This window comes from Callorhinus ursinus, unplaced genomic scaffold (assembly GCF_003265705.2).
Source record: "Callorhinus ursinus isolate GAN/ISIS: 27379988/994484 unplaced genomic scaffold, GSC_fseal_2.0 scaffold12, whole genome shotgun sequence".
In the NCBI taxonomy this organism is placed as follows: Eukaryota; Metazoa; Chordata; class Mammalia; order Carnivora; family Otariidae; genus Callorhinus; species Callorhinus ursinus.
Genome location: NW_027397074.1, coordinates 68,088,275 through 68,154,625, shown reverse-complemented (window position 1 = coordinate 68,154,625; position 66,351 = coordinate 68,088,275). Strand labels below are relative to the sequence as shown.

The 66,351-nt window shown below is 45.2% G+C and overlaps 3 protein-coding genes and 3 long non-coding RNA genes across 13 annotated transcripts; 2 read left to right on the top strand and 4 right to left on the bottom strand.

The window, feature by feature from the left end:
- Window positions 1-5,944: 5,944 nt before the first annotated feature.
- GARIN1B (golgi associated RAB2 interactor 1B) lies at window positions 5,945-18,965 on the bottom strand. Of its 6 annotated transcripts, XM_073898617.1 has the most exons (8): window positions 18,681-18,965; window positions 16,648-16,832; window positions 15,267-15,519; window positions 12,981-13,102; window positions 12,411-12,476; window positions 10,535-10,572; window positions 7,397-7,566; window positions 5,945-6,619 (listed from the first exon to the last, which is right to left on the bottom strand). In XM_073898617.1, the coding sequence occupies exons 1-7, from the start codon at window positions 18,927-18,929 to the stop codon at window positions 7,397-7,399; spliced, it is 1,083 nt and encodes a 360-aa protein (XP_073754718.1). In that variant the 5' UTR covers window positions 18,930-18,965; the 3' UTR covers window positions 5,945-6,619. The 6 variants fall into 6 exon arrangements, 5 of the variants coding, with proteins under 5 accessions (XP_073754718.1, XP_025721356.1, XP_025721357.1 ...); XM_025865571.2 differs by lacking the exon at window positions 12,411-12,476 and having other exon boundaries at window positions 10,535-10,578; XM_025865572.2 differs by lacking the exon at window positions 12,411-12,476.
- A 7,732-nt stretch (window positions 18,966-26,697) lies between these two features.
- On the bottom strand, window positions 26,698-32,411 carry LOC112818564 (uncharacterized). 2 transcript variants are annotated; one of them, XR_012380149.1, is made up of 5 exons: window positions 32,161-32,411; window positions 31,081-31,442; window positions 28,858-28,942; window positions 28,004-28,182; window positions 26,698-27,478 (listed from the first exon to the last, which is right to left on the bottom strand). It is a non-coding gene; the product is annotated as an uncharacterized lncRNA (long non-coding RNA). The 2 variants fall into 2 exon arrangements; XR_003206612.2 differs by having other exon boundaries at window positions 31,081-31,414.
- A 1,859-nt stretch (window positions 32,412-34,270) lies between these two features.
- Window positions 34,271-44,309, bottom strand: GARIN1A (golgi associated RAB2 interactor 1A). 2 transcript variants are annotated; one of them, XM_025865594.2, is made up of 5 exons: window positions 44,034-44,309; window positions 40,558-40,742; window positions 39,337-39,586; window positions 37,000-37,118; window positions 34,271-34,635 (listed from the first exon to the last, which is right to left on the bottom strand). In XM_025865594.2, exons 1-5 carry the CDS (start codon window positions 44,184-44,186, stop codon window positions 34,440-34,442), a joined length of 903 nt encoding a protein of 300 aa, XP_025721379.1. In that variant the 5' UTR covers window positions 44,187-44,309; the 3' UTR covers window positions 34,271-34,439. The 2 variants fall into 2 exon arrangements, with proteins under 2 accessions (XP_025721379.1, XP_025721380.1); XM_025865595.2 differs by having other exon boundaries at window positions 37,000-37,088.
- Window positions 44,310-45,114: 805 nt separating this feature from the next.
- Window positions 45,115-47,483, top strand: LOC112818572 (uncharacterized). Its single transcript, XR_003206613.2, has 3 exons — window positions 45,115-45,260; window positions 46,395-46,530; window positions 47,068-47,483. It is a non-coding gene; the product is annotated as an uncharacterized lncRNA (long non-coding RNA).
- A 5,723-nt stretch (window positions 47,484-53,206) lies between these two features.
- On the bottom strand, window positions 53,207-56,229 carry LOC112818571 (hypoxia-inducible lipid droplet-associated protein). Its single transcript, XM_073899166.1, is given in 3 exon segments — window positions 53,207-53,907; window positions 53,910-54,127; window positions 54,992-56,229. Coding segments are annotated over 2 exon segments (189 nt in total). The 5' UTR covers window positions 54,061-54,127; window positions 54,992-56,229; the 3' UTR covers window positions 53,207-53,869.
- A 4,532-nt stretch (window positions 56,230-60,761) lies between these two features.
- Window positions 60,762-61,416, top strand: LOC141373823 (uncharacterized). The gene is made up of 2 exons (XR_012380148.1): window positions 60,762-60,900; window positions 61,140-61,416. It is a non-coding gene; the product is annotated as an uncharacterized lncRNA (long non-coding RNA).
- The last annotated feature ends 4,935 nt before the right edge of the window (window positions 61,417-66,351 follow it).

The following is a 66,351-nucleotide window of genomic DNA, read 5'->3' as shown; positions in this document are numbered from 1 at the left end:
AGCCCCCTACTCCGGGTGGCGTGTGGGCGCGACTGTCTGGCCGCCTGGTCCCAGTTCACAGCGCGTGACTCGGCCTCCACACGGCTTTTTGGATTACCCTTCCAGTTATCTTCATGCCCACAAGCACACAGGACCGAATTAATTCGACTGTATCAGTCGACAACTATATTGAACAATCCTAACTTCTTTCCCTTCAGCGCTACCGCCCTGATGTAGCCTACGGGAGGCTCTTCACTCGTTGGCTCCAGTGTAACTTTCAGCTTTATCTCCCACCAGTCCCTCCCACATAACTTGTGCTCTGGGCCACCACCATCTCGGTGTATCCTAACAGTTTGCCCTTTCACATCTCTTTGATCTGTCTTCATCATGTGATCTCCTCTGCCTGGACTAAGTGCGTTATGAATGCCAATAGAAGTCCCGGTTCAGTGTCGGTTAGCTTTTGAAGTCTTTCCTGACCCCAGTAGGTATAATTCCTCTTTTATTTGCCTTCCTAACACTTTGTATCTTCAATACACTTTGCCAAATTTTGCTATAAAAAGCTTTTTATCCACATGTCCAACTCTAGGCTAAGCTCCAGCGTAAAGATCTGCCATATTCATTTTTTTTAAAAGATTTTATTTATTTGAGAGAGCGAGCACAAGCAGGCAGAGGGGCAGAGGGAGAGGAAGAAACAGACTCACTGCTGAGCAGTGCACTGATGCTGGGCTCGATTCCGGGACTCTGGGATCATGACCTGAGCTGGAGGCAGATGCTTGACTGAGCCACCCAAGCGCCCCTGCCTTATTCATCTTTTTATCTACAGCTCTGACCTTTCTATCCAGTTCAGAGTAAATGCTCAATAATGTTAAGTGAACTGAATGGGTGAGCCCATTGCATGTCCCTGAGTTAAGAGGAATACAGGAAATTTTTCACTTACTCATTCAATTTCATGTCATGAAATTCAAACAAACATTGAATGAGGACTACTATGTTAGCAACACCAGTGGAACATAAACCTACTATGTTCTTAGCACATAAAGCCTCATACTTTAACATCCAATTGAAACAAGTAGTATGCTGATGAAAACTAAATACAAAGCAAGTTAACATACTTTTAATTGCCAAGGTGAAAGATTGACAACAAATGTTTTAGGAATGACAGTGACCCTTGGTGCTAACCAGAGTGGTCTTCCTCCTAAGAAGGTGTGACTCAGACTGGACTAAGGAATTCCTGAATGCAACTATTCAGCAACAGCAGTAAGAGAAACAAGAGCAAGTGGGGGACAGAGAGGGGGAGATAAATTCTTAGGCCAGGTAGGGGATGAGGGAGGTAAAAAGGGAGGGGGCATGAAGAGAAAGCACATATGTAAGTTTCTCTAAGTAATACAAAGTCTTAATCTGAGGAGCCTGAGCTGAAGGCAGTGGGAATTGTGGGTCTTCTTCTGAAGGTTTCTAAACTCGTGCCTATGTGGGAGGTAGAATGAGATTGAAAGTGGAAAGTGGTTCTTTCTAGGAGGAACATCTCCTAATAGGGATTAACTATAGAATAGGCTGCATCAGGAGAAATGCCTCCTTGAAGTCAAGCACTGTGCCAGGTGCTGGTAAACCCACAATGAATAGGACAGGTCCCCGCCCTCAAGGAACTGCAGTCCAGCGGGAGAGCCACCCACCTTGAAAGTGTCCTAGAGGAAGCCGGATAAGGTAGTGGGACTCTGCCAGAGATGGGGCCCTCCAACCCTGAGATTCCCTGTGCATAAGGGCTTGGCCTAGGTAGAGCAAGGAAAATGGAAAAAAAAACCTCTCATACACAAGAGAAATTTTTAAAGTGGAAATAACAAGTCCTGGACTTAGTGACTGCTTAGATGAAAGAAATGAAGGAGCACTCAAAAATTTTAAATTTTAATCATAGGAAGCTGGGAGAATGAACTAAATGGGTGTAAGAAAAGGGAAATGAGTTCAAGACATGGAAAGTCTAAGATGATGGCAGAATATCTAAGAAGATTCAATAGAGGCGCCTGGGTGGCTCAGTCGGTTAAGTGTCTGCCTTCGGCTCAGGTCATGATCTCAGGGTCCTGGGATCAAGCCCAGCATGGGGCTTCTTGCTCAGCGGGGAGTCTACTTCTCCCTCTCCCTCTGCCACTCCAAAGAACACTCGTGCATTCTTTCTCTCTCTCTCTCTCAAATAAATCTTAAAAAAAATAAAAATAAAAAGAATCAATAGGCTGGAGGAGATAATTAGAAGGATCACTGGCCAGGAGACAGTTGAGGGAGCCATGAGAACAAATGAGCTGAGGAAGGAAAAGCACATGAAGCCTCAAGGGAGCCCTGAGTTAGAAAGGAGGTGGAGGAGGAAGAGGACTTGAAGGGTGACTCACATAAGAAGTGTCACCTTAGCTGCCCCTAAAAGCCCGTGAGTCCTGGATTCTGTCTCAGAAAAGTACTGAAGTACTGTTTATGGCAAGCATGATGTCAACATCTGAAGGCTGATGTTCTTCAAGCATTCCCTAGTCTGCCCATTTGGTGCTACTTAACACTTACTCCACAAATAAATGTACTGTTTCCCATGTGCCAGATGCCATTCTAGGCACTGGGGATACAGCAATAAACAAAATGGACCAAACTCTCTCATGGTGCTTATATTCTGGTATGAAGCCAATAATCCAGATAAAAAAGCAAAACATAGAGAATGGGAAGTAATGATAGGTACCAAGGAATAAAACAAGGCAGAGAAGAGAGTGCTGGGACTATCCAGAGTGGTGTTGCAATCTTAGAAAGAGTGGCCAAGGAAGGCTCATAAAAAGGATGACATGTAAGTGAACATCTGAAGGAGGTGAAGAACATTCCAGGAAAAGGGAACAGTAAGAAGGCAGGCCCTGACCTGAAGCATGCTTGGAGTGTTCGAGAAGCAGCAGGGAACCAGTGTGGCTAGACTGTGGTAATTGAGGAGAGTAGAGAAAATGAGGTCAAAGAGGAGGGACCAGAGAGGCGGGCGAGGAGCAGAGGGATACCATGTGGGGCCTTTAGGCTATTGTAAGGACTTTCCCTTTTATTATGCCTGAGAAGGCATGGAAGAGACTGGCTATTTACCAGACTGTTTCCTCTTTCCTCTATGGACACAGCTACACTACAGTATGGACGGGTAACTGAGCTCTGGCCAAAGGAAAAGTAGCAGAAATGATGTCTACCGCTTCCAGTACTTGCCTTACCAACCTGTCATGGGCCATTCTCCAAGCTCTCTCTCTATCTCTGGCAACCCTAGAAGCCGTGTAGTGCAGATGGCATTATCACAAGATGGAAGGAGCCCAGGTGCTTGTTAAAAAAAACTCTCACTGAACAGGAACACCTTTTTTGGACTTTTTCTGAGTGGGAAATGAATTTCTACTGGTTATTTTATGCCACTGATATATTGGGATTTATCTCTTTCAGAGCTAGCATTACCTTAACTAATACAGATGGGAAGACATTGGAGGGTTTTGAGTGGAAAAGTGACATGATCTAAGATTTTTAAAGGGTTACATGTGACCGAAGAGGGTGAGATTAGAAAAAAGCCACCCCTTTAGGAGGTTTTGCAACAATCCAAGGGATGAAAATGATGATGGCTTGGTCCAGGGCGGTAGCAGTGGAAATAGTGAGATGTGTTGGATCCTGCATATATTTTGAAAGTAGTTTAAAAGGATTTCCTGATGGGTTGGAGATGGGGTGGAGAGAAAGAAAGGAGTCAAGGATGACTCTAAAGTTTTGAGAAAGTAGAAAAATGGGGCTGCCATTGACTAGGATACCGAAGACCTTGGGAGGGGCAAGTCTTGAGGGATAATATTGAAAGGTTGGTTTTGGACATGTTGAGATGCCTATTAGATATTCAAATAGAAATGTCAAGTAGGCAGTCGGATAGGTGTCTGTAGAGTTCACAGTGTTCTGGACTAGAGATATAAATTTGGGAGTAATTGGTTTATGTGCGATATGCAGCCATGAGTTTTGATTTGGAGATGGTAGAGGGTATTGATGAGAATGAATCAGCAAAGGAAACTGAGAAGAAAAGTCAGTGAAGGAGGAAAGCCAGGATAGCATAGTGTTCTAGAAACCAAGTGAAGAAAGCATTTCAAGGACAAAGGAGTAGTTACTTATGTCCCACGCTGGTAACAGAGAGAGGAGGACTGATTAGCCATTGGCTTTAGCAACATGGGGATCAGGTTTGGTGGGGTAGTGGGCGCCAAAACCCACCAGAGGGGTTCAGGAGAGAATAGGAAGCAAGACATTGGAAACCCTTTCAAGGAGTTTTCTTCAAAGGGGTGGAGAAAACTGGAGCAGTGGGGTAGCAGGGCCAAGGGAGGTTTTGTTTTGTTTTCTTCTATTTTTAAATGGAAGTAATAACAATATGTTTAGGAAAAATATCAGTTTGTTGCTGATGGGAAGGATCTAGGACTGAGGATAAAATTGATATAGGAAAAAGGGAGAATCGCTGGAGCAATGTCCTTGAGTAGAAGAGATGGGATGGGACCTAGTACAAAAGGGGAAGAGTTGGACATTGCTTAGAACTGAGACAGTTCTTCCATAGTAACAAGGAGAGAAACTAGATCTATGGGTCTGGTTCCAGGTAAGTGGTGGACATGGTGGAGAGATCTTGGAGTTCTCTTTCAATTGCTATGATGTTCTCAGAGGAAAAGGAAGCTGGGTCATCAGGAGGCAATGGGGGTTTGAGGCGAGAGAAGGTGTGAAGTAGCCATTCAGCAGAGAGAACAGATGAGGGAAGCATAGTGTGATCTCCAGGCAACACTGAGGACCCTCCTGAGACTTGAGATTATGACTTTGAGGTAACACTGATTGGTATATCACATGGTTTTCTCCAGACAAGTTTAGCAGCATGATGCAGGCATGGAGTTGGTGGAGAGCTGGACTTAGCCAAGTAAATAGAATCAAGTGGAAGAGACACAAAGGTGTTGAGGGTGCATGCAAGGGAATGGTAATAGTAATGATTGATCATGGAATCTAGGCTGAGGGGAAGGAAATGAGGATGTGAGGAGAGTGAGGGACAGTGAAAACCCAGAAGGAGCAACAGATTGTGGGATTAGCGGGTGGAAGGATTACTGGACTCAGGGAAAGACAGGCGGTGGTAGAGCTGGAGAGTGGAAGTAATGGGGTGGGGTACAGTTATTAACGACAAACTCTGGGATAAAATCGCAGGAGTTAGTGGCTGATGAGGGTAGTGGGCAGGATTACTGGGCTGCGGCAGCTCAAGGAACAGCGACCAGGGTATGGGAGGGGTCACCTAGGTGGATATTGAAATCACCAACGAAACTCATCCTTGGAAAGAGTGATGGTGATCCAGGAGCTTACTTTTTAGCCCTCCAACCCTTTCAATTACTCCAGTGAAAGAAAAGACCCTCATAGGATATCTTAAATTAGAGCAAGACCTCTAAAAAAGCTTTCCAATTGGAAAGTTGGTTGAAGTGCTCATAGTCTATTTTTTACTGAATGTGAAATATTGTGCATTTTAAACAAAGTGGCCGGTCCACAGGCCATGTGACAGACATTCCTTGGTGACTCCCTTGATCTATAATTTGCAAACCTCTGATTTTACTTTTACTTTGAGCCTGGAGCCTCTGACTTACCTATGTTTTGAGGTTATACCTCCTTTCTGTGGAATCGCTGGTTTCACAAGCACTAACAAGGTATGGCAACATTTAAAGGGCGTGTCATACGCAAAGGAAATTGAGCCAGTGTCCATAGGACTGAGACAACAGCCAACTGAAGAAGTTGGACCACTGAGAAAGTCCCCCTCCCTCACACACCTTGTCCTAACACTGCCTCCTGCAGGCACCTTTCTGCAGCCTCAAACCCAAACCTTCATTTGAAATACCAGGGCCAGGCTAGCAAGTCCAAGTTAGGGAATGTGCTAAGGAAGAAGGCACAAAGCTTGAATCAAAAGAGGAACTAACAACGACAACAACAACAACAAACTGGGGGGAGAAATGAAACTTCAGGAGAGGCCCTTGGCTGGAATTAGTTTTTAGCCCCTCATAGTTATCCAGAATAATTGGCACAGAGAAGAAAACACATTTGTTTGGGTATATGGCCTTACTTTCAAGTTTTAAATTAGATAAATAGAAGCTTCGTGAGGCATCTCTCAGTGGTGTATTTCTTCTCTTGTCCTTTTCAGCTTCTCATTCAGGTCCCTTCTGTTTTCTTACCACCTCTCTGTAAGATCCCCCTTCTTCTCTGACTTTCTCCCTCCACCTGCTCTTCACCGCCATTTTGTTCTCGTCCCCCTCTCCTCCGGTCCTGCTTCCCTTTCCTTCCTTCTCTCCATCTCTTGTCCGTGGCCCTTCTGAGAGCACATCTTCTTGTGCCTGCCCTGGTGGTGGTTAACGGAGGCAAGGTGTGATGGGTAGTGGCACGGATCCGGAGTTACGTACTGGCATGATGCTGGAATAATGCTCTTACCCGGAGCCATGCTCCCAGGTGGTTCTCCAAGGAAAGGCTATGCTATCAGCGTGAGATGAGTCTAGTTTTTCCTTAGTTGTAGCTTTCTTCTCCCCTACATCCAGACAGAGTCCCTCAGAAAGCTGCATGCTGCAGAGTGGCGTTGGCGAGGGCTGCATAGATTCTCCCCAGTGCGAAAAGGTAGTTCAAATAGAATTTCCTGTTAACATAGGAGAGAAGAATGTCCAATAAGATACAGCTTGCCTAAAAAGCTCTTCTGTGGACACATAGATACTTAAGGTAATTTTTTAATTGTCAACTATTAATAATAGGTATCTTATCAGAGTTAGTGGTTTATTAATATTATTTGACTTGAGAAAACACAAACCACTCCTACCTTCTTTAGGGATCTCTCTCTGGTCAGGCAGAGGCACATAGGAAGTACTTAATGCATATTTGCTAAATGAATATATGGATGGGTGGATGAGCCTGTGGCACATGGAAAGATAAGGGCTGGGCTCCAGAGAAGTATCATCCCCACCAGACCCTTTCTGGCCTAGTTCCTTCTCACTCTCTGCAGCATAAGATTGGGGCTCCCCAAGAGCTCTAGAAAGGAAAAGGGAGAGCCAGCTTCCCACTCCCTCGAAGGAAGAGTCCAGAGGGCTGAGGAGGCAGTCCCTCCCACACAGCAGGGAGGAAGCAGGTCTAGGCACAACAGTGTTGTCCGGGTCTCTATCCCTTCAGGGCCCCTGGCAAGAGGTCCTAGGAGCCTCTAGGGGCTCTGGAGCTGCCACATTTAGGGTTTCACCCAACCCAGTTGGAGGTAGAGAAGAACAGAGCAGGAACAAAGAGAATCGAGGTGGCTTTGGCTGGCACCCCCCATTCCCACTCACAGCCTCCTGGAATTGCCCCCAGGCCCCTAGGACCTGAACCCAGGCCTGAGATGGAACTCCAGGGCTGTCCCATGAAGGTGATCAGATTATTCCCATCACAGTACCTATATGAGTGGGGCCAGCTGTGGCCCCGTGGAGGCTGCCAGGGTGCTGAGGAGTGAAAGGGGCTGTGGCCCAGAGGGGTTCTCTCTTTCCCACTCTCCATAAGTGAGCGAATCTCTCCAACTGAGGTCGCGGGTGCAAGGGATGCCGTCTTCACTGTGAGTATCTTTCTCTACGTCAGAAAGGGAATGCATTCGTTTGTAACTTTAATTCACAGAGCAGTCTCACAGGTTATGGCCAACACTTGTGGGGTGCTTTCTATGAGCCAGGCACGGTTCCAAACAATCACACGCCTTAATGCTCTTTTAATTCTCACAAGGAGCCCGAGAGGTCAGCGCTGCTGTGGTCCCCATTTTACTAGGATTCTGAGGCCCAGCGAGGTTAAGTCACTTACCTGTGGTCACATAATGAGGAGTCAGAGCCAGAATTCAAAGCCAGGCAGTTAGGCAATAGAGCCTATGTTTTAACTATTATATCCTTTGAACAAGGCAGTGCCAGTAAAAGGAGGGAACTAACATGGCTTGGAGAGGATCACTGAATGAATTTCCCGAAGAGATTCAGCTAGCTGAACTGGCAATGGCCGTGAACCCAGATGGCCTTAAGCCAGAGCCTGTTCTTAGTCCACTTGGCTTCAGCTACTCAAAGGGTGGCTTGCAGCCCAACAGCTTTGGCATCACCTGGGAGCATGTTAGAAATGCACAATCTTGGGTCCATCCAGACCTACTGACTCAAAATCTGCATTTTAACAAGATCCCCGGGGGACTGCTTGCACATTATAGTTTGGGAAGCACTGCAGTAGGGCCACACTACCCACTGATGGGGGAGTTGAAAGGTTCAGCCACACAGGTAAGCCTTGGGACCCTGGTTTTTCCCAATGTAGCTCTTTCTTTTCAACCAGAAGTTCCCAGAGGCTGGGGTATAACTGTCCTTCCAAACTCAACGGGTACACTATCTGGACCAAAGAGGAAAAAGGGGTTCCTTCAGGTACAAGGAGAGTGAAGGGTCCTGAGAACATCCTAGGACAATTCACTGAAATCAGCCTCAAGACAGCTTGGGCGTGGTAGTTGTCAGGACACCACATACCTTGTGACTCTGAAATTCCGGCTGTTCTCTCAAGTCCTAGAAGTAAATGTGACTTATTCTCTCTGTCTGTCTTCTTCAACCATAATCTCATGGGGTATGTTTTGAGTGTGTATGTGATTGAATGTATGTGTGAAAACACTAACGCATCATCATTGTATTATCAGTCACATGACATGAGAACGCATTCTCAGGCTTGGGAAAACGTGGGCCAGCGTCAGCTCTACTCACCATTTAGAACAGGGGCTGAATGACCTGGCAGCCTCCAGGCTGAATTTGGCCTGCAGATATGTTTTGTTTGCCCGCTAAGTGTCAGCCTAGACTGTGTTTTAGTGTTTATGGGGCAGGGGGGTAGGTCACATAAAAATCCAGATTTGCAGCTTTTGTTGAGAAATCAGAGTATCTGGCAACACCAGGCCTGCGTTCCAGCATAGTCACAATTGAAGGCTTCAGGGCGCCTGGGTGGCTCAGTTGGTTAAGCGACTGCCTTCGGCTCAGGTCATGATCCTGGAGTCCCGGGATCGAGTCCCACATCGGGCTCCCTGCTCAGCAGGGAGTCTGCTTCTCCCTTGGACCCTCCCCCCTCTCATGCTCTCTCTCTCTATCTCATTCTCTCTCTCAAATAAATAAATAAAATCTTTAAAAACAAAACAAAACAACTGAAGGCTTCATGGAAACCTTCACTTTCTCATTGCCACCATCTCCACCACCTCCCACTGCCTCCTCAGTGCTGAAACCAAGTGTCAGCCTAGCTGGTGTTTAACTTACAATGGAGTTGAGAGAAAAGTCAACCCTTTGTTCCATGACACCTAGACTCTCTACCCATTCATACCACCTGCAGACGTTTGGGTTGGAATCCCTGGTTTGGATGAAAGTCGAGAGCTTCTCTGGGATCTACACATCCCTCTAAATTCCTAAATATAACATGATATTCTGGTTGCCTCCTGAACCAATTTGGAGGAATAATTTATTAGTGGTGTGGCGCACAGATATTTCCTGAACTCCCATTGGGTTCCTAGCCCTGTGCTTGCCACTGCAGATAATTCAGAGGCATGAAAAGAATGAGTATTGGTTGAAGAAATAAGACTTAAGCCTAGGAAACAAGTAGGGAATAAGGTCAGAGAAGTTAGACCAAGGATAGGTAGGATTGAGGGTGGGGCATCAGGGGGAAGGGAGCAGATGGAATGAATAAGACACAGGGAAGGATAGCGAATACTAGACTAGAGCAGATTTGGGCTGGAGAAGATAAGGCACGGGGCGTCTGTCTGAGGGGGAGAAAGTGTTCGGGTGAGATGGGGAAGAGAGGGAAGTTTCTGCAGGGTCATGCGTGCCAAAATGAGTGGATCTGGGGTAAAGTAGAACCTGGCAATAAGTAAGGAACCGGTTGCTCTTTCCAGAATGTGTCATGCTCTTTTCACCCAGACTCTGCCTCTTTTTAGAATGCCTTGCCTTCTCTGCTTCAGTCAGCCCCGCCTGCACTCATCGTCTATGCCTCAGCTCAGACCCCGGGCCTTCCCAAACAGCCTTCTGGGGGGAGTGAGGGACCCCTGTCTCTACGCTCCTGAGGTACCCCAGGCATGAGTTCTGAATGTTGCCTAGAAAGAGAGCTTTTGGGATCTCAGAATCTACCCATCTGACTCCACCAAATTAGAAACCCTTTCACAGGGGTACTGTGTCCTTCTTCATTGTGACTCCAAAGCCTTCAACAGTGTTGGGCACTTACCAAGTGCCCACCGCATGTTTTGGGAAGAGTAAATGAATGAATAAACTAGAGAAGATTACTGTACAGGCCAGGCATGCAATGATAAGGTGGTTAGCGTAGAATCTGCAGGAGTAGAACGGAAGGAAAGAATATAAGAAACATTTCAAAGAAAGAAATCGGTAAGACTTGCTGCCAAATTGAGTATGGTGGCCAAAGAGCCTAGAGGAACTCAAACTAAGATAAGGAAGGACAACAGAGATCCGGGAAAGCTGGGCTGGGGAGCTGGTGGGGGGACTTATTCCTACATCTGTGGAGCAGAAAGTTCTCCGAGACATGGGTGCCCTGTGCCCTCCATTACCTGAGCTGTCCCTTTTGGTCTGTGTCTTTTTGCTGCTCCTGGAACTCCAGCCATTTCAGGATCAAGGAAATGAAGGTCAAAAGGAAAAGAACAGAGCATGAAATTCTCATTTCAAATCTTATTTCCAGTTATATTTTTCTTCATGCAAAAGCTTTAGAGGCAGATATAAATATGAAAAAGGCCAGCTGTGGCGACACTGGGTGGGTGTGCTGCATAATAAAGTACCAGAAAAAAACCAGGGAAGGGGAAGGGGGGAGGGGGGAGGGGGAAGGGGAAGGGGGGCGGGGAGCGGGGTGGGGAGCTGAGCCCATGCTGCTGCTTTTGCTGAGGAAGAGTGGGTGCGACTCCATCTGTTTGGTCCTTTGTCTCAGCCTTTTATTTTATTTGCTGTAAGTTGCTTGTTGTTGCCAACGTGCAAAAACTGATATAATTGCAACGAGACTAGAACCTGCCTGAATGAGGAGAGAAACCATCACTCAGGGCTTCGTTCTGGGAAATTAAAGAGAAGAAACCCAATGTCTGTCCAAAGCAATTACTGAGAGAACAGTGAAGCAAAAATTCATTTTCCCCTATTTCTCACAGCCCTCCGATCCATCTGGGACGTGACAGCCCAGATTAGGTTGCCCCAGCTTACTGGCTGGCCTCTTCACACCTAGGCTCCCTCCCTTCAAATCAACTAAGGCTCCCACTTCACTAAGGTCTTAATTCATGCCCAAGGCTTCCCAGGCCCTGGCTCGGCCCTGCCCACTTCTACTTCCATCCTCCCACCACCACCACTTCCCCACTGGCCTTCCCTCCCTTTTTCTAAACTCACCAAGTCTCTTCCTCAGGATGAAGCCTCATTTGATCCCTCAACCTCTACAGCTTTCTTCACCCTTCATCTGGTTAGAGCCTATTCTCCTTCTGGTCTTAGTCTCCTCTGACCTTCCAGAAATATTAAAAGCTTGCCTGTGCCAGAGATTGCCAACAGGCCCCCAGTCTCCTTCTTCTCTCCTTCCTTGGGGGCAGAGCATCTAATTTTGTGTGAGGCACATGGCTGTGCACAATGATGAGTGCATTTCCCAGCTCCCTTGGAGCTGGGGGTGGCCAGGTGACTGAATGGTGGCCATGAATATAAACAGAAGCTAGCCTTCAAACAGTAATAAAAGAAAAAAAATCCGTGATTTCGGATTTTGAGACGGTCAACAAGTTGCTTCAGTATATCTTGCTCTATTAGAGTCCAGGGGTCTCCAGCCCAGTAATATTGACATCTTACCCAGAAATTACTTAACTATACTCTGTAGTTAAGTCTCTGATATGTATACAAAGTGACAACCTCCCGTGTAAATTCTTAGGCCATGGGCAACTAACAAGTCTTTTTCTTGCAGTGAATACTTTTCTATTTCCAGCCCACCCTGGAGTTAATAATACGAGTTGATATTTATTGAGGATTTCCTTACGTCTGCCTTCCTGAATCTGCTGAGGAGCATGCCAAGTACTGGTGTGTATGAGCTCATCTAATCTTACAAGATCTGGATGAGGTTGGCACTACCATCATTTCCATTTTGCAGATCGGAACACTTAGGGCCAGAAAAGTAAAGCAATGTGCCTGAAGGCTCACAGTCAGGCAGTGACTTGGGCCCAGGGCTGTGTGGGCTTGCCCCCTCCAACTCTGCTGGCTTACTACCAACACTGGGGAAAAGCCTTTCTTTCTTTTTTTCTTCTTCTTCCGTTTTTTTGGTTCTGTCTCTGCATTGCTGGTCCCTACTGTGACAAAAACCTTCTTCTTTCTAACACCTGGTTTTTCTCTTCTGGTGACATTTACTAACTTATTTCTGTCCTCCCTTTCCTTTTAAACCACAAATCAAGATTGCCAGGACCCCGATTCCCACATTACCTTTGTGCTCTGGTCATGGTGCCCTGCGGTCTAGGTGCTCTCAATGCCTTGTCAACCCTAAGGCACCTGCACATACAAGGACATTTCCTCAGGCATGGAGAAGAGAGGCCTGTACAATGGAGCTTTCCAGAATGGATTATACATTTAGAAAGCAACCGCAGAAGCTCCCTGAAGTCCAAGCAGAGGCCAGGTGAATGGGTAAATGAACTCAATGAGTAGACAATATTTCAGTTATTTCTCCGTAAGAACTAGGAACAGGATTAGAAATTAGGTTTTCCTTTCCCACCTGTGCTACTATCTTATTCTTATTATTGAAGAGTTACTTCTTATTTTGTACATCATTCCTCTGGAGTCAAGCCCACCATGCTTGCTTTGTGGAGGAGACTAAGGCAAAGAGAACTGGTGAAAGATTACTCTGAGTCGAGGATAAAACCTGGATCCTGAGTGGTAGCAAGCATTTCCTGCTCCTCCTTCTGCTCCTTTTCCAAGTGACTTGGTTTCTAGATCTTACAGCCCAGGCCATCTGGGCTGCAGCAGGGGCGTCAGGCTGGCCTGATTTAAGGCATGTACCTGAACTCATTGTGCTGGTGCAGGTCGGCAAAAATCTGAGAGAGCGCCTCACTCTCCCCCTTGGCCATCAGCTGCATGAGGCTCTCGCTGGGCTGGGAGGCTTGGGGTTTCTTCTCTACCGACTAGATGGAGGGAAAAAGCAAAGCCAGGTGGTTAAGGCCTTAGGGTCTGTGCATTTTCCTAATCACGGTCCAGACCTGAAAGTGTTGGAACTCGAGCTGTTCCTCTGGGCTGATGGGTCAGCTGCTCGGAGAGGCCATTCTGAGGCCATCTCTGATTATACCACCTGTATTGTTATAAATATCCTTTAGCGCCTTAAAGATAATACTGTCATTGAAAACTTTAGACATAATTTAGTAGATAATCTACTCTTATTAATGTACCTTCATACGTTCCTGAATAGCCTATTCCTATAAACTTTAATAAAGCTTCTGCTACTTGGTTTTATATTTCAGGGTAGGGGGATCAAATATCTGTTGTAGGAATTTAATAGATGCTTAAAAAAATAATTTCTCTGGGCGCCTGGGTGGCTCAGTCGGTTAAGCGCCTACCTTCAGCTCAGGTCATGATCCCGGGATCCTGGGATCAAGCCCCATTTCGGGCTCCCTCCTCCGTGGGGAGTCGGCTCCCTCTCCCTCTGCCCCTTATGCTGGAGCTCTCTCTCTCTCTCTCAAATAAGTAAATAATATCTTAGAAAAAATTAATCTCTCTAAGAAAAATCCTATGTTGAGCTGCTTTTCACACTTGGGTAGAATTGCTTTCTTTCCTGTTGCCTGTGATACCCCCATAGGTACTCCAGCCATGCATGCTGCTCATAGTCATTCATTCATTCATTCATTCATTCATTCTGTATTGAATGTCAGCTATGTACCAGGCACTAGGGATATAACAGCTCAGAAGATGGGGAACCTGTTGCCTCCATGCAGTTTACGTTGCAGCTCAGATTGGTCTGATGTCACACCTTAAGACCTCGGGCAAAAATGCCCAGGTGAATTCTATCAAATATTTAATGGTCATACCAATTCTTCAAAAACTCAGAAAACAGAGGAGGAAAGAACACTTCCCAAATCAGTCAATGAGGCTAGTACTACTCCAAGACCAAAGCCAGGGTGTCACAAAGATTTCTGAAGAAAACTACAGACCAATATTGCTAATGAACATAGATGCAAAAATCTTTAACAAAATACCAACAAACTGAATCCAGGAACATATAGAAAGGATTATATATACCATGACCAGGTGGAATTTTTATTGCAGAAACACAAGGTTGGTGAGGATATGGAGAAACTGAAACCCTCATGCATTGCTGATGGGAAGGTAAAATGGTAGAGCCACTTTGGAAGATAGTTTGTCAGTTTCTTGAAAAGTTAAATCTAGGGGCGCCTGGGTGGTTCAGTTGGTTAAGCACCTGCCTTTGGCTCAGGTCATGATCCCGGGGTCCTGGGATCGAGCCCCGTGTTGGGCTCCCTGCTCGGCAGAGAGCCTGCTTCTCCCACACCCTCTGCCTGCCGCTCCCCCTGCTTGTGTGCTCTCTCTCTGTCAAATAAATAAATAAAACCTTTAAAAAAATTTTTAAAAAATCAAAGTTAAATCGAAACTTATTCTATGACCCAGCTATTACATTCCTTGGAATCTACCCAAGACAAATGAAACATACAGCTATGCAAAAACTTGTACACAAATGTTCATATCGGCATTATTCAGGATAGTCAAAACCTGGAGACAATCCCAATGTCCAACTGGTGGATGGACCAACAAAATGTGGTATATCTATATGATGGAATGCTATTCAGCAATGAAAAGGAATACGGATAGTCTGTGACTCTGCCACAGAGTTGGCCTCATGCTACAATATAGATGAGACTGAAAAACATCATGCTAAGGGAAAGAAGCCAGGCATAAAGACTTTATGTTGTAGGATTTCATTTATATGAAATGTCTAAGAAATATGAATTTATAGAGACTGAACACAGGTCAAAGGATGCCTAAGGCAGGAAATAGGGACATTTGAATGACTGCAACTGGGCACAAGGGAATTTTTAGGGCGATGGAAGTTTTCTAAAACTGGATGGCAATAATGGTTGCCCAACTCTACAGAGTTACGGAGAATCTTGAGCTGTACACTTGACAGGGCTGGGTTTTATGGTTGTAAATTATACCTCAATAAAGCTGATGAGCAAAGGCCTAAGGCAGGGATCACCTTCACAGGGTGCTCACATACCAGCTCACCTAAACTCCACAGTTCAGCTCTGGCCTTTGCTGGAGGTGGCAATGGTGCCCACTTACGTTAGAGTCTCCCGAGGGGCTGCAGCTGTTCTTGGGTACCAGACAGTGAGTGACAAGAATCCTAGGGTCCTTGGTGGTGATGGACAGGCCCTTATGCAGAATTTGAACCAGTCGGATCCAGAAGTGGAAGACAGTCCCAGGATGGTCAGGGTGGAGCCTTAGGTAGTAGATCTTTTCAGTGACTGTCCTCAAACGCAGGATGCGTTGAAGCCGGTCACAGACCTGGAACTCCACAAACTTCAATGGGAGGATCCTGAAGCCACAAGGGAAGAGACACCATGGCAACCCTATGGCTTCTGATCCAACCCTGACTTCATTAAAATGAGAAGTGTCTCCTACAGAACTGAGGTTTTTGGGAGTAGGAGAGAGAATGTTTAGCACCGTGGTGCTCCAACTTTGGGGAGACCAGATTTCCCTGGGGCGCTTGTTTAAAATGCAGACACCTGAAGCTATCCCCTACAACTCAGACTCGGTAGGTCTGGGGTGTTGCCCTGAAATCTGCCATGATTCTCACGCTGGGGTTCCCTGGGATCCTGCTTGAGAGAGAGAGAGCCCTGGAACAAGGAGGCTGCGGTCATAGGGGTTTTCAGTTTCCTTCTTGATCGTATAAAGGGAACTGCCCTTCTCTGCCACAGAGTGGCATTGTCCAGCTTGTCTGTTCATTGACCCCAATGCTTTCACTACTTTTCCCAAAGGGGCTAGAGTTCAAGGAACTGGGCTGTACTTTCTATAGGTACACCCAGAACATAAAGGTGAGGTGGACATAAAGCAGCTGACATGGAGAAATGAAGGGTTTGCCTGGACTTCTGGGAATCTCCAGAGATTCTTGAGATATCCTACAGATTACTTGAAGCTATTCAAACATCACAAAGGGCTGTTTCATCCCAGAGGAGTCTGAGGTCCCTGTATGTTACAGTTCTAAGTGAGAACTGGTTCCGCTCATTTTACCAGCAGGGAAACTGAGATGAGGCAAATAGCTTGAGACTCAAAACTTATTTGAGTCATTTGGATACCAAAGACTAGAGTCTGTGTCTCCCAATCAGTGCTCCACTGGCTGGACCTCACTGCTTCCTTGCCCCTCAGCCCGAGGCAGGGAGATTTGCTATGGATTCAGCGGGGGTGAGAGCAACAGGAAGGAAAGAAGTCGTGTTGACTGGCTTCTCATTGCTGACCGCGTAACACTTCCCTTTGCCCCCCTCCCCCAAGCTTGGCCTAATGCTTCCAGTGCACCCTCTGTCTCGGGCTACTGTTGTCTACAATAATAACGTCACTGCCAGTGACTTCTCTGTTTCTCCCTACTTTGAGTTGAGTCACAAAGCAGCCTCTACTTTGGGTCCACCCCTCACCCTACTCGTCCTCTGTTCCCATCTGTATTGCTTACCTCTTCAGCTTGATGTTTGGGGCTATAGATGGTCTGTTCCATGTCTGGCTCTGTCCCTGGTGCCATTTGACATTAGCCATGAGGAGGATATTGGGAAGGGGCAGGCAGGGCACGGAGGAGGTTACCCCAAGGGCCATGGTGTTGGAGGCCTTGTAGATGTCTATCCAGTCCCTGCCCTTTCTGACCTGCAAAGCAGCCCCATGGGCACAGCCTGAGCATTTGGCAGAAGCAGCAGTGTATTCTATTTTTTTTTTAAAGATTTATTTATTTATTTGAGAGAGTGAGAATGAGAGAGAGAGAGAGTACATGAGAGGGGGGAGGGTTGGGGGAGAAGCAGGCTCCCCGCTGAGCAGGGAGCCCGACGCGGGACTCGATCCCGGGACTCCAGGATCATGACCTGAGCCGAAGGCAGTCGCTTAACCAACTGAGCCACCCAGGCGCCCAAGCAGCAGTGTATTCTAGCTGAGGGGTCTCTCAACCTTAGCCCTATTCATATTGGGGGCTGGCTAATTCTTTGTTTGGGGGAAGGGGGGTCTGCAGGATGGTTAGTAGCAGCCTCCGTCTCTAGGCCACTAGACGCTAGTAGCAATCCCTCCACCCCCCCGCCCAAGTTGGGACCATCAAAAATATCTCCAGAGGTTGCCAAATGCCCCCTGGCAGTAGCGAGCGAAATCAATGCTTGTTGAGAACCACTGTTTAAACCTATATTGGTGGGGCGCCTGGGTGGCTCAGTCGTTAAGTGTCTGCCTTCAGCTTAGGTCATGATCCCAGGGTCCTGGGATCGAGCCCCTCATTGAGCCCCTCAATGAGCCCCTCAATGAGCCCTGCATCAGGCTCTTTGCTCCGCGGGAAGCCTGCTTCCCTCTTCCATTCCCTCTGCTTGTGTTCCTGCTCTCACTGTCTCTCTCTGTCAAATAAATAAATAAATAAATAAATAAATAAATAAATAAATAAATAAAATCTTTAAACCTATGTGTTGGTTAAGCAACTGTAAGAGAGTATTTACACTACCTCCTATCAACAGTCACCCACAAGAACCATAGCCCAGGAGTTCCCAGACCTGTGTCATATTTCTGTGACTCTTCCCCACACTGTTTCCTGGCTTTTCTTTGAAAAATTTGTCCTTAGGCCGTTCTTTGAGGGGCCCTATTATCTCCTGCACTTTCCCTGAACTGTGAGGTCCTTTGCAGCTCCCAAGCTGTTTATTCTGGGTTCCACCTGGCCTGAGGAAAGGAAGGGCAGGCAAGGAAACAAAAATGCACAGAGGGGCCCCAGCCTGGCGCAGTCGGTTAAGTGGCTGACTCTTCATTTCGGCTGAGGTCTAGATCTTGGGGTCCTGGGATGGGCCCCCAAATCCCCCGTCGTGGGCTCTGTGCTCAGCGGGGAGTCTGCTTGAGATTCCTGCTCTCTCCCTCTCCCTCTGCCCTCCCTCTGCGCAGTGCACTCACATGCACTCTCTCTCTCAAATAAATAAACGTCTTTTTTAAAAAAATGCCCTGAGTGCCCGTTGTACTTGGGCCTTTGCTTCCTGTGTTTGCATGGAACAACCAGGTTGGTCCAGCCCCTTTTATAACAGAGGAAACTGGGATTCGGGGCACGCAGGGCACTTGCACAGTGACACCTCAAGAAAGCAGAGACTCTGAGCCCTGGTCCCTCTCGGGGGCCCAGCTCCTGTTCTTTCACCAATCAGCATTTCGGTTACAAACCCTCCAAGGGCAGCTCATTTCACTGCCTCTTTGTTCACCTCTTTGGACTGACAGCCTGGAGAAGGAAGCACGTGGAGGGATTCGGACACCAAGTCCTCTCCTCAGAGCAGAGAACTCCTGCCCTCTGTCCCCACGATGACAAGTGTCTGCAGAAGAAGCCCTGTCTGGGGCTCTGCAAGGTCAGGGTCAGATGCCTTCCAGGCCCACTGACTTCTCCTTGTCCCAGTTCTCACTCCACTCCCGTCCCTGGGACAGACTCTCCCGGTCACATCTTGGGAACAGGTTGAGAAGAATCAAGGAGTGCCATTCTGAGCGACCCAAGAGTACCTGGACAAAGTTGCTTTCAAACACCACTGAGTCAGGAAATAGGTTGAATTCTGGAGAATGAAGAATCTGGCAGAGCAGTCCCTCCTCCACACCCAGGCCCACTCCAGGGTTTGGCTCCCCATCCACAGGCAAGAGGCCCCTGACTTCTTCCCAGGCATTCAGGGAAGGGAAGGTTGGAAAAGATCTTGTGACTTTTACTGTCTTCTTTGATTTCCACCGAGTCTTTCTCTGTGGAACTGATGACAACATTTCCGCACATGCTCAGGGGCCTGCTGCAAGTTTGCCCTGGTACCTCTCTCTTCCCTCTTGGCCCTGGGCAGCTAGCCAAGGCCTGGGACCGCCAATCAGCTCACAATGATGAATGGATGACATCATGAAAAAAACCAGGGCAGGCCCGCAGGAAAGGGAAATGCAGAGGAGCCTCCCTTTGCCTCCAGGGGGCTTGTTTCGGCCCTGATATTCCCCAGCCCCTGTCCGGAACCTGGGGACATAGGGCCCCCAGAGCTTGCTGGGAAAGGGGTTGAGCCGGGCAGGAAGCAAGGAAGGTAAGCTGCTGGGAGGCTATTTTCTTCCCGGCCTTTCAACCCTCCCTTACTCTTAATGCAACCTACCCCAAGCAGTTTTAAGTGCTGTTGTCTATTTAAAACCCAGCCTTTCCGAGCTGTGCACGAGGCGGGAACACAAATATCCTTGTTTATCCGCAGGAGGCTTTTCCGTTTTGGAAGGAATTGCTGGGCCCTGCTCCATGCTCTGCTACGCCTGGGTGGTTACTTCTGCGGGCCTATTTCCCTTAGGAGGTCAAACTGAAGAAGGAGTCCAAGTAATTAGTTTTTTACCCAGAGGCTGGCTCTGTGAGGGTGCCCAGCTGAGAAGACTAGAACTGCGACAGGGCAGTTCTGCTAGATCAACAAGACGTTCCCCCTCTCGGAGAGTGACAGCATGCTCATCCTGGAGTCAGAAGAAGCAAGAGCCCAAATCCTGCAGTGGCGAGGTCAAGGGCAAAGAAGGAAGCAGGCTGACCGCTGTTCAAGGCCACTTTGGGGAGAAATTATATTCTGATTTGGACAAAATCCCGGAATTTACTAAACGATGTATTATCTATCAAAATCAAAGGTGATCAATTCAGAAAAGCAATTGGACAACCAGTGTATGTGATGTACAAGCATGAAGATTTATTTTTCTATTTCATTAGCAAGTCAGAGGGGCAGCTGAAAGATCATGAGGCCCTACTGGTCTGATTCCATCCGCCCCTCACCTGGCCGCTTCTAGTTTGCCCGGTTCAAGCACCAGAAACCGCTCCGTGGTTGGTAAAGCAACTGGGGCATTCCTGTTCCTTGTTCTCATTTGTTTATCACATGGGACAAATGTCCTCCATGGAACAGTCTCTAAGGAGGGGGTCAAGAGACCGCGTCCTGAGATTTCCATTTCTCTGGAAGCAACACACAGTCCAAATGTGATGGCAGCTAACACGCTGGTATAGGTTAAAGCTTGCCCGCCACAGTCAAGCTCTTTGGTCTTAGATATGTGGTTTGAATGTATTTGGCCACTGAGACATCCAAAAGTCCCCTTTGGTGGGGAAGATGACGTTTCCTGTTTTCTGTACAAGCCTGTTTAGCCCACTTCTGTGGGATTGAAAGAGGCTTTAGCTCCCAGTCTAGAAAGTTAATTGTGAGGAAATGAGCTTTTTGGCTCTAAACAAAATCCTAAACAATAATCAAATGTCTTTTCCTACTTGCCCCCATCAAACCTCAAAAACTAGCACACTGAATCTTTTTAAAAAAAACTATTTGACAGATGCTTAGCTGCCTTTCTCAATATCCATTCTCTCCATTTCTTTATTAATGATGGAATGTCTGATCTTTAGTTGGGCACAAGTTTCTGAAATAAAAATTACATTTCCTGGCCTCCCTTACAGCTAGTTAAGGCCATGTGACTATGTTGTGGCCACAGAGATGTAAGCCCACCGTGCATCTGTGGTGAGGAAACATTGTAGGAAGGGGCATACTTTTTTCACTCCTTATTTTTTCCCTTCTGGCTGGAATAGAGACTTGACAGTTGGAGCTTGAGCAGCCCCTTTGGGCCATGAAGTGGCATTCTACTGACAGTAGCATGGCAAGATAAAAGGGCTGCAGTTCCTTGATGATCATAAAACTGCCATACTAGTCCTGCCTGGACTGTGTGTGCCTCCAGACTTCCTTTATGTATCAGAGAAATAAATTTGGGTTTTCTGTTATATTGAGTCAGGCTTAAAACTTGCTGATACAAGGCTCCTGGGTGGCTCAGTAAGTTAAGCATCTACCTTCGGCTCAGGTCATGATCCCAGGATCCTGGGTTGAAGCCCCACATGGGGCTCCCTGCCCAGTGGGGAGTCTGCTTCTCTTGCCCCTCTGCCCCCCTCTCTCTCCCCACCATAGTGATCTTGTCTCTTTGACAATGTTGGTAGCACTTTGGTTTGAGGCTAAAATCACCTACTAGTGTCAAATATCCTTTTTTTTTTTACATTTTTGAAAGGTAATTTTATTTTTTTAATAAATTTTTATTGTTATGTTAATCACCATACATTACATCATTAGTTTTTGATGTAGTGTTCCATGATTCATTGTTTGTCAAATATCCTTTCAAAACTTGCTCAGGAGTGACCAGGATATCTGATTGTCAGTTGGGGCTGGACCAGGGTGCTGTGGCACTTAAAGCTTACACAATTTTGGAGACACTTAAAAATAAAAATACTGGATGGATGGGGCAATAGGGAGTTTTAGTTCAGGAAGATGACAAAGTTCTGGAGGTGGGGGGTGGTGATGGGTGCACAACAGTACGAATGTACATCATTCCACTGAACTGTCTGCTTGAAATGGTATATTTATTGTCTATTTTACTACAGTAAAACATTTCTAAAACATAACAAATAAAAAATGCCCACAAAAATATGATACAAAACTGCCAGAAGCCCTCCTAGGGCCTTGGAAGTTTCCATGTGAACAAAGGGCCCTAAAGCATAAGCTTTATTATCTTCATGGCAAATCTGTCCCATTTAAATCTGTGTCACTATTAAAAAAAAAACTATTACATAAGCAGTACATGTGCTTGTAGAACATCAGAAAATAGAGACAAGATTAAAAAACAAACAGCATATTCTTACCTCCCAGAGAATATCACTGCAACAACCGTGTGTGTGTGTGTATGTGTGTGTGAGAGAGAGTGAGTGAGAGAGAGACAGAGATTATGGTCTAAAAATTGTTTTTAACTTTTTTATAACCTGTATTATTTAGCCAACACTTTCTACCTTTGTACTTTGGTATACTTTTCTCTTGTCTCATCTTACCTAATTTCTAGGCCATATTAAAATTTCTCCAGTTAACTCCAATTATTCTTACAACTGATTTATCCAAGTTGGTATTCAATCCAGGACTACACATCCCCTTTAAGTTTATTTTAATCTAGTACAGTCCTTTTTTAGGACACTTACTAGTGGAAGCAATTGAGGTAGTTGTCCTACAGAATATCTCACCTTCCGGATCTGTCTGGTTACTTCCTTGTGGTGTTTAGTTTGCTTGTCTAGCTACTGTTTTTCCTGTGAAATAGAATTTATATCTAAAGAGCTGATGGAGGGACACCTGGGTGGATCATTTGGTTAAGCGTCTGCCTTCGACTCAGGTCATGATCCCAGGGTCCTGGAATCAAGTCGCACATCAGGCTCCTTGCTTGGTGGGGAGCCTGCTTCTCCCTCTGCTTGCCACTCCCCCTGCTTGTGCTCTCTCTCTCACTCTCTCTGACGAATAAATAAAATCTTAAAAAAAAAAAAAAGGGCTGATGGATTCAGGTATTTTTTTTTTTTATTAAAATAGTCACTATTTCTTAGTAAAGAGCTACCATGGGATCTATGTAAGATATTACCCTTCTCTCCCAAAGAATGTCCATAGGAAAATACATGGAAAGAATATATATCTGAAGAAAAATGATTCCAGGAAATAGAATAAAGTCCTTGACAAGAATCCTCTCTGTACTCTCAGGGGACCTTGTAGTTCTCATGAAACAAGCAAGCAAACAAACAAAATCAGAGATACCAAAATAAGATGAAAAGGGGACCTGATGAGGTAAGGGGAAAAAAAGAAGAAAAATCCACTCAGTATCTGACGGTCACATTAGAAGCCACAAGGTGACATGACAGCAAACCGAGTCAGTGACATGGTTAGCAGGCCAGAGACTATCACACAAAGTACAATAAAGAAGGGCAAGAGACAAAGAGAATGGATAGAAAATGAGAGCTATGGGAGACATTTATGTTGACCCAACATACAGCTAGAGTTCCTGATGAAGAGGGAACAAATGGAATTGAAAAGGTAGTTAAACACGTAAAAGAAAAAGCCATTTCTGAAGACCCAATCTGGCACACAAACAGATTTACTCTATTCCAGGTAAACTGAGTAAAGAAACCATTGAGACCAGGATAGCTCTTGTGAAGTTCCTCAATCTTAGGCACAACAAAAGCATCCTACTACAAATATCCAGGTAGGAGAAGCAGACAATCTACCAAAGGAATAAAATGAGACTTTTTTCAGACTTCAGCAACTTTAGATGGGCATGAGACAATGGAATGATGTGAAAGAATGTTGAGGAGAAAGGATATGACCCAATAATTCCACAAATGGGATTTACATTGAACGACATCCATTCAAGTGTAAAGGAAGCCAAAATAATCTTAAAATACTAAGCACACTGGGATAAATAAATCCATAAGCTGGTTCTTGGGAAAAAAATTAGACTACTAGCTAACAGTTTAATTTTTATAAAAGGAAGACACAGAACATACGATTTGAAATAAGAAAACACAAATAAGTGCAAATAACTTCAGGCTCCTGGGTAAAGGTAATGGCATGAGGCTTATATGAATTACTTATAGTGTAGGTAGTCAAAAGACCTCAAAATATAGTGACTTAAAATAGAATTTTGATTTGCTCTTACACAGTAGTCCAAAGATAGGCAGTCCTGAGCTGGTGGGGTATCTCTGCCATTGTCAATATGGCACTATCTGTCTCTGGGTTAAAGGTGGCTGCCGCAGCTCCTGCCATCACATTTGCATACTGGCCAGTGAGAAGGGGAAGGAGGGAGAGGAGGGCACACTCATTCCTTTTAAGGGCATGACCTAGAAATGGCATAATCACTTTTGCTCACATCCCATTGGCTGGAATTCAGTCACATGGCCACACCCAGGTGCAAGGGAAGCTGGGAAATGTAGCTTTTAGCTGGACGGCCACGAGCCCACCTAGGATCGGGGGGTTCTGTTATTTATTAATTAAGGATGAAGGCTATCAGTATACAATCAGCAGTCGCTGCAAAGAAGCCAGGTCACAGAATTACTCCCTCTGACATCCAGTAAATACATTAATAGTTTTTTTAATGCCCCAAATCTAACTAGTAGCCACCTAACAAGAGGTTAAGTCGTGGCCAAAAAATAGAACAGAAAATCTGGGTATGGTCTGATAACGGAGAAGGAAAGCTAGTTAATAAAATTGTGTGTGTTCTCACAAATTACACACACCTACCCCTTTTTGTTCCCCCGAATTGGAGGGAGGCAGCCTGAGGGAGTGAGTAATCAGCTCAGGGAAAGCAAGAGAAAAATCTGCAAGAGGAGAAGCCCCTGTTGATCACAGCACTACCTAAGCAGAAGCAGAAAAGCTCAGCTGGGCTCTCTGTTTTTCAGATCTTCAGGCTCAACTGACACAGATTACCCCATGAGAACACGATATACCTCCAACTAGAGAACAAGACATTTTAAACACTGCCAGGAGAGAGCATAGCCCAGGTCCTCCTCACTGGACAGACAGTCCAGAAGAAACTGGAGATGAGAAGTGAGTTGGGGTGGAGGTCGAATAGGCAGGATGTGGCTGTGGGGCTGGGGAGGAGGCAGGAGAGAGCCTCAGGAGGGGGTGATGGCACGGCTGGGACGGTACTGGGGCGCAAGTGATGCTGTCAGGGACTTGCTCCCCTGAGGGATAAGAAGGTGTGGGACCAGCAGAGCAAAGCAGCTTCGAGGAGCAGCTTCAGGGTGAGGTGGAAGTAAAAAAAAAAAAGTGGAGAGAGTGAAGTAGGCTAAATGTTGCGGTCAAAGTATCATCAAAGTCAGGAGGGCAATGTTGAGGAAAAGGTCAATGCTCCAATATAGTGCTTCTCAACCTTGTCACACCCAAATCCCCTTTTCATGACCAATACATTGTAACTCCCCCTTTACCATTCTGAAATAAAATTCAGCAATTAAAACTTACCTATATATATTCTTTTAAAGGCGATATGCTAGCCTAGTTAGATATAATATAAAAGAAAAAAACTATAGTAAAATAATATATGTTCCAATATATAAATGCTGGTGCATGACTCTATTAGAGGTTGAAATGAAATATAATCAGAAACTTGTACCCAGAATGCAGTAGTTACAAAAAAATTACAAAAAAAAAAAAAGACCTGTAAAGGTGTATTGAATTGGCTACTCGAAAACAGTAAAACTCCACTATAAATTGGTAAGTGGGGCCCCAAATAGTCAATCGGGATGGAAGAGTGTTACAGTGAAGTTAATGAAATGCTTGAGATTAGCCTGCCCAGCCACGGGTCTGGGCGCTGCGGATCCAATCCCCAGCGCAGGAGTCCCAGCCGCAGTGGGGCGCCACCTGGTGGCAGTTATCCGCTCTGCTACACAGACGTACGAAAGCAAGCGAGGTCTTGGGACTGGCGGGCACCTTGGCTTAGCAACTAGGCTGCGCTGAGCCTGCAACCAAAGGTCTCCATGAGGACGCTGACCGGCACGGGCACGATGGGGACGGACGCCTGTGAGGAGAGGCCCAGAGGCTATTGTCCTCCTGCCCTCGGGACTTTGAGAATCACGAGCTGCCTGAAGCTCCTGCCAAGCTGTTCTGGATTTTACTTTTCTCCTCTGTGAAGTATAGTTCATAATAGCAGCCATCTCATGTAATTATGAGAATCACACTAGATTGCTGATGAGGAGACACTTTTAAAAATGCAAAGCATTTACAGATGGAACGTTCTGAGGGCGTGTGTGTGATAATTTCATACCACTAGCTGTCATATTCTTCTTGCATCTAGGTATGTCCCTTGAATGGCAGTGAAGGGAGGGAATGGTTGTGACAGAAATTCCTTTCCTTCTTTTGCAAGGCAAAGTGCCTAACTGAGACTTCAGGGGGCTGTAAAACCATTTTAGAATAAACCATCTGTGGCTATTTCTTTGCATGTCACGGACCCGTGGTATGTTCCCTATTGCAACTATTAACAGTCAAAACCAGTGTTTTGTTTGGGCATAATTAGAATTTTTAGTGTTAATTAAAAAGGAAACATTATCCACATCCCCGGTGGGGAAATTAATTTATCCTAAGTCAGGCAGGAGTCAGAGACAGAGCAAAACCCAGAACAGCCCCCTCTCAAAACATCTCTAGATTGATTATTTTGGGCTGTTTCAAGTTATAGCTTCTGTAAGTGGCCTTAGTTAGCCTTAAGAATTCTAAACGTTAATTTTTAAATGCTTGTTTTATGAAGCTTTACCACTCCCAGTTGTTGTTTCCCTGTTTTGAAACCATAGTCTTGTGGATTTCTCAATATTGAACCATTGTAGGCTTCCCGGTTTTTTGTTTTCTGTTTTGGTTTGATTTTTATACAGGGTAAGGAAGACTTTATTGTTTCGGGTGGCACAGGCGGAGGCTATCACAAGCGGTAGAGGGACCATTGTGATGGAATTTTGCAGCGGGGAGAGGCCTGGGGCTCAACTCCCAATGCAGCTGGGGGCAAGTGGGAATGTATAGCCCAGGGGCAGGGCGGGGTGGGTCCTCGGAATGGAAAATTACTGAGGAAATCTCAGGAGTCAGGGGGATTTTTTTTTTTTTAAGATTTTATTTATTTATTTGACAGAGAGAGCGAGCGAGCGAGAGCAGGAACACAAGCAGGGGGTGTGCGAGAGAGAGAAGCAGGCTCCCCGCTGAGCAGGGAGCCCGATGCGGGGCTCGATCCCAGGACCCCGGGATCATGACCTGAGCGGAAGGCAGACGCTTAACGACTGAGCCACCCAGGCGCCCCATGGAGTCAGGGGGATTCTTGCTGAAGATAAGACCTCTGTGTTTTGTTGTGTTTTCTAAATCAAAGGCCCTTGGTTCTGAGAGTTCTTCAGGGAATCCCTTGGTACCCTCAGGATGCAGGTCAGGACCACTCATTTCTGCATTTCCCGTGTCCCCAGGATCTCTGCTTCCTCTACCTGCTGTCTCATCAATAACACTAGAGTCTTTTTTTTCCTTTAAGAATTTATGTATTTGAGAGGCAGGGACAGCGCGCGCACGTGAGGGGTGAAGGGCAGGGGGAGAAGCAGATGCCCCGCCGAGCAGGGAGCCCATGTGGGGTTCAGTCCGGGATCATGACCTGAGCCGAAGGCAGACGCTCAACCGACCGAGCCACCCAGGCGCCCAATAACACTAGAGTCTTAACTGACCAGCCGTTTGTTAGTTTTCTTAAGATTTATAAGGGCATTTGTGAGGCTTTCATCTCAGTCCATCGCACATTTCAAGTGGGTCTGTCTTGGTATTATTCCTTGAGGACATTTTCTCTGAATTCCATTTCTGAAACTTTAAGATGCATTCTTATTGCTTTGGCAATTGCTTTCTTCGCAGATACTCTATCCTGGTGGGCTCTAATTGACTCTGGATCACAATGTTTTGTTTCTTTTCTCTTTTAAATTGTGTGTTTATTGGCTATTAGAAGCTTTACTAATCCCTTATGTGGTGTGATTTTCACCTAAGAAATAGTTTCTGAAAAAAAAAAAAAAGAAAGAAAGAAAGAGTTTCTGAGACATCAGTTTTAATGGTGAGTCCATTCAGCAAAGGCCATAGTTTCTTCCGTGCTGGGAGGTGTGGGGGGGTTGGGAAGGACACTGTGGGGCTCCAGCGCTGGCTGTGGCAGAAATGGGTTTATTTAACACCCTTTACTTAGGTGTCTAGCAGGCAGCAGGCACTGGAGGATACACAAATGGCTAAGGTACGGATGGCTGGTGTATTTGCCTACCCAGCATGCACTTTTCTGGGAACAGCACCACATCAGTTAGACTTCATGGTTGTAGGCACAGAAACTGACAGGTCAACCTAAGCCACAGGGAATTCATCGGAGAACTATTGGCAGGTCTTTGCCAAACACGGAAGTCAAGGGAACCAGGCTTGGGGGACAGGCAGGAGCCAGAAGAGAAGCAACAGACTGGAAGAAAGCCCAGTGCGGGGCATGTAGCCAGGGCGCCTGGTCATGGCTCCGAACAGGGTGAGGGTCCGTGGACGGAAACGTACCAAGAGGGAACTTCAGGAGTAAGGGGGATGATATTCCTGCCCAGTGTAGAGAATTCAGCTAAGTCCTTACAAGGGACCTGAAGAGTCAGCAGAGGGAGCGGTTCTGGAACTAGGGAAGCGTTGAGTAGAAGAGGCCCCAGGAACCAAGCAGTTTCTTTCTGTTCAGGGACACAGCCCACCTTGATGTGGGAAACAAAGGCAAAAGAAAAATTAAATTTCCTTACTACCTATATAGCCCACCGACAAGTCCTTGAAACAGGCAGAGTGACATTCCTCTAGGGACTCAGCTGCTTCCATGTAAGTACTCTGCTAAGGGCAAAAGTCAATCTTAGCCCGACCATCAAGATCCTGTGACTCTATTTTAACATGTAAAAGTTCCTTTGGAAACTTCCTTTATCTCTACCTTCCAAGATACATGTTGGCCATCATCCCCCAAGCATATGGCCCACTGACATACATCTGAAGGGTCTCATGACTAAGGTTTTATTAGATGGTAACGAATGACCTTTTCCCAACAAGAGCTAGCCTCCTCAAGGTCCTGGAACTCTTGCTTCCAAATTCCTCAGAGACTCAGGCTACCCTGAACCCCTCCCAACCCGAGAGTATAAAATGGGCCGCTCCTCGGGACCCCAGTGCAGCTCTTTCTGCCCACGGGTCCTGTCCCTAGGCTTTAATACCACCACCCTTTTGCACCAAAATTGTCTCAAGAATTCTTTCTTGACCGTCAGCTCCAAACCCTAACATCTTTCCTACATCACACCATCTGTGACCACAGGGGAAGGAGTCACTGTCTTCACCCCATTCTCCTCTCTCCTTCTGATCTCCTACCTGGACTTCCCACTGGCCAAACCCACCTGGACTCCAGAGGCAATGGGCCCTCCGACGGAGCCCAGACGGATCAGCTTGGAGGAGAGGCAGGAACCAGATGAGTTCTGGGTCCTGGGGAACAGGGAGAAAGGAGGAGTGGATTTGGAGGGAGAAGGGAAGATGACCGGCACACGGAGGCCCAAGGCCCAAGCTAGGATTCCAGGGACATTGAGTGTAAAATGGATAAACACAAGGACAGAGAATATGGCAGGCATTTATTCATGCCAGCGAGCGTCCCAAACAGAGTGTAGATTAAATCCAAGCCCTGGGCGCCGCCCTGGGTCTGCCCCTTCCAGCCTTCCCCATTTCTTCAATGGCCTCTCTGATTCTGCAAGCCGTTCTCAAGCGGACAGAAGGACACACAACCCAAGCTCTTTATGCTTCAGTGTCATCCCTGTTGCTTGCACCTGAAGAACTCCAACATACAGATTGGTACCAGAGAGGGGACTGCAGGTTATAGGTTTCCAAGGAGTTTATTACCGCAACAAGATGGCATCGAATGCAGCAAGATTCCATCCATATACTGGGGTGAGAACTTGACTGTCAGTGGTCCACGGCTCATGAAATGACCAGCCGGTGGTAATTAGGACCATTCGATGACAGAGGGTATCTGCTGCAACTAGGTGTGCTTGCTGCCTTTGACAATATAAAGGGAATGAATTCCAGGACACTGGAGCACAACGGGGGCTTCGGGGCACCTGGGTGGCTCAGTCGGTTCTGCTCAGGTCATGATCCCGGGGTCCTGGAATTGAGTCCTGCATCCCGGACTCCCTGCTCAGTGGAGAGTTGGCTTCTCTCTCTGCCCCCCCCCCCAACAATCATGCTCTCTCTCTCTCTCTTATAAATAAATAAAATCTTAATTAAAAAAATGAGTGCTTCTGATGACACTGAATAACTTAAAAAGAACAAAAGTCAGGGGCACCTGGGTGGCTCAGTCATTAAGCGTCTGCCTCCGGCTCAGGTCACGATCGCAGGGTCCCGGGATCGAGCCCGCATCGGGCTCCCTGCTCAGCGGGGAGCCTGCCTCTCCCTCTCCCTCTGCCTGCAGCTCCCCCTGCTTGTGCTCTCTCTCTGTCAAATAAATAAATAAAATCTTAAAAAAAAAAAACCCAAAACAAAAATTAAAACATTGAGATTTGGGTCTCGGTTATTGAATTACGAAGGCTGTCGAGGTCACAGCTTCCATCCAGTCTCTTGTGTAAAAGAGGCACAATGCAACAGGAGAGATTCCATCAACTGCAACAGGGATAGCAGAGAAGACCCTAAAGACCCAACCCCTCGGGTCCTTCTGAACACTCCCCACTGCCCATCCCATGGGAGAGGAAGCCTTTCCCTCCTTGCAGGAGGGTGCTGAACATTCCCCTCCGTGTTACTAGGCCAGTAACCGGAATTCACTGCCACGATGCCCCAGCAGGTGTGAGTAGGTTAAGTATGGGAATCTGCATAGGAAAGTATTAGCCCAGGAAAACATATTGAAGGAATTGGGCAATTTCTGTCTGTAAAGTCTGCGAATACTGGTAAGAATAACTTTTAAGGCACTCCACCAAGAAGGGAGAGCATACTTTTAGAGAGGGCTGGTTTTACTGATGTGGATGCTCTCACCAGAGATTACATCATAATTGTGCTATTTCTCATAGTGCTGTATATTTCTTACAGTTTGCTGTGTTGGCTGCAGCAAAGCTGGATTCAACCTGGTTCACATTAGAGAACAATGAGTGGCCAGAAATTCCTTGAAGCGATGTAGAAAAAGGAATTCAAAGCCTTTGGGAGACAAGAAAGTTCACTTGGATCCATCAAGTACCTACTGTTGCCCTTGCCTGACACTGCCCCTTTAGAAGGTCCTGAATACTTGCACATCTCTCCAAGGTTTTGAGAAAGCACTAGAATATTTAAGAGGCTCTCTTTAAGCCAGTGAATGTGCTCTGTAATCTCTGGAAAAAAAGAGAATTCTCGGGGCACTCAAGGACCAGAAGCATAGTTACGCATGATAATCAGAGCTGAGAATGGTTTGAGCTTTCAAGATTCTGTGTCCGTAGTTAATTAATCAAGGGTATTTGGGGACATTTTTCATGCCTTCTGGCTGCCTGTACTTCTTTTTGGGGATTTACACATCGTGAGTTTCACCTCCTCAAGAAGCCAGACCTTACTTTCTCAGCCTCGCTTTCAGCTCACGTGCATCCTGTAAGCTGAATTCTGCCAAGCGGACTCACCTGCATGAGACCTTGATTTGGGTGTGAGCAACGTAAGGAAGCTAGTGCTGCGTAGAGATGTTTCTCCAGGCGGGGCAGGTAGCAGTAGAAGCATCTGGTTTTAGAAGGCCGGGACGACAGACTCCAGGTCAGGGCCACTGGTGGGAGCTTAAGTGTGCGTGCAACAGTGGGGCACGGGGTCTTTGCTGGAGCGGTCCTGCTGCCTGGCTGGGCTGTTGCTTCTTGTCCGGGCTGTGTAAGACTTCAAGCCATTTCTCTCTCGCCTTTCCTGCTACTGGATATCCTTTGAGCCGTTCCTTTTATGCTTGAACTAGTGAGAGTTGGCTGTTGACAACTAAAAGATCAGAACTGAGTTAGGGTCTCTAGGAATAAAATGGAGAGACAATGACTCAGGTCATTTGTATCATCAAATGAAAGCCGGCTCTAATGGATACACTTAGAGAAGCAGGGCCGCCCACACTCCTCAGTCCTCACCCGGTGCTCACACCCCAGCTCCTTGAATGAAGGGAAGGCTGGGATCCCTAACCAGGGACCCTATTACAAGCACCTTAAACCGCCTACTGTGAGCGTTCCTCCTAGGCATCCCCAGAGAGACCTTAGGCCATTTACAGTGATACTATGCCCTCCTAAAAGGGAAATGCAGAAACTTTCAGGGACCATGGGCTACTGACTCTGAGTTAACACCGACAGGGGACCCCAAATGCTACTGTATAGTTTGCCCATCAGAATGGAATCCTTCAGACACTGTTGAGTAAAAAACTGTTTCAAAGGAACACACAAAGTATAAGGCAATCTGTCTAAACTCTTCATCCCTCTCCTGAAACATGCAAGTGAGCAAAACTACCCACTTGGGCCTTGAAATCTGGCTTACTTAGCAAGATGTGCGGAGATGCCTGAGGCCCGTGACAGAGCGCCTCTCTGAACAGAGAGCAAAGAGTCACATTGTGGTGGACATTTGTTATTATCAGGCACCAGACATCCGTTCTCCTAGCCGTTCTTTTGTGGCACCCCTCCATTTCCCTTGAGGAACCTCCCAGCCTGCTACAGCATAGGATGAGATGTTTGATTAGCCACCCTTACCTGAATCCACGAAGCTCTTCTGACGTCCACACATTCAGCTCTGGCTCGGCCTCCACTCTTCAGCTGTCCGTTGAGTCTGTGAGCTAACTCCGACCCTTCCAATAAATTCCCTTTGGTTTAAATTATAGAGTCAGCTCCTTTTTTGGGTAAAGAACTCTAATACAAAGTAGTATCTGTTCTTCGAGAGCTCCTACTCCCACCAAGGCAATGGACACGTAAACAACTGTAACGGCGTGAGAAAGGTTCGAAACAAGCACACGCAAGGTAAACAGCAGCACAGAGCTCCCGCGGGAAGGACAAGTATCGCGAGAGCAACAGGTAGACGCGCAAGGAAGGAGACGTCAGTCGAGTGAAGGACGTGCCACACCCTTGCAGTACGGAAGCGGAAGCGCATGGGGCGTTTGGTGTGGTGGGTACATGAGGTGCGAGGGCAGCAGCCTCTGGAAAGTGGAGTGGCTGGAGAAATAGGCCTGGTCATTTCCTATCAAAGAGTTTGGTTTTTATCAAGGGTGAAGCTGTATAGTCAGATTTGTATTTCAGAAAGATTGTTCTTTAGCAGTGCAGAAGGGAAATGGATTGGAACGAAATCAGAGAGCCATCGGACTTTGGAGTTAGACTGGGTTCAGGTCCTGGCCCTGCTGCTAGGGAAGATCACTCTGGGCTAGGTGAACCTCTGTGTGGCTCACGTTCACATAAATGTGCTAGCAAGAGGATCTCCTCCCAGTGAGTTGTATGGATTAAGCGATCTTTGTAAGGACTCAGCATAGGGTTTGGCACATGGTAAGTTGCTAATGAAGTTAGCTGCTATTGTTACAATGATGAGAGCTTGGGAGGTCAGCTGGGGTTATTACGGTAATCTAGGTGAGAGCGGATGGAGTCGTAAACCAAGGCAATAGAAGTGAGGGTGGGCGATCCCCTAAATGTTTGTAAACACGCCTATCAGTCGAGTGGTTGGCCATTCATGCAGGGACACTTTGAGAATGGCGTGGGTACATATTGATAATGATCCTAGGACCACAGGCATAAATTGGGAAGCAAGGAAGGTCACCCTGCACATCAGTCTCTAAGTTCTGCTACTCGATGTCCCTCACCAGCACCAGCAATACTCAGCTTGACTGTAACAGGCTGGAAGGAAATGTGTTTTGTTTTAATTTTCACTGGAGACAAGAAGAAACCCACAATCATCAAGCATCCTCTCAGCTCATGTCATTTCTGACCCGGTCGGGCCAGGATTTAGCGCTCAGCCCACCTGAGTGTGCACAAGGGGAGGACGGCCATGTTCTTCCTCTCTCTGTCACTCTATTTCCTCTCATGTGAACTCTAGGAAAGAAGGGCTTCCAGTCTTGATTTGTAGACCCGTGGTTCAAACACCATGTCAACCTTCATGGCTTTCTTGTGTCTCCAGAATAGGGCTCAGTATCTCTCCCACATCCTCCCTCAAGGCAGGTTACCTGTCTCTCTCCCTCTCTCAAATTTACCCAGCATCCTGCGCAGTGTCTGACACTTAGCAGGAACCTAATAAATAGTTCCTGCATATTGTGGTAGTATTTTTCAAGTAATTGGTCCAGAGGCTGGCCCACGCTCCCGCTCCCCCCCTCATATGCACACAGAGTTACTGTGTCTTCCAGGTTGCTTTCATTACGTCCAGGGTGGGAAGAGTCAAGTCAAGTAGGCCTTCCAGTGACAGGTGGTCATCGTCATCCTTACCAGAAGCCATGTCTTTATTAGCAACCAAGGTTTGCATGGCCCAGGGCGAGCCTTCACAGCTTTACACGAACATGGGATTGGGGTGGTAAAGACTCAATTTCCTGCTTGAGGTAAGTGGGGCCACACAAAGTTGTCTCCCAGTTGGTCAGCATCGTTCTCAAGATTTCTTTCCCTTTGGGCTGGTAGCAGTCCTGCCTCTGGTTCCCCCCACCCCTCTGAAAGAGGACCTTGGGTTTCTGCCCTGGCTGTTTCCTCTGGACTGGATTTTGGGCTTTCTTGGCTGCTTTGGGGTTTCAAAGGAGTAGACAGAACATTTACCCCACTTACTTCCCTAAGGGGTGAGCTCCTGCTCCTAATTAGTCCATCTCCAGCTGGAAGCCCCACAGAGCACAACCTATAACAATTAGGAACTCACTTGGAGGTTTATTGGTGGAAGTACAGAAGCACTTTGTTATAAACACCATCATACCTCTCCCATGGTCTTTGGCCCACAGTGGGAAAACAGCATTATAGGAGGTTGTGGCAAGTTCACGGAATGAAGCTAGGGAAGATCACTCTGTTTGGGCTAGGTGTCAGGGTCCCAAAAGGTTCTCTCCTAGGGAACTGGCAACAGGAGCTTGCAGGAAGTGCTCATCTGGATTCTCTTGTTCCCAGAGGCTGTGGCTCAAGGCGGCTCTCATGGGCATATTCAAGTTGACTGGAGATGCCACTGGGGAGGGTATCTTGTAGCTGTCCAAATTGTCTATTTTGATGGCAATGTTGCTGTTACTGTTGGAGCCCAGGAATTTGGGGGTCATTGCAAGCAATAAAAGAAAAAGAAAGCATTGTTAAGAATTTAAAAACTCTTTTTAAATTATGTCTTTTCCAGTACAGGTGCCTTCAGCATAGATGGGAACGTGGTAATGATGGCCAGTGACAACATGTGTATGTGGTGGGTTGTATCAAGAGTGACTGGAGCAGAGAAAGCCAAGCAGGAGGGAGGCTCAAGCTAAGGCCTCCTCTGCTGGACTGGAACAGACTCCCCTCCAAACCTTAAGTGTCGCTTTTATGTGTTGAGAACCTCATGTGTTAAGTAAGACTCAAAGGCAAGATCTGAGCCCACTGGGATTGGCCTGAGGCCCACTATAACCTGCTGGGCAGCAGCAGAAAGCTAAAGAAAACCTTAAGACAGTTCTCCAAAACAGTAATAACTTAACAAAAAGTCACAGCCACTTAGTGTGTTTAGAAAAACACAGAGTGTAGCTAAATTTCTTAAAATTTTTATTCTAAGTGAGACACACGCTTATTTTCTTTCTTTAAGCTCTCCCTTTATCCTTTCATTTCTCTGAAGGCATTATCTGCTTTCTTTGTTCTTGTATTCTCTCTGGTTTAGGCTTCGTTTTGGAAGTAATCATTTCTTTAAAAATGTCTGATTCTTTCCTCAATTTTATCACCACATTTATAAATCTTTTAAATTCTGAGTTGTGTTGTTCTTTCATATATTCTATCACTTTCTTAATTTCTTTCAGGTCATTTTGAAATGCTGGGTTGTAGTTTTCATTTGCTTTTGCAAGGCATGTCTTTTTAGTGTGTTTCTGTTGTAAGCTTTTACCATGCTTCATATACTCCTTTTTTCCTTATATAATTTTGCGTGGGGGTTTGATTACTATCCTTTTCGGACGGTTCTTTTTAATGTGAAACGGTTTTTCCTGAACTTTCCGGAATGAGGGTAGGTCAAGGTAGCTTTCTGGTTTGGGCTCTAGAGCTCCCTCTTGTGTCGTTTTTGTGAAGTGTTTATGGCCTAGTACTTTTTATGATGGGGGGGCTGTTTTGCTCTCTCCTGTTTTTAGCTTTAAAATAAGCCCTGCCCAAGAGGACTCCCTTAAAGGGCAATCACAGCTAGTGCCTGGGTGGCGTGGATGCCCTCAGAGCCAGAGCCTGAGGGGGGTGGTGGCCAGATAAAGGGAAGACGTCGGGGGTGCCTGGGTGGCTCAGTTGGTTAAGCGACTGCCTTCAGCTCAGGTCATGATCCTGGAGTCCCTGGATCGAGTCCCTGGATCGAGTCCTGCATCAGGATCCCTGCTCGGCAGGGAGCCTGCTTCTCCCTCTGACCCTCCCCCCCCATGTGCTTTCTCTCTCTCTCATTCTCTCTCTCAAATAAATAAAATCTTAAAAAAAAAAAAAAGGAAGACGTCGGAGCATCACCAGAGTTGCAGTGAGGGGTGGGGGTGGGGGTGGGGGGTGTCAGGTATGGGACTCCAAAGAACCCAAGAAAGCTCATAAGAGAAAAAGAAGTGAGCTTTAAAATTAGGAAACAGAACAAGAGGAGTGACAACCCAGTCCCCACTACGGAGGACCATCTGAACACGAGGCCAGGTTGAGGGAAGCTGTGAACAGTTCAGAGTTTTGATAATTATCAGGCACCAGTCATTTTAATTTCAGAATTGATGCTGCTTTTGCAATTTAAAGGGACGAAAGGATCTTTCATATTTTAAGGGGAAGCCCATATGCTTATGGGGCCTGTCAGAGAACCAGCTTTTACCTCAGGGCAAGAAGAAAGCTTCTCCCACCGAAAAAAATATAAAGGGAAGACAAAAATAAATTTACATTTTGATGATATCCTTCAATTTGTACTTGTTCAACGTATTGGTTGCATGATTTGCTTTTGTTTTCCATCACTTATTGCACAGAGTCCCATACAATTACTTAGCAAATGGTGTTGGAGCCATTTCCGCTTTGGGTTACTGTCTATTCTGTCCATTTTACAGAACAGATAAGTGAGGTAAAGAGAATTCAGAATTGTCTCACCCAGGGGACCCTGGTGAGCTGGGACTGGAGATAGTCAATATCTAACTCCCTGAGCCTGCTTTATTAGCTTACCCTTCTTTGAATTAATTTACTCATCCTTCATTCCTTTTATTGAGCACTGTCTATGAAAGCACTGCAGTTTGCCTAGGAAATATTCAGACCAATCAGCCACAGACCCTGTTTTCAAGGACAGGCCTATCATAAAACCGAGGGGAGAAGCTGTACGCATAATTGTCTAGAATAAAAAGATGGAACTGAGCTAGTTTGGCGGAGGGTGTCACTGACCCCACCCACGGCTCAGTGCCGCAGGAAAGGATGTTGCAGGTGCTTGCCTGGAGGACCCACCTGTCTGCTGTGAGCTGGGGTCTTCCTGAGATATTTGAGAAACTGTCACTGGTCTGCTCGGCCGCCAACAGCATGAAGTTTTCGCTGGGCTGTGTGGATGATGAGAGGCTGCTTTCAGGCTGGGTGGAGAAATTTATAGTCAGAGGACCAGGTCTGCACTCTTGAGAGTTTGTGGCCCCTTTGGGCCGGAACTTTGAAGGAACTCACTTGAATCTTCCAGCCTACACCCGGGCACCTGTTCCTTAAGCATTAAGCTCCAGGATCATCAGACCACACTGGGCCCCTGGCAGGATCGCCTCCTCCCCTCTCTGATGGGCTGCTATGGCTACTGCTCGGGAACATTTAGAAACCTGGCCAGCAGAGCTGTCAGGCTGACTTTGGAAGTTAGTGAGAGCATACCTAAAGCCTGCAACTAAAATGAGAGGAGGAAAGTGTTTAGATTCTGAAACCTTGGGGCTCCTGGGTGGCTCAGTTGGTTAAGCGGCTACCTTCGGCTCAGGGCATGATCCCAGGGTCCTGGGATCGAGCCCCGCATCAGGCTCCCTGCTCCGTGGGAACCCTGCTTCTCCCTCTCCCACTCCCCCTGCTTGTGTTCCCTCTCTCTCTGTGTCTCTCTCTCTGTCAAATAAAATCTTAAAATAGATTCTGAAACCTGAAGGTGTTAGGCAATCCAGCCGATCAAGCTCTTTCTGTGCGTCTACCCTAAGCAGGTCCGGGACAAGCCTTCTGTGTGTCAAAAGGCATGGGGGTGGGCAGGAGCCTCAAATAAACTGAAAGGGAAAAGCAAATCCTTGCAGAAACTTGTGATTAAGGGGTTAAAATTCTTGATGTATAAAAAGCTTTATTTTACAAATCAATTTAGAAAAACACAAAGCTGCCAATAGAAAAGCAGCCAAAGAACACAATAGACAATGCAAAAAGAAATATATATATATATATAACAATGTTCAAACTCACTGAAAATCAAAGAGCTGCTACATTTTTTACCTATCATATTAGACCATTTATTAAAATGTGTACTTGTCAGTTGTGATAAGGATACAGTGACACAGACACTCATTGGAGAGAGTATAGTTTGGCATGAGCTTCCTGGAAATAATCTGGCCATACGTATAAAGAGCCTTAAAAATGTTCATACCCTTTGAATCCTGCTTCTAATAATCTATCCTGAGAAAACAATCAGAAATGTGGACCATACACATAAATGCTTGTTTTAGAATCGCTTACAGTAATGAAAAGTTAGAAACAACTCTAAATGGCTGATAATAGGAGAATGGCGATGTGAATTTTAATGCATTCATACAACTACTGAACAGCATGGAATTATCAAAATGATGTGTGTAAAGAACTTTAAAAAGAAATGGGAAAATGCCTCTGATATAATCTAAGTTGAAAAAACAGCAACATTCAGAAACATATTATATATTTAATATCCTCAAATATATAATTAAAAATTAATTTTAAATGGAACTGTTAAGAAAACGAATGAACATGGGGGAAAAAAAAGAAAGGAAAACCGGGAAACAGACTCTTAACTATAGAGAACAAACTGAGGGCTGCTGGCGGGGAGGTGGGGGGGCGGGGATGAGTTAAAAGATGATGTGGGGATTAAGGGGGACACTTGTGATGAGCACCCGGTGTCGTAGGTATACGATGAATCATAAATTCTACACCTGAAACTAGTATTACACTCTATGCTAACTAACTGGAATTTAAATAAAAGCTTGGAGAAAGAAAAAATAATAAATAATATAAAAAATAAATAAATAAATAAATAAATAAATACCTGGATTAGATGGACTCCTAGCAAGTTTAATCTAGCCTCTAACCTTTACAGAATAAATGTTTTCAAAGTTTTAAAATACTCAACAGTGTGAAAGCACATGCAAAATTCTTCAGTTGAGATGAAGAAGACGGCATAACTTTAATGCCAAAACCTAATAAAGATCAAACAAAGAAAATAAATAAAACAGAAGACTGGAAGGAAATATGCCAGAATGTTCCAAGTGATTGCTTGGGGTTGAAGAGAAGTGGGAGCGATTTTTCTGTAATTTTCTAATTTTCTTCAGTGAACATTATTCTTTTATATACTGGGGTGATAAAAACAACAGAAAGCAATTTTTAAGTGAGCCAAGCACTTTATAGCTCTTTTTTAGGAAAAGTAAATGAATTTGCTTTTTATGTTTGTAGACCTCAGTTTGGTGTGTGTGTGTTGTTGGCCCTCGAAAATGAAGTCTGCCCCTGCAATGCTAGACTTTATTGTCCAGCAGTGTTCTGAGGTGCTGTGCTCCCCATCCCCCCTCACCCCAGCAGGTCTTGGTGGGAGGCCCCACTTACTGTTGTTCTAGTAGAGCTGTTGGACATTTTGGGCACCAGGCAGTGAGTGAATTGGATTCTTGGGTCTTTGGTGGTGATGGACAGACCTTTCTGCAGAATTTTCACCAAGCGGATCCAGAACTGAAACACAGCTTCTGGGTGTTTTTCGTGGAGCCTCAGGTAGTAGATCTTTTCAGTCACTGTCCTAACCCGCAGGATGCGTTGGAGCCGGTCATAGATTTGTAGCTCCACAAACTTCAGGGGGAGAATCCTAGACACAATCAGGAAATTCCCATAGTGAGGAGCTCACCGGTTCAATCAACCATGCTGTGCCCACCTAGTGCTTGGCCCAACCTCACTAGGCTCCCACCGCTGCCTGGGGGATGCCCCAGGAGGACGCTCGTGGCCCTGGAGTGGGAACAATTGCTAAGACCTACTCTTCTCTGACTTTCAGAGCCTTTGTCACTAAAGAACCTGCCCACATCAATAATAATGGCAGATAATCGATGTGTAACATCTCATTCAATCCTCACAACAACCCTTTGATGAAAGATATTAATTCCATTTTACAGTTGTTGAAACTGAGGGTCAGAACAGCTAACTGATTTGCCCAAGTTTAGATCTGCGTAAGTAGGACCTGGAACTGAGGTGTTCTGACTCCATCTCCAGATCTTCTCCCTATATCCTAGTTAACTGTGCTGACAGAGTTAAGAAGGATGGATGTCCTATACATCTGGTATTATTATTATTTTTTTAAATCTTAACACTCCATAATCCCATCTGACTTTCATACTCCTCACCTTTTTGGGGGGGAACCCCTAAGTCTATAAATGTAAATAAATGTATATGTCTATAAATATAAATGAAGACAATGTAAATATATAAATAAAAATATAAGTAAAGAATATGTATAAATAAATCAATATAAATAAATATTAAATAAATCAATAAGTCAATGTAAATAAATCAAAATAAATAAGTAAATAAGCAAACAAATAAATAAATAAATGGAAGCCAAGATCCTTCAAGACCAGGCTGAGACAGGGACGCGCGCTCTACACCCACAGCACCAAGCACAGTGCTTGGTACACCCAGACACTAAAGAAATGCTTGTTAAATTAATGAGTGAATTCTACATAGTTTATACATGAACGCACTGTCCTTTCTTTTATCTAAAATCCAGCTGCAAAAGAATGTGGTCTTCTGGCCCCTTCTGGCCCCTCCCCCCCGGCCTTTCTTTACCTGCTGAGAGTGACCACCGGAGCACAGTTAGGTGTGGTCCAGGAGGAAAACTGATCCTGGGGCCCGGTGACGTTGGCCATCAGGAGGACGTTGGGAAGTGGCAAGGAGGGCACCGAGGAGGTCACCCCGAGGATCACAGTGGTAGACCCTTCATAGACATCCATCCAGCTTCCGGGCTTAGTGACCTAGAAATCAGCCCCAGGTACAAGGGTCAGAGAGAAGCAGAAGACAAGGGTGCAAGAAAAGAGGGGCTAGGAAGCAGCACTTCAACTTGGTGGCATGCTTGGAGCACCTGTGCTTCTCAAAGGTGTGTGGCACACTGGGCTGGGCCATGACCAGGATCCATCCTTCCTGTGGGTCTCCCCAAATAGACCAGCTCACTGGTAACAGGAAACTGTGTTGCTCTTCTTTGTGTCCTCTGCATTATCTAGCTTTAAAGATTTTATTTATTTATTTATTTATTTACTCACTTATTTATTTTATTTGAGATGGGGACAAAGAGAGTGGGGGAGGGGCAGGGGGAGGAAGATGGACAAGCAGACTCCTGCGCAGAGTGGGGAGCCCTATGTGGGGCTCCATCTCATGACCCTGAGATCATGACTTGAGCCCAGATCAAGAGTTGGATGCTTAACCAACTGAGCCAACCGGGTGCCCCTGCATTATCTAACTTTAAAAAGATGCATTAGGGGCGCCTGGGTGGCTCAGTCGTTAAGCATCTGCCTTCGGCTCAGGTCATGATCCCCAGGTCCTGGGATCGAGCCCCGCATCAGGCTCCCTGTTCAGCAGGAAGCCTGCTTCTCCCTCTCCCACTCCCCCTGCTTGTGTTCCTTCTCTCGCTATGTCTCTCTCTGTCAAATAAATAAAATCTTAAATAAATAAATAAATAAATAAATAAATAAATAAATAAATAAAAAGATGCATTGGTAAGAAAAAGCTGAAAGGCATTAAAATTTTATTCCTCCATCCTCGGGTAGAAGAAGCCAGCAAGGCTTCCAATGATCTGGAAGGGAGATTATGTAAAGAAAGTTCCAGAAGAGGAAGAGAGGGAGGAAAGAGCTGTTGAATGGGGAAGACCCAAGCAGCCCAATGTGAGGGAGGTTTGGAGAGCTTTCTGCAAGGTGAGGGAGGGCCCAGCTTGTTGCTGGATCTTAAGTGAAATAAGAACCTGTTCTCTTGCAACATCTGATGCTGGGGCAGGACAGGGAGACTGGATGCTTGGTACTAGTTTCAGCTAAGACACCCCCACCTCACTGTCCAGGGCAGGCAGAGAAGCCTCCAAGGAACCACAGGGACCAGGGTAAGGACATTTGAGGGGGGACCCCTATGTTCCCAAGACCAGAGGGACTTCTCCCAATGTTCTAGACTTTGTAGGACCATCAGAACCATTTCACAGCCATGGTGGAACTGGGGACAAGGGGAAAGCCCCAGGAAGGACTGAAATTTAAGTTCTCACCAAGCTGACTAGAAGGTGCTCCTAGAAAAGTGAGTTTTTATTTTGAAGGGAAAAAAAAAAAACATTTCTTGGAGCCCATGTTGTAGAATGAGATTCTTATGTATCATAAAACACAGGGGGCTGCATACATTGAGTAAGTGATAAATAAACATTTGTGGGTGATGTTTCTTAGAGGTGATGGCAGAGATTCTGAGGAGTGGGGAGAAAGGGAATCACCTAACTGTGTGGGTTGGATCCTTTCAAGTAAACTTTTTTAAAGATTTATCTATTTGAGAGAGAGGGAGCATGAGTGGGAGGGGCAGAGGGAGAGGGAGAGAGAATCTCAAGCAGACTCTGTGCTGAGCCCAGAGCCCAGGGTTGGGCTCGATTCCATGACCCTGAGATCACGGCCAGAGCAGAAACCGAGAATTGGATACTCAACCGACGGCACCACCCAGGTGCCCCTCAAGTAAACGTTTAACTCCCCCATGGGGCAGCTTCGGCAGGCAGGCTTTCCCCCTCCCTGGTATGGTCTGAGTTTCCTGCTGCCTGAATCACTACGTGTCCACCCAGAGAATCTTTTAATTTCAGGTCAAAGAGAACATATTCAGAGAATAAACCTCCTGCCAAAACATCACACCCCAATAGAAATGACTGGAATTTGGAATCTGGATTTCCCACGTCACTGCTCCTTCTCCACCGAGACTGTGTTAGGAAGGAGCACGCCCCCAGGTGGCCGGCTGATGGCCCCACTCCGCAGACCCCTGGGGCAGCGCAGAAACCAGGGAGCGTCCGGAGCCATGAACTGACTGGCTGAAATCTGAGGGACTTTGTCAGGGAGTAGCTCACTGTTGTGTGAAGGCATCTCCAAATCAAGCTCAGATCGTCTCCACTCTCTCCTGTAAGTCCTCGCTGCTTTGTGACTCCATCACAGGGATTCCTGACTGCAGACCCTCCCTGTGCACTTCAGCCTCCTGCCTTCGCCCTGGGACTTGAAGTCCCTTGGCCTGGAATGTCTTCCCCCTGCTCTTCACTTACCAAAGTCTCAGCGATACCTCAAAGAATGACTTAATCTCCCTCTTCTGGGGAGCCTTCTTCAACTGCTGAAGTCCCAAGAGTGTTCTGAACCCCCTAAACACTGGCACCCCCTCTCTCTGCTCATGCTTTAGGGATCAGCTGGTCCAAACCACCTGACAGAGCTTTCTTAGCAGTTACCATTTTATAACACACCCTTTAAATTGACAAAGTCATAAGCTCCTTGGCAGGGACACTATTGGATCTCTCTACATCTCCTGCCTCGCACGCAGCACACAGCTTGCCGACTGAGGAGCTGGTTCTGCCACATCTGCAGAGGAGCACGGGAGGTCCAGCTAGACCTCTAGAGGGAGGCGGGCAGACCCTCAATAAGATGTCATTTTTTTATTTTTTAAGTAAAATCTACCCCCAATGTGGAGCTTGAACTCACGACCCCAAGACCAAGAGTCTCATGCTCCACCGACTGAGCTAGCCACATATCCCAAGCTATGTTAAAATGACCGCCCCATACTCTCAATGGTCCCATGCTTCCCAGGCCAAAAATGCTCACTTCCATTGCCGTACCACCACCCTTTAGGGGATGTAGAATCTGGGCAAGGCGATTCTAGGGACTTGGCTCTCAAACAAGGCTATTTCTAAAGCATCCCAGAGAGAAGAGTTTGGACGTCAGAGCAGGGATTCTGACAGCAACCTTCATTCCCTCTAATGCACCATCCCCTCCCTAGTGGCCCTGGGAGGGTGCCTATGGACACTGCATGGAGACAGCTCTGATGTGCCCTTTTGCAGTGTGTAATTCTGTTTCCTGAAAGCGTACGCCCTGTGGGGAACGCCACGAGGCCTTAGGCACAAACGGAGCTGAACTTGGGATCCAGACCGTCTGGTTGTCTCTAGCCATAGCAGCTTCCTTCTCCTCCCAGAGCTTTCAGAGGCCACAGCATTTTTGGATCAACCCTCGGGAGCAAGTTTTGGAAAGGGAAAGGGAGCGGGCTCTGAGCTGCCATGCTGGTACCTGGATAAAATTGCTTTCAAACACCACCGAGTCGGAGAACAAGTTGAATTCTGGAGAATGAATCAGTTGACAAAGAAGGCCATCTTCCACCCCAAGTTCCACTCCAGGGCCTGGTTCCCTGACCTCTGGTGGGAGGCCCCTAATTTTACTCATCGGTTCTTGGGACAAACGGGCTGGGGACCATCTCTGGGGCTCCACGCAGACCCAGCCCAATTCCGAGGTGTTGGTGTGACCACTACTCCCCCCACCTCCACATCTCCACCTCCCCTGCAGACTTACAGGCTGTCCACCAGGCCAGGGAGGGCCTGTCGGCTCACAATGGCAGGCATGACATCAAGGAATGTGATGGCTAACAACAGGAAAGGAAAAATAGAAAAGTCAAGGAAGGATTGGGGGTGAGCAGGGCTTTTTTTCTCCCCTTTCCTATGCACTACACACTAGCAATAATGTAGTCTTAGTCCATTTTCCCTCAATCTCTCTGTAGCCATGAGGAAAATGACTGCCCCATGGTTATGCCAAGAGAGCAGTGAGCTGGCCAGAACAGCAAGGCAGGCTCTCAGGAAGCCCATAGCCTTCAATCCTCTCCCCCCATGGGGAAGCCCCTCACAAAAGCTTTCTCTGAGCGAACTGATCACCTAAAGTCAGGCCCTCACCTGGCCAGAGGAGCTCAGGACAGAGGCAAGCAAGTCACCCCAATCTTTCCTACCCCATTTCATGGGATAAATGAGAATTTTTTTTTTTTAAACCAGGCTGTTAACAAAGCCAAGAGGCTTATTTATTTGGAAACAGTGGGCAAATGAGGATGTGTGGCCTAGTGGTATGCCAGAGCCAGCGCAAAAGAGATTGTGAAAACTGTAAAATGTTCAGGAATTTTACAGGGCAGTTGTTAAACACAGCCATTATTAAAAATTTAATTATATAAACTATATAAAAATTTAATTATATAAACACAGCCATTATTAAAAATTTAATTATATAAAATTATATAAACATATATAACTTATTTAAACTTAAATAAATTATACAAAAGCAAAGGTAATGGTCCAAACTCATCTTCTTAATTACTACTCTCTAGAGGTTATTTACATCTATTGTCCCTACATGGTAGAAATACTATATAATGGAGCACTGCAACTGCCTATCTCTTCTCAGCATGTGTTCAGGAACTTCCTGTCGGTCACTGCCTTCAAACCAGCCGTGTTGAGAGTTATTTACATCATGGAGCCGGTAAATGCTACTCATCACGCCTTGATTTATTGTTTTGTTGGCTGTCTAAAGCTATAGAGAAAATGTTAATGATGCAGTAAACTTAAAAGTGTGTCTGTAGGGACGCCTGGGTGGCTCAATCGGTTAAGCGGCTGCCTTTGGCTCAGGTCATGATCCCAGGATCGAGTCCCACATCGGGCTCCCTGCTCAGCAGCGAGCCTGCTTCTCCCTCTGCCTGCCGCTCCCCCTGCTTGTGCTCTGTATCTCTCTGTCAAATAAATAAATAAAATCTTTTAAAAAAAAAAGTGTGTCTGTAGCTGTTGTATGGTAGGCACAAAAATATCTGAGGTGTCTCCCACTATATTGAAAGTTATCTGATTTAGCAAAGAAGTTGCTAAAGTCCCTGCTGAACATGTAAAGTTCCAACATATAACTTGCTTAGTTCTCTTTCTTCTTATTAATGTAAGTGGGAAAATCAGCCAGCCTTCATGTCAGAACTACACTTTGTCAGTTGTGTAGGTTGGCGAGGAATACAGGAGTTTGACAAAAAACAGTGAAAGATTTGTGAGAATCAACTGGCCATATGAAATGGACAAGAGTACTGTGTATTTTATTGTTAGTTGTGAATTGTGTGCTATACATTATGTCAGTCAATTTTTTTTTAAGATTTTATTTATTTTAGAGATAGAGAGAGCGAGGAAGTGGGGTGAGGAGCATGGGAGAGGGACAAGCATACTCCGGGCTAAGCACAGGGCCTGACGTGGGACTTGATCCCACGGCCCTGAGATCGCAACCTGAGCTGAAATCAAGACTCAGACGCCCAAGAGACTAAGCCACCCACGCGCCCCAATGTCAGTAAAATTTTAGAGAAAACATATATAACACATATATGTACATATATGTATATGTCTGTGTGTCTATATTACATATAATTCTATAATATAGAAAATTTTTAATTACTAATTATAGTAATAATATTGAATTCTAATATATATACTATGTATAGTAATTATATACAACATGTGTATTATGTATGATTTATTATATATTATATACATTCCCCCTCAGAGAGCTGGTGTCAAACATTTACTAGTATAGCATTGTAGTGGCACCAACCCCTTCCCTCCCCTTGCAATCTTCTGTTTTTGGTACCAGGACAAGAAACATCCACTCAAAGGTTTCTTCAGGGTGCGTGAAGTGGAGGAGCGGTGAGGTAAGAGTTATCCCTCTCTGACTGGACAGCTACCAGGCTCTTTCACTTTGGTGTTTATACAAGAAGCAAGCCAAGAAGGTAAGTCAGTTCCCCCATGTCTTTTAAACTCTCAAGACACACACTAGTGCAATCCTCCCGTGCCTGGGGTTAAATGTCCTGGTGCTTCTCTTAACATGAGGTGGGAGGCCTGCTTCTCACTGGTGTTTTTTCTAAAGCTGTTACATCAGAGGCAGAAGTTTACAACTTAGTGGCTAATTTCTTCTTCTACTTTTTTTTAATATATTTTTTAATATTTTATTTATTTATTTATTTGAGAAGAGAGAGTGAGAGAGAGCACAAGATGGGGGAAGGTCAGAGGGAGAAGCAGACTCCCTGCCGAGCAGGGAGCCCGATGCGGGACTCGATCCCGGGACTCCAGGATCATGACCTGAGCCGAAGGCGGTCGCTTAACCAACTGAGCCACCCAGGCGCCCCTTGGCTAATTTCTTCTTAAGTCTTGATCATTAGAAAACTTTTATTTTTATTGATACAAAATCTATGATACTGGAAATTCAAATATTCAAACAATCTTCAAGGTCATTATTTTTCCTTTATCACGGTATTTTTTTTTTTAAGATTTTTATTTGTCAGAGAGAGAGAGCGCACAAGCAGAGGTGGCGGCAGGCAGAGGGAGAAGCAGGCCCCCCACCAAGCAAGAAGCCAGATGCAGGACTCTATCCCAGGACCCCAGGTCATGACCTGAGCCAAAGGCAGACACTTTACTGAGCCACCCAGGTGTCCCAGTACTCTGTTCTTGACATTTTTTCTCCTTCCCTTGTAAAAGGTTAATGTCCATCAGTAGAGCACCAGTTAATCTATGAAACTTCCATACGATGTAATGTTTTGCAGCCATTAAAGGAATAAGGCAACTTTATATATACTGATATGGAATGATTACTGAGACCTATAAAGTTAGAAAAAGATGAAGAACAGTATATATAAATTGCTATCACTTGGATAAAAAGTATATTAAAAAAGAATATATACTCATATATGCTTGAACACTCCCAGAAAATTTCTGGAAGGATAAAAATGTGGTTGCCCTAGGAGGGGTAGGGCATTGGTAATGGTGGTGAAAAAGGACTTATTTTTCACAGTATACTTTTTGTACTGTTTAAATTATTTACCATGAACTGTATTTCTTTTAAATAAATTTTAAAATAAAAAGTGTGAAAGAAATTGCCTACATATGGCTCTACAGATATTTGCTGAGAAGTAACTATGTACAAGATAAACTTTTGGAAGGATCATTATTAGCTCTAAAAGTGGTCTGTCCAAAGTTGTGAACATGTGGTCACGGTTGTATTGGACATACTGTGAGTATGTCCAATACTGAGTTAAAGATATATATTTGAAGAAATAAGGGCTGGAAGATTTCCAAATAATAGTAAAAACTATAAACCTACATCTACACAAACAGTAAGTAACTACTAGAAATTGTAAATACGTAAGTAAAAATGTTAAATATGTATACATATAATTTTTAAAGTTCTTTAACAATTGACTATTTAAAAATTCTAATAATGTATTAGGTAACATTAGGTTTAGAACATATGTATAAGTAAAATATATGACAAGAATGGCACAGAGGATGAGAGGGGAAAATAAGGTGTAGTATTGCAAGGCTCTTACATTATACATGAGGTGGTAAAATACTATTCGAAGTTAGACTGTACTAAGTTAAAAGATGTCTATTGTAAATCCTAGAGTAGAGGAACCATTAAAAAAATTAAACAGAGGGGGCGCCTGGGTGGTTCAGCCTTTAAGCACCTGCCTGCTTGGCAGGAGGCCTGCTTCTCCCTCTCCCACTCCCCCTGCTTGTGTTCCTGCTCTCGCTAACTCTGTCAAATAAATAAAATCTTAAAAAAATTTTTTTTTTAAACAGAGATGTATAGCTACTAAAGCAATAGTGAAGATGAAATAGAACACTGAAAACTTCACAATTAATCCAAAGAAGGTAAGAAGAAAAACGGAACAGCGAACAGATGGGAAACAGAAAATAACAAGATAGAGAAGATTTAAACCCAACCTTATAATTACACTAAATATAAATGGCCTAAACAGTCCAAATAAAAATGAGATGTTGCCAATATGTATAAAAAGCAAGGCACAACTATATGCTATCTACAAGAAATCCACAATATATAGAGACTCATAAGTTAAAAAGACAGAGTAAGATAAACTTTGCAGCCACCAATGATAAGTCAGCTAGAGTAGCTATATTAATATCATACAAAGAAGACTTCATGGCAAGGAATAATACAAGTGATGAAGAAGTACTTTTTTTCTAAAGACTATTTATTACTATTTATTATTTATTTTGAGAGAGAAAGAGAGTGTGTGCATCCAAGTGCGGGGAGGAGCAGAGGGAGAGAGAAAATCTTTTTTTTTTTTTTAAGATTTATTTGACAGAGAGAAAGAGAGCGAGCACAAGTAGGCAGAGCAGCAGGCAGAGGGAGAGGGAGAAGCAGGCTCCCCACTGAGCAGAGAGCCCGATTTGGGGCTCTACCCCAGGACCCCAGGATCATGATCTGAGCTGAAAGCAGATGCCCAACTGACTGAGCCACCCCGGCTCCCTGGGAGAGAGAAAACCTTAAGCAGATTCCACACTGAGCTCAGGGACCTATGTGGGGCTCGATCCCAAGACCCTAAGATCGCGACCAGAACTGAAATCAAGAATTGGACACTGAACTGACTGAGCCACCCAAGCATCCCAAAGAGGGACACTCTTTAAATTCAATTAATTAACATATAGTGTATTATTAGTTTCAGAGGTAGCATTCAGTGATTCATCAGTTGTATTTAACACCCAGTGCTCATTACATCATGTGCCCTCCTTAATGCCCGTCACCCAGTTACCCCATTACCCCACCTCCTCCCCTCCAGTAACCCTGTTTGTTTCCTATGATTAAACGTCTCTTATGATTTGTCTCCCGCAAAGAGGGACATTTTTAAAAGGAGGTCAATTTAAGAAGACAAAACAATCCTAAATGTATATGTTATCTTCAATAACAGAGTTTCAAAAAACATGAAATAAAAACTGATGAAACTAAAAGGAAAAATAGATAGAGTTGGATATCTTATCCTTTCTCTCTCAGAAATTCATAGAACAAGTAAATAGGAAATTAGTAAGGATACAGAAGACTTAATAACTACGAACTAAATGTATGTAATTTTTTTTTTTTTTGAGAAAGAGCGTGCACGCAAGCTGAGGGGAGAGGAGCAGAGGGAGAGAGAATCTTAAGCAGGCTCCTTGCTCAGCACAGAGCCCAATGCAGGGCTCGATCTCATGATCCAGAGATCATAACCTGAGCCAAAATCAAGAGTCAGATGCTCAAGCAACTGAGCCACCCATGTGCCCCATTCTATGTAGTTTTTGTAAAAAATTTTTTTGTATTTTGCATACTTTCTATAAAAAATATTTTGTACACTTTTCTGTAAAACACAGAACACTCAGAACCCATAGAATCCACATTCTCTTCAAGTGCACATTGAACATTCACTAAGATATACCATGTGCTGAGCCATTAAAACAAGTCTCAATAAGGGCGCCTGGGTGGCTCAGTTTGTAAAACGACTGCCTTCGGCTCAGGTCGTGATCCTGGAGTCCCAGGATCAAGTCCCACATCGGGCTCCCTGCTCAGTAGGGAGTCTGCTTCTCCCTCTGACCCTCTTCCCTCTCGTGCTCTCTATCTCTCATTCTCTCTCTCAAATAAATAAATAAAATCTTAAAAAAAAGTCTCAATAAATTTCCACTAATTAAAATTATACAGGGTATGTCCCCTGACCATAATCAATGAAATTAGGAGCAATGAAATCAATGAAAGGAAAATATTTGGAAAGTATCAAGGGATTTGGAAATTAAACAACCTACTTCTGAAGTTAAATTTACTTTATTTTTTTATTTAATTTTTTAATTTTTTTAAACTTAAAATTTAAAAGAACAGTTAAATTTGTAAAAATTGAGAAACGTATAGTTAGTGAGATCTAGAAAATGATATTGTCTAAGTTACTGAGTTTCCTTCTGTTTCCTCTGTAGTAAAATGAAAAGATCTATGCTGTCCAATACAGTAGCCACTAGCCACAGGGCTACTGAGCACCTGAAATGCGGCTAATCTAAATGAGATATGTTCTAAGTGTAAAATGCCAATACAAATAAATACTTAGTACCAAAAAATGTAAAATATCTACATATCTCATAAACAACTTCTTAGGTTGATTACATGTAGAAATAATATTTTTAGTATATTGAGTTAAAGGTGTTTAAAATATCTTTTCCTGTTTCTTTTTAATGTAACCATTAGAAAAGATTTAAATTACATATATGGCTCGCATTATATTTTTATTGGACGGTGTTAAGACTAGATCAAATCTTCCAGGCCTTAATAATCTGGTATCTATCGTAAGCTTTAAAGGCAGGGCCCTTCAAATCTGGAAAGCATTACAACCACACATAGTGTTTCCTTCTTCCTTAGACTCCACTAGATGGCGCTAGAGCTAAGGCCTCAAGCTAGTAACCGGGATTTAAGGTTTGTACTTGCAGCTTTCTAAACATGCTGTACTTGGGCCCCTCTCCACATCCTTGCTCAAGGTTCCCTCTAATAGAGAACTCTTTCCAAACGTGGTTACCTGTTCATTTCTTAAAATTCAGATCCTCTAGGAAGCTTTCCTTTTACCATCTGCCTCCTGCCAGCAGATAACTTTATGTACCCATGTCCTATACACGTTTCTATCACAGAACCATGAAACATTATTGGTTTGTTTACATGTTCCCCCCCAACACACTGTCTAACGCATGTTATCTGAGGTAGGTAGTAATGAAATCTTAAGTCAATGTGCAGTAGCTGGTAGGTGCTGAAGGCAATGTATCAGTCAGAATAGGCCAAGTGATGCTGCAGGAGCTTAACACAACAGAGGTTTCTTTCGTATTTACACTACATGTTCATCAGGGATCGGTCAAGGGTTCCACTCCATGGCATCCTCACTCCAAGACCTACATTAATGGTTAGAGTTCCATTTGGAGCACTGCTGGTCACTGTAGTGGAGGGAAAAAGGTTAAAGGTTTGGAGGTTTTTGACCCAGTGCTCCAATCTAGAACCTAGGTGTTCCAATCTAGAATTGACACAAGTCACTTCTACTCACAACTCTTTGGCCAGAACTAATAGAACTAATTCATGGCCTTGTCCAACCACAAAGGTGTCAGAAAACATATCGAATTTAAGTAGTATGTTCTAGGATAGCTACTGGCACGAAGTGCCTGAAAATCAGAAATAAAAAGCCAACTATATCTTTCATTGTACTGTGCTGAGATGAGCCACATAATCCCCGCCATCCACAGAGGATGGGGGAGCCGGACTGTACATGCCCAGAAGGTGGGAAGCTGGAAATACTTGCTAAACAGCACTAGTGACCATCATAGTGCAATAAACAGAAGTGATGCCCAAACCATCGGCTTCTAGAGTAGTGGCACTTAGGCTCAAGAACAACAACTCAGGAAGCAAAAGTGGCTTTGTAGAGGCACCATACCATTCGTACCCTTTGGCAAAAGTAAATCAAGTTCCCCATACATAAAATGACACACACCAAGAGTGTGTGAACGGATACATTACCATGGGCAGAGGAGTGAATGCACCTGAACATGGAGTAGGGGATGGAGTAGTAGTGGATACGGGCAAGGAAAAAAAAAAGCCCAAACCCTCCATTTCTGTGTAAAAGCCAAGCTACAAAGATCTGTGAGCGAGCAGAAACAACTGTCAAGTGGGACATTTTACCAGCTGACCTGGAGAACAATCAAAACTGAGCACTCATTCTGATGGATAAGAGCAATACAGAGGAGGGGCGCCTGGGTGGCTCAGTTGGTTAAGCGACTGCCTTCAGCTCAGGTCATGATCCTGGAGTCCAGGGATCGAGTCCCGCATCGGGCTCCCTGCTCAGCAGGGAGTCTGCTTCTCCCTCTGACCCTCCTCCCTCTCGTGCTCTCTCTCTCTCTCTCATTCTCTCTGTCAAATAAATAAATAAAATCTTAAAAAAAAAAAAGAGCAATACAGAGGAAAAGAACAAAGGCTACTGCACTGATAGTCCTCTTTCCCCCGACACTGAAGGTGTGGATGCTAGAAGAAAATCATCTTTCTTTTGAGATGGAGAGTCAAGAGAGGACACTAGATTATTCTTGGCCTAGGCTCAGAAAACTGGTGGATTCAGGGCAGACCCAACTGCCCTTGCCTCCAAATTCAGATTTATTTACATTGTTTTATTTTTTTTTAAAGTAGGTTGTATGCCCAGTGTGGAGCCCAATGAGGGCCTTGAACTCACGACCCTGATATCAAGATTCAGTCAGTTAAGACTGAGCCACCGAGGTGCCCCTACATGATGTTTTATTTTTTTTTAAAGATTTTATTTATTTATTTGAGAGAGCGAGCGAGAGAGAGAGCACATGAGAGGGGGGAGGGTCAGAGGGAGAAGCAGACTCCCTGCTGAGCAGGGAGCCCCATGTGGGACTCGATCCCGGGACTCCAGGATCATGACCTGAGCTGAAGGCAGTCGCTTAACCAACTGAGCCACCCAGGCGCCCCTTACATGATGTTTTAAACAACAAAGTGTTTTAAGTACTTTTCTGCTCCTGAGTTTTTTAAGATGCCAAACCCCAAATCTAGGATTAAGATCCTTCCCTACCACTAATTTCAGGGGCAGAGGTCAATATGACACATACTAGAAATATATATTCAATTTTTATTAGAAAAATTCATTTAAGCCACATGGTGGCCATGCCATTCTTGAGCAGGCTTTGTCATCCCACTGCCCCCCTTCAGATCAATATACATTCATACATGCTGTGTTGGAGAAAGTACTTTACCATGTGAAACAATGAGAGGTGGACACTTGACCATCATCCCCCTCCCTACAGCCAACCCATACACCACACTTCAACTATTGTCCACACACAGACAAGCTCTCATGGGAGAGAAGCTGACCACCACATAAACTGACCATAAGACACCCAAGCCCCAAGGAACTCCTGGCAGATGCTGACGAAGCAGAGATGAAAACGACACCATCTCCCAACAGCTGAATATGAAGCACAAGTCCCTATCTAAGAGGCATCAGAGCCATGTTGCCAAGGACACCCGAGTGTACAGCTGACCCTGGGGAGAGCAGTGATATCATTCCATTGCAGTCACAGGCAACCCACTCACACCTGTGTATTAGACAGGCTCTCTTTCCAGGGCAAGGAACATCCAGATGGGAGAGGCCCTTCAGCAGCCTGGGTAACAGTTCTGGTAACACTGATGTTCTGAGCTTTTATGCCCAGCAACTGGACAACTGCCTGGATGTGTTTAGGCCAGTGTTCCAAGATTATAGCTGGTGGAGAGAGGTCTTATCACACCCCTCTGGATGGATGGTCTGGAATGCCCTCGGGGGCTCTGTGCTGGCTGGTTGACCTCTGGTGGTCCAGGAGCTCCCAGGCAGTGGGCTCTCCAGTATGCCTCCCAGGGACTCCATTAGTCTAACGAAGATGGAGAGCAGGGTCAGCACCACACCTAAGAGATAGAGGTTCAACACAGGCTTCATGGCTGAAATGACCCCACTCCTCTGTAGAGCAGTAGAGCTGTCTTCACTTCTTGAAGGCCTCTGGATACTGAGGAAAGAAAGGAGATTAATCTACAGCCTTTTGGGATATGCATGCATCTAGTCCTGACTTCTGTCTTCCCATGGAACTAAGGGTGAGGCTCAGCCAGTCAGGGAGACTGGGACCAGTAGAAGCATATTTACACTGTGAACTCTATGGCTGCAGAGCTAGTCTTGCTTCTTGGACTAATTCAAGAGCACTCCTTAAAACTTTTACTTCTTCTAAAGTAAAACCTTTTACTTCTGCCAGGTGCAATGCACAATCCCCGTGCCACAGTCCTAGGACCAAAAACCTTCCTGAACGGAGTCTTTCTGTTTTTGAGGGGGGAAGGTAGGCACATGCCCGTAAGAAAGCAACCTGCCTAGAAGTTCTCCTCACATCTCAGTCAGGTTCCAGTTAATCGTAAACTCTTTGATAAAGCCAAAATAATTCCAAGATAGTCAAATCTATCAAGTTCACTTATTTAACAAATACACCCGCAATACCTACGATGTCTTAGTCACCCAGGAAGGTACTAGGGCCATACGGGGTCCGGTAGATATGAACCCTGCCCTCATGGGGCTTTCGATCTAGCCAAGAAATTAGGCAGTTAGCACACACAACACGCCAAGTGCTGTGATAGAAAGGGTGTTCTGGGAAGGCAGGACTGAGACGCCCAACCCAGCATTAGGGAGCATGCGGAGGGCCACATGGAACACAGGGTCAACCCTGAAAACAGGGCTGGAGCGGCTGACCCCGGACCCAGGTGGAGACGGAGCGAGGAGCAGGAGTCCGGGAGGCGCGGCCCGAGCTCGGGGACCCGAGGCGGCCCGCGGGGCAACGCAGCCTGGGCAATGGGGGCGGAAAGCCGGAGAAGCCCACAGGGCCGCTCACCTCCAGGAGGAAGGGCCAGGACTGGTCTGCTCGCTGTCAGAGAGGGTAGTGCAGGAGTCCGAAGAGTCAGCTCCCGAATAGTGCTAAACCGCAGCCCAGACGACTCTCCGCGCGTAACGGCGAAGCCCTACTGAAAGAGGAGCAGAAAGACGCGGCCCACGCCGCCCACTTATAGCCCCGGCCCCGCCCCGGAGCCGCGCACGCGCACTCGGGCCGCACGCACCAGGCCTGACGCACGTCCGCGGCCCCGCCCCCAGGCGGGGGCGGTCCGAGGTCTGGCCCCTGCGCTGTGCTGCGAGTCTGACCCCTTTCCAGAAAGTACACACCTTGGGCCTCTGAGTCACTGAGGTCGGCAGTAGGACTAGCGTATGTGTTAACGTAGACTGCCTTTTTCTGCTGCAGGAAACTGGAGGGAATCAGCACATTTACCCCCATACCAAGTGGACTGGAGACACACCTGAAGTGTCCAAATCCAAAAGCCCTCAGGTCAGAGGAAGGCGGGACCGCAGAGACGGCTTCTTCACCAGACCTTCCAACAAAGCACAGATTGCCAGAAGGCATCAGATCCCCACCCCCAGTATTTAAATTCCAGCGACTGAAGAGCTGACTTTCACTTTCTAGGAGTACTAAGATTCCAGGCGCCGCCCCCCACCCTCCCATTCCAAGTCTGAGGTTTAATTTGCCTTCGATGTCACTGGAATGGCGAGACCCTGTTACATCGTACTAAGTTCTGCTTTCTACGAAAGTTTGTCATGTGTAAGAAAAGGTGAAATACCCAGCTGGCCCTGGCGTCTGTGCCTGACTGCACACGGACAAGTGACTTTGTACTCACTGGGCCTGTTTTCTCACCTAAAACGCGGCCACTAGATGATTTTTAGATACTTTCAGATCGAACAAAAGAGCTAGGAGGTGAGGAGCCAGCTTCATACCCAGATCTGGGAGCTGGGAAGCCTTACTACGCAAACCTTCCCGGTGAAACCGGAGAAATGTAGACGGTCTGCTGTGAAAGCAGCCAATGGCGGATCTCAGAAAACAGAGTCCTGGGGAGACGCTGGGAAGGAACCTCCACGCCGGAAGGCTGTCCGCGGTTTCATGCTTTCCTCCTGGGGAGGAGGAGGGCAGTGGACCAAAGCGCCGGGGCCGCTGAGTCTAGACAGGTCCACAGAGCTGTAGGGTTGGCGGTTCCATGTGTCACGCTCAAGTACCGGGGCTGGATGGGCAAGAACCGGGGAGCTTGCACAGGCTCTGCGCTTTTGCGGAAAAAGGACGCAACGAGCAGGATGGGAGGAGCCAAATCACGACGGCGACCTTTCCCCTATTTTCCAGGCTCGCGGTCTACTTTTCCAGTAGGAGTGGGTGGGGAAAGGAGAAATTGGGGATGGAGACGTGCCGGCAGGCAGGCACTTAAAAACTAACTTGCCTACTTACTCCGCAGGAATTTTTGGTGTTTCGTTACATTAGCGTTTTGTCTGTTTTTGTGCTGGACTCAGTGACTCTTGGACTGTTGTTAGGAGATGCTAGAGCTCTGAATCTGCCAGATGTCCCAAAGGTCACTACTTGCTAGTTAGGGGCTTTAGGCAAATCCTTTAACCTTCCTGTACTTCAGTTTCCTCAGATGTTATATGGAATACTAACAGCCCTTAACTGGAAATTAAATGAATTCATTCTTGTAAAGCACAAAGAATGGTGCCTGGCACATAGAAAACATTACACGAGTGTTAACATTATTTGTGTCATTGACTACAAAATTCCCAAAAGGGGGCTTTGTTCATAGCCTGTGTTTGGCGAATGAACCCAGGAATTCCGCAATAACCCTTGGGACTCCCGTTTATTGTGAGCTCTAAATTATGTTCACACAGCCAGAAGGAAGAGATGGGCACCTCACCAACAATTCCCTCTCTCCCATAGTCACTGTCATTGCCTAAATGTCATGCCAGCTGAAATTAACCAGGGTTTGGGTGAGTATAGCCCTATACTTCCCATCTATCAGGTACAAAGATTATTGGCTGTCATCTTTGGGTAGGTACTGGGCATATCTAAATCAGGATTCTTGTCCCATTTCCACCACCTTGGCTAAGTTAATCTATTTGAGCTTTAGTTTCCTAATCTGTAAAACAGGGAAAATAATATACAAGTAAATAAATAGGGGATGCTTGACAAGGAATGGCTATTGTCTTACTAAACCGTTTAGAGGCAGATTTTTTTTTTTTTAAGTAATCTCTAAGCCCAATGTGGGGCTCTAAAGAGTCATATGCTCTTCCAACTGAAGCGGCCAGCCCCCACCCCCCCCAGGGGCAAATTCTTATCCTAAATCAGGTTGTCATCTAGTTGGATAAATAAGACCTGCAAAAGATAACTACGAACCCAAGGCACTGTAGGAGTAGTGGTTAGAAATTAGTCAGACCTGAGCGTGAGTCCTGCTCAGCGATTTGCTTGCTATTGTCCTTGGGCTCTGCTTGCCTCAGTTCTTCCATTTAAAATGGGAGTAATAAAAGTTCTAACCTACTAAGACTGTGATGAAGATTAAATAATGAATGCAAAGTACTTAGTATAGACTAAGGGCAAAATAAGTGGTGGTTACTAATCTAATTAGCTCCTAAGGCAGACTACTGTGAATGGACTGCAGTGTTTGGGAGCCCAGAAGTAGAGAGAGAGAAATACGAAGAGCGAAGAGCGTAGCTAGGGTGACAATGATCTGCTTGGGGATCTGGAATTTTAGCATATTCACCATGAGTGAATGGAAAACTGGAAGCAAAGTCAGCATTCACCAAGTAACTGACACGTGCCAAGCATTTTGCTAAATGCCTTACATAATATTGTATAACTGAATTCCCTTAGCAACCGTGTGCAGTAGGTATTAGTCCCTCCCTACTTTATTTATTTTTATTTATTTTTTATTTTTTCAAAAGATTTTATTTATTTATTTGAGAGAGAGAGAATGAGAGATAGAGAGCACGAGAGGGAAGAGGGTCAGAGGGAGAAGCAGACTCCCCGCTGAGCAGGGAGCCCGATGTGGGACTCGATTCCGGGACTCCAGGATCATGACCTGAGCCGAAGGCAGCCGCTTGACCAACTGAGCCACCCAGGCGCCCCCTACTTTATTTGTTAACCATGCTTTTTCCCTTCAGCTAGTCTTTTACTCATCCTTCATATCTCAATTCAAACACGCTTCTTTGGGCTGCCTGCGTGGCTCAGGTGTGTTCTCTCTCTCACACATACTCTCCCTCTCTCTCTGAAATAAATAAAATCTTAAAAAAAATACGGTACAAAACAAAAACATGTTTCCTCTGTGAACCCTTTGCTGAGCCTCAGACCCTTGCTACAGGCTGCAATGACATGATATACATGATATACATTTCCCTCACTGTTAGTTACCTTACACTTAGTTATGTTAATGTCTGCTTCCCCCTCAAAAGCCTGAAAACATCAGCGAAAGGAGTATCTAGTCTGATTTTGTCTTCATTTCATTCTAGCACCTAGCACCACATAGTCGGCTTTCAATAAATATTTATTGATTGGAGAACTATATGAACAGATGATTATCTTAGCCAGCATCTTCAGTGAATCCCCATTGTTCCAACGAAGGGTAGCTAGGACCCCAAGACAAACCCTCTTCAGGGTCTGTCTCCTCCTGGGGAACTGCTAATCAAGGGAAGCTCTTTATGAACCATATCCTTATCCCAAGCCCCTCAAAAAAAGTGCTTCTACAGTCAGCCCACACGGGAGTACCACACTAAGAAAATATCCTCACAAATTTGATCTTATGATTCTGGGTCCATTTAAAGGACATGTCTTTGGAATGCCGGTGAGTATAAACTGGTACACTCTCTATGGAATCAATTCAGTTATAGCTATAAAAACAAAAGAATGGGGGCGCCTGGGTGGCTCAGTTGTTTAAGCGACTGCCTTCGGCTCAGGTCATGATCCTGGAGTCCCGGAATCGAGTCCCACATCGGGCTCCCTGCTCAGCAGGGAGTCTGCTTCTCGCTCTGACTCTCCCCCTCTCATGCTCTCTCTCTATCACTATCTCTCTCAATAAATAAATAAAAATCTTAAAAAAAACAACAACAAAAGAATGGGGGCGCCTGGGTGGCTCAGTCGGTTAAGTGTCTTCCTTCGGCTCAGGTCATGATCCCAGGGTCCTGGGATGGAGCCCCATGTCAGGCTCTCTGCTCAGTGGGGAGTCTGCTGCTTCCTCTCACTCTCCCTCTGTGCTCTCCTTGTCTCTCTCTTTCTATCAAATAAATAATAAAATCTTAAAACAAAAACAAAAACAAAAGAATGTATATGCCCTTTAACCTAGAATTTCGAGAAATGATCATTACAGACAAATTCCTGCATGTGGAGAACAGAGTATATAGAGGCAGTTATAGCACTGTTTGTAATACAAAAGATTGGGAAGAAACAGAGCAGCCTATCAGTAGGGACTGGTTAAGTAAATGACCAGTACCACTACTGCACATTCCTGCAGTGGGTTACCATAACGCCAGCCCAAAGAATAAGCAGTTTTGTACATGCTGACATGATCTCCATAATATATTAAGTGGGAAAGCCAAGTGTATAGTGTGTGTATAATATGCTACAGTTTGTGTTAAAAACAGACTCCCAAGATAGGATGTGCAAAATGAGATACCAACAGGGCGCCTGGATGACTCAATTGGTTAAGCATTCCTACTCTTGATTTGGCTCAGGTCATGATCTCAGGTCTTTGAGATTGAGCCCCACATCCAGCTCCCTGCTCAGCGGGGAGTCTGCTTGAGATTCTCCCTCTCTCCCTCTCTATTTCTCTCTTTCTCAAATCAATAAATAAAACTTTTAAAAAATTAGATACCACCTCCTACCCCCTAGGACGGATATATATATAGAGAGAGAATTTAATTTAAAAGAAAATAAAGTAGGGTGCCTGGGTGGCTCAATTGGTTGGGCGACTGCCTTCGGCTCAGGTCATGATCCTGGAGTCCCGGGATTGAGTCCTGCATCGGGCTCCCTGCTCAGTGGGGAGTCTGCTTCTCCCTCTGACCCTCCCCCCTCTCATGCTCTCTATCTCATTCTCTCTCTCAAATAAATAAATAAATAAAATCTTTAAAAAAAACGTTTAAAAAATAAATAAAAAATTAAAAAAAAAGAAAAGAAAGTAAGTGTTGGTGAGGATGTGCTGTTGGGAATGTAAAATGGTCGGCTGTTGTGGAAAACAGTTCGACAGTTCCTCAAAAAGTTAAACAGAGTTACCATATTATCCAACAATTCTACTCTGAAGTATATAGAGAGAATTGAAGACGTATGTTCACACAAAAAACCTATTACAAATATTCACAGCAGTACTATATATAATAACCAGAAAAGTGGAAACAACCCAAATGTACATCAACTGATGAACAGGTAAACAAAACGTGGTACAATGGAATGTTATTCAACCATAAAATTTAAGTACCAATACATGCTATAATATGGGTGAACCTTGAACACATTATGTTAAGTGAAAGAAGTCAGACACAAAAGGACACATATTATATGATTCCATTTCAATGACATGTTCAGAATAGGCCAGTCTATAGAGACAGAAAGTAGGTTAGTGGTTGCCAGGGCCTGGAGGGAGAAGAGAATGAAGGGTGACAGCTAATGGGTACAGGGTTTCTTCCTGGGATGATGAAAATGTTCTAAAATTAGACTGGTGCTGGTTGCACAACTCTGTAAATATACTCTACACCACTGAACTGTACACTTTATTTTTTTTAAGATTTTTATTTATTTATCAGAGAGAGAGAGCACAGGCAGGGGGAGCGGCAGGCTGAGGGAGAAGCGGGCTCCCTGTGGAGCAGGAAGCCCGATGCAAGGCTCCATCCATCCCAGGACCCTGGGATCATGACCGAGCCGAAGGCAGGCGCTTAACGACTGAGCCACCCAAAATGGTGAATTTTGGCATGTGGACGAGATCTTAATAAAGCTGTGATTCTTTAAAAAGGAAGGCAAATGTGGAGAACATTTGTCATCTTCAGCTGACAAACAAAAACAGAATTAACCACTGTAGACCCTTAGTAAGGAAACTTTTCAAGCGTGTAAAAAGAAAGCTGAACCCACAAGAAAATAGTGAGATTCAAGAAGAAATGGTGAGAAAACAAATTATGAGTCCTGAAAACTATCTTTCCAGACTAGAGCAGAGTAGGACACACGGCAACAGAGTGCAGTGTGGGAGATCGGAGCGGTCCTCTGCCGGAAGAGACAGCACCCGAACATGGATGGAACCTGAAGGAGATGGTGGGCTCGTGAACAGAGCTGTATCAGTGCAAACGCCCTGGCTTGAGCATCACAACATGAAAACCCAAGATCCTAACCCCAGGGAAGTACGTGGGAATTGTTTCTACTGCCCTGCCACTTTGAGTCCAAAGTCATTTCAAAATAAAAAGTTTTAAAAGTTAAAAACAAAACTCTTTTTAATAATAGTGATTACTTTGGCCAAGTAAAAATAACCAGATAAACTAAGAAAAAAAAAAAGGTAAACATTTAAGTTGGGAACAGTGAGCGGAGAAAAGTGGAACAAGTCTTATTGGGGAGGAAGGACGATATTGATTAATTTTAGACACTTTAAGTCTTTATGAAAATATTCAGGGAAGCTCTTTCTGTTCCCGCTTGAACAATTCAGTCTTCAAGTCATTGGGTGGAGCAGAGCAGGTGCGAGGACCAGTGGCCCAGAGTGGAATATCCCTTTTATTTTCTACTCCATCCTCAGCGTCTGAAACATGTTCAGTAAATATTTATGGAATAAATGGATGCATGAATGAATGGCTCACTCTCTCACTTCCTTCTGGACCCTGATCAAATGTCATTTCTCAGGGAGGTCTTCCTAATCGTCCTATATAAAACAGACCCCCATTCTGTCCTTCTCCCTTACTCTGCTTCATGTTTTCTTCATAGGACTCAATATCTCCAAACCTCTTCTATATTTATTTGTTAATCCTCTGTCTTCCCTCACTAGAAGGTAGCTCCTTGAGGACAAGGATTTGGACTATTTTGTCAATCACTATGTACCTAAACCCAGGGCATTGCCTGGTATGTAGTACTCGTGCTCAACAAATACTTATTGAATGAATAATTTTTTTTTAAGAAAACGAACAGCTCCTCCATGATTGGTTTTATTTATTTTTAATTGTTGTGCAACATCTTAACAATGATTATTTCTGGGTGATATGGTTATGAGATTTTTTCCCCCAAATTTTCTTGCAAAGGGCCTGTGTTACTTTTATAATTAGAGAAAAACTTTGAAAATGTAAACTGACATTTTGGAAATTAATTGCTTGTGCAACATTGTGACAACAGCGGATATGCAACAAGGGGAAAACCGCCAGGGAGGTTAGGATGGGGAAATTGGGTCAAGAGCAGTGGCAGCTGTGGGGGTGGGAGTGAATGGGAAGACTAGGGCAGTGCAGGGCACCAGAGGAAGGTGCCCATGGAAGGTAGAGCCAGTTCCAAAAGATGGACAAAGGGCATCCAATGCAAATGGAGGCTTCTTTACCCCCTACCTGGGCCAGGGGCCTCAATTCTGAGTGTGGTTCTGGTGTTGACTACCTAGTGACCTGGGACAAGTTGCTTTTTCAGGCCTCAGTTTTTTCTTTTCTGTGAAACACAGGGCTGGGGGAAATGAGTTGTCTCTAAGCGTTTCTACCTCAGAGGCATGTGGTTCCAGAACCTTCAGTAAGAAACTGCAGCATGGGCAGGAGTGAGTACCAAAGGCACAATGGACCTCTGTCCCCAAGCGGCATTTGGGAAATCCTGGATGAACAATGCAGTGTTAGAAAACATGGTATTCAAAACTCTATGGCCCATATACATTAACCATGATACAAATAGATAGACCGATAGGATATACTCTGAAATATTAACACTGACATTAGTTTTCACTGGGCAGGCCCTTTTAATTCATTCGTCACAAAAGGCTCAGTGCCAGGGGCCTATAGACTTTTCAAGGACTCTCAAACATGTGTGAGATATGGAAAAGAAAACACATTGCTTCAAGATTTTTTAAGAGGCAAAATTAAAATGAATAAGCACTTAATCAAAGGTCCCCAAAACATGACATTATGTCAACTAGACAATTTCAACTCAACTCAATAACTTTAAATGTGGCATATGGGTGTGTTTTAATGGGCTGGAGGCATCCAGCACATGTAAGGCATGTCTAGGGCCTGTGGAAGTTCTTAAAGTGGGTGAGTGGTAGATTATGAATCAGTTTTATAGTTTCCTGTAGTGTCCAATCTCTCACTATAAACATATATGGTAAGAAGAAAAATTCAATGAATTTTGAAAAAGCATGTGAATGAAAAAGCTTAGGAGGGACACCTGGGTGGCTCAGTCATTAAGTGTCTGCCTTAGGCTCAGGTCATGATCCCAGGGTCCTGGGATTGAGTCCCGAGTCCGGCTCCTTGCTCAGCGGGAAGCCTGCTTCTCCCTCTCCCTCTGCCTGCCACTCCCCCTGCTTGTGCTCTCTCGCTCTCTCTCTCTCTCTCTGACAAATAAATAAATAAAATCTTAACAAGAAAAAAAAGTGTCCTGGGGCACCTGGGTGGCTCAGTTGGTTAGGCGTCTGCCTTCGGCTCGGGTCATGATCCCAGGGTCCTGGGATTGAGCCCTGCATTGGGCTCCCTGCTCAGCGGGGGGCCTGCTTCTCCCTCTGCCTGCCATTCCCCCTGCTTGTGCTCTTGCTTGCTCTCTGACAAATAAATAAATAAAACCTTAAAAAAAAAAAAGCCTAGGCGTGTAGCAACATTTATGACTCCTGAAGATCAAGTGATTTCTGTTTATCATCATTGCTGCCTAACCTGATCAATATCTTGTTTCCTAAAGGTAAAAGGAAGCTAGGTTCCAAATTTATGAGTTGTAATCCATCTACTTCCCTGTGTAATAAAACCTAAATTTATAGTCCCTATTTAAGAATTCTGTTCTCTAAGAACATTATTTTTTGTTACTGATTCCTAGAGACTGAATGAGTTTGCACTCATTTTCAGTAGGCAGAGCAGTTTAAATGCAACAACTCTGTGAAAGAGGATTATTGTGGGTTTTTAGTGGATTCTCCTGTGTCCTCCACAGAGTAGATAGTAAATGAAAGAAAACATATTAATGTATTTCAGGACTTTGTCATTTCTTTCATCAGCGTTTGTTCAGGAAAGATCTGCCAAAGAACAGCTTCAGTAGCGTGCTTTTTGGGAAAGAGGAGGGTAGAATAAAAGGGCTAAAAGTATTTTGAGCTCATGAGAGTTACTGCTTCAAACTGTGTTGAGTCATCTGAGCCGTAAGTCCAATAGGAGGGCTGTTGTATTTGAAATTCATGTTTTGTTCTTCAGGAAGACTTACCTAGTTTTCCACTTCCTTGCCTGTTGTTCTGATAAGATTTTCCCTTCTTTTATGTTTGTTGCACAAATGTAACAGTTAAAAAAAGAAGAAAGAAAAATTAACCACAGTCTTAGCACATCAATTGTCTTTAGTATTCTGTGTTCCCTTCCAGTGCTTGTCTGCATAAATATGTATTCTGATATACCTGTACGTAATCACCCATAATGTAATCTTGTTTTTGGTGTTTTAAACGTTTGCAGTCAGACAAGACAGCCTCACAGGGATGGTAGGAACAAGTGATGATCTGGTGTGAGGATGGAAAGACCAGAAATAAGTAAGGGTGGCAATTGCCTCCTGTTTTGAAGCCACCCTGCTGCCATCACGGTTGTGATGCTGTGTGGTACGCAGTGCGCCCAGGTTCAGAGTATCGGAGTGTAGTATTAGTTGACATTGAGGCTTAACTCACAGTAAGTGAAGGGGCCTGTGAGTAGGGAAATCTTTAGACTGGTTATATTATGAGCTGTAGAACTGTTGCCATTTTCCTTTTCCTCAGTTATGCCCATTAAAGAGGTGTGTCTACTAGAGAATTAGGCTCAGATGGGGGAACAAGCAGCCAAGTATCATTCTCAGTCTGACAGGTGAATTTTAGGAAATCTCTAAACTTGGCCTCTGCACCTGTAAGACTCAAGTGATGTAGACAGTGATGGGAAAAACCACTTAGAAATGGAAAACAACTTACTGGTTACTCTGCTAATGTGATGGAAATTGCCAAATGGAAAATGAATGAATGCAAAAAAAAAATACAGTTGGATTGTTTGCCACAAGTTTATTATTCAATAAATTTTCTGTGGTTTGAAAAAAAAAAAGCCTAGGAAAATTTAGGGTGAAGAGATCCTGTTTCCTCATCTTAACAAAGGCTGCGGACTATCTGGTCATTGATTTCTGTAGGTAAAAATAATCAAAAGGGAAACTAACTCAAAGCATAGATTTCGGGGAGGGGGGTAGGGGGATGGGTTAGCCCGGTGATGGGTATTAAGGAGGGCACGTACTGCATGGAGCACTGGGTGTTATATGCAAACAATGAATCGTGGATCACTACACCAAGAACTAATGATGTATGGTGACTAACATAACAATAAAATAAAATAAAAAATAAAAAAATAAAAGCTGAGTACCACTTCAAAAAACAAAAACAAAAACATAGATTTCAAAAAGTTTTCTCTTTCCGAGCTGTCCACTAAGTTATGTCCATCCAACAATTAGGATAAATCCACGTGTGGACATTTTGTTCCCTCTTTCCTTCATGGAATCATAAAATTATTAAATATTAAGACCCAGAGGAAGTCTTTCTTCCTGTCCTTTTGTCTTGGCGATCACAGTGGACTGAGAGAGGGGAGCACAGGTCAGGTGTGACCCAGCCAGGCACAGAGCAGAGTGAGCTTCCTGCTGCTTGGCAAGTGGCCGCAGGAGCTCCAAGAAGGGGCGGGTGTCTTGCTGTCATATCAGGGAGATGGAAGTTGAGGTGGAGGGCCTGGAAGGCAATGGGGTTCTCCTGACTTCTGTGCTATTTTCATTCATAATTGCAACACCTACTTCCCCCCTCTTCCGTGTGTGGCTACACACACACATGCCCTACGTTACATATATGTGTACACACGGGCACATTCTCTCTCTTCCTGTCAGGCTGACACCTTTCCCCCAGACACAGATGCCCAGACATTTCTGCTGCCAGCCGACTAACTGCATGGCTCTGTTCCGAGTCCACTAGTGGAGGGCAAGGGGACCGCCCTGCTGCCTCTTGTCCCAGCCAAGAAGGGCAGAAGCTGCTGTTGGGAATGACAGTCTGGTCAGAATTCTCCTGTCCCTTCCCCATAGCGGTGATGGCCCAGGCTGTCCTGAGTCCTTCCCTGCACCCAACTCCAACCTCCAGAGCCTCCCAACCCTCCGCCCCAAGCCTGATGGGTCCTGAAAGGCAGCTAAATCCACTCAGTTTGTCAGGCTCCCAACTCTCTCATTTGGCCCTGGCAACTTCCCTA

Bases quoted from the DNA above. Each gene is read 5' to 3' on its own strand.
- GARIN1A (XM_025865594.2), bottom strand. From the start codon at position 44,186: ATGAGTAAAATTAGGGGCCTCCCACCAGAGGTCAGGGAACCAGGCCCT. The intron at 37,119-39,336 runs GTAAGTGGGGCC...TTCTCCACCCAG, and splicing joins ACAGCTCTACTAGAACAACA to CCTGAAAGCAGCCTCTCATC. The intron at 34,636-36,999 runs GTGGGTCCTCCA...GGGCTCCAACAG, and splicing joins CCCCAGCTCACAGCAGACAG to TAACAGCAACATTGCCATCA.
- GARIN1B (XM_073898617.1), bottom strand. From the start codon at position 18,929: ATGTTGTCATCAGTTCCACAGAGAAAGACTCGGTGGAAATCAAAGAAG. The intron at 13,103-15,266 runs GTAAGTGGGCAC...CCCTCCATCTAG, and splicing joins GCCCCTCGGGAGACTCTAAC to TCGGTAGAGAAGAAACCCCA. The intron at 10,573-12,410 runs GTAATGTGGGAA...CTGGAGTTCCAG, and splicing joins ACCATGACCAGAGCACAAAG to GAGCAGCAAAAAGACACAGA.